This window comes from Doryrhamphus excisus, chromosome 20 (genome assembly GCF_030265055.1).
Source record: "Doryrhamphus excisus isolate RoL2022-K1 chromosome 20, RoL_Dexc_1.0, whole genome shotgun sequence".
Lineage (NCBI taxonomy): Eukaryota > Metazoa > Chordata > Actinopteri > Syngnathiformes > Syngnathidae > Doryrhamphus > Doryrhamphus excisus.
Genome location: NC_080485.1, coordinates 4,213,759 through 4,266,466, shown reverse-complemented (window position 1 = coordinate 4,266,466; position 52,708 = coordinate 4,213,759). Strand labels below are relative to the sequence as shown.

The following is a 52,708-nucleotide window of genomic DNA, read 5'->3' as shown; positions in this document are numbered from 1 at the left end:
ATGTCGAGAAGTATCTACACTGTTCCAGTGGCCTGAGAGATGTGCGCATGCGCAAGGTACTACACTCCACTCTTGCGTAGTAAACACACATAACGCCCACAAATGAACACTGTAGTTTTGCGTGACAGTGTGAAATGTCTTACCTAAAATTTGTATTACAAGTTGTTCCATAACTATTTTGAGCCAGAACCCTGACATTTTGCCGCAAAAACTATGTAATTGTCACCAAATTGTTGACCAAAAATAATGATACGGTGTGGTTCTGGCTCCATTTGATTACAGCATTAAAAAGTAAAGATTAATAGTCACAGCATATAATGAGGCAAAGCCACAACTTCCAAAGGCAGCAAAATCATGAACTTTATGATTACATTTGTAACTGTACTATAACGTCTTTATGATCCTTTTTATAAAATAAAACAAAAAGTAGCATTACTCAACAAAGGCAATCCAAGTTCCAAAAATCTTTGGAGATCTCACATGTCATACATCCAGTGAAGATCTGGATAAAGGTGAGGATACAGGCTTTGTGTGACACTATGATACTATTGCAACTGCCCACCCATAAGAATTACAATGGCTCCACCCTCTGTTTGTCATCCTCCATGAACCAGGAAGTAGTCTGTTACCAAGCCCAAATACAGTATAAGTATTCATAAGTATTATATATAATACTGCACACTGGAGGAGGAAGCAGTGTTAAGAATATTCTGTTATTACGCCATTGCTAAAACAATCTAATGTTGACCTAAGACTTTTGAATAATACTTTTGAGTTGAGCATGTGAATTACTGTTTACACACTTACAAGACAATGAATTAGGGAGGCCTACAAAATGGAACAGGATCCAATACAAGAGATGGAGGGAACATTTTTTCTCAAGGCCAACAAAAATATTTATAATCTGGGAATATTTGTTATTCATTTACTTTCAGAAGATTTTTTAAAATAAAAAGTATGAAAAAAGGTGTGGTATAAAAAGGAATGCAAATGTCAGTGCAACATTTGCATTCATGAGGCCATGAAATTATAGGTGGGTTATTCGCTTGCTTCAATGCAATTGCTGCAATTAAGGTAAACACTCCTGGAAAACAAGTGACAAGTGACGCAGACAATTGCGTCAAATGGGTTTTGTCACAGTCACATGACTGGAAAATGTGGGGTATCCTGTTGGGCAGGTTCTCTCATTTAGTTCAAGTTTTAGCGTTTGGTTCACACTGAGAGCAGACGCTACTTTCTTTGTTACTTGACAAGTCAGCACACAGCCAAGAGGAACAGAGATGTGGCACCTTCTTGGAGTAAGTATGAACACTTACTTTGTTCTTCTCGAATAAGATCTGGTACGTCTGATACTGACTGGTATTTTTGCTCGACGCACATAGATTGTTGTTGGCCTCCTCATCATCATTGTGTGCTTCTCGAATGGACTCCAAGAGGCAAGTAAACAGTAACAGTCTTCAATGAGACTTCATATGTAACCACTGGAGCCATTCCACCAAATCGATGCCACAATACATTTCAGAAGAATTTGTTATAATTATTACTATATTTAATGGCTATATTTAATAACCACTCGGTTGGGTGGTTGGCACGGAGGCCATATTGTCAGGAGATCGGGAAGACCTGGGTTTGATTCCCTGCTTGGGGATCTCTGTGCGGAGTTTCCATGTTCTTCTCGTGAATGTGTGGGTTTTCTCCGGGTCCTCCGGTTTCCTCCCACATTCCAAATTGTCCATAGGTATGAATGTGAGTGTGAATGGTTGTTTGTCTATATGTGCCCTGTGATTGGCTGGCCACCAGTCCAGGGTGTACCCCGCCCCCTGCCCGGATTCAGCTGGGATAGGTTCCAGCATACCCGCAACCTCCGTTAGGATAAGCGGTATAGAAAATGAATGAAGGCAATCAGATCAATGTTCAGAACATAAATGTTTCATAAAAAAATTATTATAGTTAATTTCATTGTGGATTTTCTTCACTGTGCCATTTTATTTTATTATTTTTCTTTAATTATTTAATTAAATAAAATAATTGTATTTATTTTTCTTGAGAACACAAATATGACTGGTTTGGTGGAATGGCAAATGATAGAAGTCAAACTGGTTGACATAACCATGCAAAAAGGAAATTAAACTATGTTTTAACCATTTGAGGACATGTCTAATGTGGGATTTTCAAAGTGGATTTTTTTTATCTTTAATAGAGAGAAAAAACTCAAAAATCACAAGTTCCCGAATCCTATGCCAACAACAAGAAGGTCAGCACTCATCATAGTGCTCATGATAAATGCTGTGAGTGCTTATGACAACAAAGAGAGAATGAAGAATCGCCTGTTTGTGCTTCAACAGGGAGACCTCAGTGAAGCAGATCTGCACTTACTGGCCAGGATCCTTTCAGTTGGACTGGTGGATGCAGATCCAAATTACCTCCACCATCTTAAAGGCTACAGGGACTTAAGGGGTGTATGACGGACACCTGCTGTTGGTGGAGATATTGACAGAATGGGGAATACATTATCCTATTTATTATGATGCTGACGGGCCAAAGATGCCCCCACATGAATTACCCTGCATTGGTATTCAATGGTTAAAATGCCACATGTGAAATCCACCACTGCATGGAGTAACAATTTGTGTGAAAAAGTAAAGCATAGACACAGGATGTCGCTAACGCTTGCTTTAATAGGATATAACACTTCTCAGGTTATCTTATAATGTTTAACACAGCAATGCTAACATTTGTTGACAGATGTTTAGCAACTTGTTTTCCAATGGTCTGTGTAAAGAACAGGAAGTATTTTCTTTTTACATTTGACTTGAGAGTTTGGGTTTTTTTGCAAATGAAAAGCAATGGAATCTTGATGACTTTCATTTGCTAGTGCGGATTTATGGTTTTCTTCCACATACGGTTGTTGAGTTTGTGTCCCAGAAGGTAGAGCAATGTCACCACTGACATGTTAAAACAGAAAAAAAACACCAGACCAACACTGCTGAAGTGCCCAAGAAGGGGATACACCCAAATCCCGACTGAGAAGTACACCCAAAGAATCCTGCAGAAGAAAGAGATTTCAACATCACTGCATGTTCCAGATTCATTTACAATATTTTGTTTCAAATGTGAGGTACGCCAATACCACAACTACTTATTAATGCATATTTTGTGTAACACAGCACCACCGTCTCAAGTGTTAAACAGCTGAAGTCTGCCTATGGATTGGTCATAGATGGTGGACCCAAAGAATAACGTCTTCTGTGTATTAAAGCTGTGGGAATCACAAAATAGTTCTTTGTTGTTGTTGTTTTACCCTAGTGTATGTCTGGGGTGCACAAACTTTTTCCACTGTGGGTACAGTGAAAAATGAAAGAATGCAGTGTTTACATGATTTCATAAACCAACCAATGTGCTGTAGATATATGCCCAGACACCTGAAGCTGTGTGTTACACAATAGATGATAAATTGTATTGTTGATATGGTTTTCTTTGTTGCTCATTTCTCTTTTTCTGCAAAATACGACTTTATCCCGAGATATTTTGACTTTATTCTCATCATCATATTATAACTTTTTCCCCTTTTTAGTTGTACAAGCTGATGCCAGCTGCATCTTTAAATATTTCAACTGTATGCTTCTAAAATATTTTGACTTAATGCTTGTAAGTTTGAGCTCTTGTATCGCTTGTAAAATTACCATTATTTTTTTTTAGAATGTGCCAAGGGCCATTGAGTAAAACAGCTGTGGTTGGAATACCCCTATCATATGTGCTGACTTGCCACTTACCAGAATAGGTAAACCAGTCCCACTCCACCCAGAGTAACCAGTGCATGTGTAGTCTGTGGGTAGACATGTGGCTCCACCACAACTTCTCCGAGTAAAATAGGAAGGACCAATGTATGCTGATAGAACAGTGAATACAATAAAACTGAATTCATGATACAATTTAGTATGATGTGTTAAAAACAAAAAATACACATTTACAGACCATGGCATGGTTTATCCAAGGTGGGAAGAAGGCGTCAATTGTTGCCGGGTAGACTAACTCTCTGTCATAGGCAAAGATGGTCCAGAACAGCAGAACAACAAACTAAACCACAGATGTAAAGTAAAGCATATTCATTTCTTGTGTAATGTAAGAGACATTCCAAGTGTGCATCTCACCGTGCCCACGGGGAAGGCAAAAACTGAGAAAAGGACATCTTTACATCTGTTCAGAGGAGTTTCACTGTTTTTCCCACACTGGAGATCATTCACTGCGGCCAGTCCAAAAAAAAACATTTGTAGTAACTGAAAAACAGAAAGTTAAATTAGTTTCTCCAGATGCCATTTTGTCCCGGTTTCATGCAGCATATCATACTCACTACATTCAAAAACGTGAGGTACTTCCAAGGTCCCCCATACACAAAGATGCCAGGTGGTAACTGCTCTCCATCCTTTGCAGCGAGGCTCTTCACAACAAAAGCATACCAGCTAAATGTTGTGATGTGGTATATTCTCTTCAGGGTTGAAGTCATTGTATTTTTATAGTGAATCTTGACAAATTCAAGACTGCTAAGAATGAAAACTGCAACCAGTAAAGATTAGTGTCACTGTGGGGCAGCTCAATGCACACACAAGAGGCCCACTGTTCATTATTATGTACTGGAGTGTGGATTTCATAAGCAGCGCTCTGCAGCATGTGACTTGATGGTCATTTCACTCAGTGTGAGTTAGCTTAGTCACTTTTGCAGTTTTGTAAGAGAAGCCCGATGTAAGTGTGAGGTCAAATGTTTAGTTATAAGTTGGACAAAGTTCAACAAATTCAAATTGTTATTCTATAGTCTTAAAATAAATTTGAAAAAAGCTCCCAAAAGCCCAACTTGAGCACATCTTGTTCTTGCTATTATTAACCTTTTTGTGTTTACAAAGCAATGCAGTTCATTCATATTAACATGTGATGGACAATGTCCCAAATTTCTTTTTATGGCATTATCAAAAATCCAAGCTACGTATGATGCACATTATGGCATCAGAAGAACTAATTTAATATTCTTGTTAAACAATAATGGAACGCAAAATAATGTCTGGAAATGTGCAATTATAATTGAAAAAACTTCAAGACTAAAAAATGACATTATAAAGGTTTTTATTTTCATCAAGTGGTTTAAAAGATCTGTTATCTTTCAAATGTCTTAAAAACAATGTGTCATTTTGTTAGTTTGTTTCATTTGACAGAGTTGCTATGAAAATGCATATTTTCTAAATCATACAAAAGGCACTTTTCCGAGGACAGAAAAAGCTAAAATCCTCTAAATTATAAAATAAAACCCAGCATTCATTCATTTACTCCTCCATGGTCAGGCTTTGAGGTCCCTCAAGGAAAATGTAGAAAGTCAACTGGTATTTACTTCTTTTTGTGTTGTTGTGACAGGAATATGACTGAAAATGTGTACAAATAAAAGCAGTTAAGACATTATGAAATGAAGTCCATACAAAACAACTGAAATACTAAGGGCAGCATGAGAAGTTTCCATAGGAGTGAACAGATGAAAATTTTTTGTTTGTAACTTGGTGATTGTTTGGAGCTTCTCAAATATGCTTTTATTGCATTTATATGTTAGTCAGTTAAAAAAAAGAAAAAATATATACTATGGTCTATAGTGCGCTGTTCACTAATATACATCACGATTCGGTTGTCTTTATCAGTTACAGTCCTCCTGTAACTGATATTGTTAAATACCTATTGTAAATAGTGACAACCATGAATAGATATAAAGTCACATACACACTAATGGTATCATTTCCATGACAAATTCTAATCGCAAGCAGTTTTAAGTCTCTGTCTCTTCCTCCTCCTCAGTGTCTACTGGTGCATATTCAGGGCAAAAACAACATGCTTTCACACAGCACCGTGGTCTGATGGAGGCCGTTAAGTAGAAGTGTGTCATTCTTCTAGAGTGTCACCGATGTGGTAACTTTTTGTTATAAGTTATGAAAGCAACAATGTACAAGGAGTGAGCACTGGAGTTCAACGAAGACCCACTAGATGGCAGACCATACTTGACAAGTTCAGTTCTTGCCCTTTCTGTTGCTCACATGATTAGCATTAGCTTGACTTTGTACCTGGACTTTGGTTGTTTTTTGCTGAGAATAATAAAATGAATTTTGAGATAACATTATGTAAAGGATGTCCCCGTCGTAAAAAGGTAAGTAAGTACACAGGGTACCTCAAAACAGCTAAAACAATTGCACTTCACCCATCCATGTCAGTAAAAACATGTTATCCATGCAAACATACATATGCATAGGCACATACTCGACGGTCAGTCCATGTACGTCACACTGATGAAACATGATGGTGATTCAAAAATAAAAATCCTACCCTATTTTGCTTTACTGTTCATGTCATGTCAGTATACCGGGTTTCAACTCTATTTCAGTCTCTAACGTTTTCTCTCATCCTTCTCAGTTTCCCAGTTAAGGAGCCATCTGTGAAGAAGAAAAAAGATAACATTTCTTGTCAAAGAGGTAAAAAAATCAAGCACATCTTACTGTCTGGAAAATACTGTTGGAATACTTTTACCCACCTCAAAGCGACTGTAAACTTTTCTCTCCTTCCTCATGCTTTGGAGTTTATGTAGCAACCTGTCACGGTCCTGAGTTGACTGGCTGCTGCTTAGTGAACTGATCTCTCTTTCTTTGTCCCTTTTAGCATTTTTGTCTGCTTCATCTTCTTTCTCATCATCGGTGACAGGCGACTCCTTAGTAGACTCATTCCTGCTTTGGCTATTTGCTGAAATTTGCTCGAGCAGCAGCTTTGTATCATCTCTGAGGTTGCTGCTGGAGAGCACGTTGGCAGTTGACGAATGGTAGCGAGACTGGCTGGACTTTGGCAGCTTGGACTGTTGTTGTGACGACAATACACTTTCATCTGCGGTAATCTCTGTCTTACTTTGTCCTGTCTGTTCATTGCCTTTTTCACTGCAGCCACATTCTAGTGCAGTACTCTTCTTTACTGCATTTGTACCATCACTATCCTCAGTCGTATTCTCACAAGGCTCAGACAATTTTGATTCTTGGCTGACATCAATCTGGCTGCACATATCACTATCTGCAAGGGGTGCAGCTAAATATGGCTTGCAGACTTCAGAATTATCAGCGTCTGGCTTTTTGCTGGACAGACCAGGCTCTGTAGCAACAGATGTGACAACTGAGGTAGACTGCATTGGCACTGTGTTGACATTAGCTAAAGTCCCATTTGTTAAAAGGGTTTCATTAGAGGAACCATGCAATGTTGGCATGAAACCTTCCGTTTGGGACTGTGCCGTAACCGACTCCGACAAAAACAAAAATGAGTCTGTTTCAGCAGAAGTTGTTGATTCTGTTTTAGGTTCACAGAGAAAATTTGCTTGTCTTGGTGGCTCATGAGATGGGTCTGCTAGGCTGAGTTTTGAGTGACTTTGGGAAACCAGTAGATTGGGTTCACATGATGTAGAGCTAAGGCTATGCGTTAGGATGTCACTTTTGATGTCTTTTGTGGGTGATGGAACATCAATGGATGACACCCAAGATTCCTCTACAAGTGGACTTTGCCCAGAGGCATTTTCTACAGAAACCTTTGGGGTGAGGGGATCATGTGAAAGAGAACTTGATTTGTCAGTGTTTGTCTTTGGGATTGGTTGTAATGAGGATGGGTTTGGCTTTGAATCAGAGGCGTCGTTTTTATCAGAAGCACCAGAATTCTGCTGCCCAGAGTCATCTACAGCAGCACTTATAAGTGAGTGTGAAATAGAATCTATCTGGTCTGAAGACTGTGATTCTTTTTTGCTTACAGAGGGGCTAGATTTTTGTGACGTTTCGTCGGTAGATTGGGACGATCCCTGAGGGGAGGCACTGACAAGTTTCTCTGGGCCTATTCTGTCAGACGTTAGGGACAGTAGGCTCAATGCAGAGTTGACGTTAGAGTCATGAGGACTGGATGTAATTTGAAGACCAGAAATGGATAGAGAGTGTTTGGAGTTAGGGCTTTTCGCATCTGATTGTGTTACTATGCTAGATTCTGATGACGGGGGGGGCAATGTCACACTGTTTTCTAAATATGATGACTCTTGATTTTGGATGTTAGAATTAAGCCTGGCAGATGCAGAAGATGATGATGAATTGCCCAAACTGGGAGCAGATAAAGCGGACTCATTAGAGGTAGAATCAAGAACTGATGTTACACTTGCATCACTACTAAGCTCAAGCGATGGAAGATTAGCATGTTTTTCTTGTGTTATAATGGCTTGTAGACTAGAGCTACACTCACTTAAGGCAGGTTTTTGAAGCTCTGGGTCTTCTGAATCCCAATGAAGGGCTTCTGTTTCTGCAGAAACAGATAAAGATGCTGCTGTTTGGCTGTTCCTCATTTCTACCTTCTTTGAATCAGTTGAAACTCTGGGTTGTTCACTCTTTGCGTTATGAGGGATAGCTGATACATTACTGACCTGGCACTCATGCTTGTTTATCTCATCACTGCCATCAACAGGTGGTTGTGTGGATAGGGTTTTACTTAAATCCTTTGTAGTGACATCTGACAATAATGAGATCGGCGCTTCAGACGTTTGTGCAGAGGTATCGCTCTTTCCATGATTTGGAAGTGTGCCCTCTTTTTTAACAGGGATATTAGGATCAGTTGGTGTTTTTATCTGAACCTTTTGAGTGCTCTTTTCAGCTTCTGCAGCCATTGCAGCTTTACGTTTAGCTGCCAGCTCTTTAAAAAACATCAGTCTCTTATTAGGATCACTCATGTCCACAGGCAGTGGATCGGTGACCAAAGTCTTGGGTGGGTGATCAGTTTTTGCCATATCAGATTCTGAGGTCTTCAATCTGGACATTGATGGAGAGAGTTTTCCTTGTTCAATATTTGGCAGTTTTAATGGCTCCTGTACCTCAAGGTGTTCTGTGGAGCTCTTTGAATCTTCATTTGAGGAGTCTTTATCCTCTGGTTTATTGCTTCCATCTTGTTTGGAAGCTTCTGGCATAGAGTTATCAAATGTTGCTGACTTTAAGTAACGACTCCATCCATAGGATTCTCTTGTGCCTGATCTTCTTTGTCCCAAAACTTGAGAAGCAAAGGGTAGTTTTGCCTGCTCTGTCTCACTTTTGTCACCTTCCTCATCTTGTTGCCCTGTTGTATGCTGCTCTAAAGAGCTAAATATCAGAGAAGATCTTAACCTCGAGCTCCTTGGTATTGCTGCATTGTATTTCCTCCGAAATGACTCCTCCTTTCGAACTGCAGTGTTTGATTCTTTTTGTTCTGCCTCCTCTGGTTTATCCCCCTCAGTTGTTGATGATGATTCTGAGGGTGTTGGCGTAGTTTTGGTTTCAATTGACACAGTTTCTTCACTCTTCACACTTTCATCTGGCAATTTCTTTGACTGCTCTGGATCTAGTACAAAAGCTTTGGCATAACTTGGCAACTGACTTGCTCGCGGTATGGCAGGAATCTTAAACTCTCGTACATTTGGAATTTTAGGAATAGATAACTCTATCACTGGTTGTGTTTGCTGTACAGGGTTGGAGGGATCCTCAAAAGGATCTGGTGCCTGAGGTTGTACCATTGGCAGGCCTTCGTCTGGATTATCAAATGCACTGAGGTAAGAGTTAATTCTCCAGTTTCGTAGCCCTCGTTTTACCATGGGGTCTTTGCGGTCAGTGTTAGGCTCTTGGAAAAACTGCTTGTCATCCGTTGTATTTGGAGGAGTGGGAGATACCGAGCACTTCAACCTCTGATGCTGGGAACCTAACTGTAAATCTGGAGGAGGCTGTAATTTCTCTGATACCTGCTCAAAGTCCACATTCCTGGTAGATGATAAATAGTTAAGCACAGGGTCAAAGTTATCAAATGGCTCCATCTCTTGTGGCAATCCTGGTTCAGAATACTGATCCGCTGAATGATATTGTTGGCTCCAGAATTTCTCAGGGCCGCTATAATCCAGTTCTGGACCTGCCCCCACATTTGATGGCTGACCCCTGTGAAACAGCCTTCCCCTGGCCTCAAACTCTGTTGTGGGTTGAGCAAGGAATGGATAATTGTACCTGCCCTGAGCCCCTTCAACATAGCTGTGACGTTTCAGGACAGGGCTTTCCATCATGGGAAACTTTGAGTGACCTTGATTGAAATGCGGCTCCATTCCACCTGGAAATCGACTGTACACATCGGCAGAACCATGTAAAGTCCTATTGGGTAGCATTCTCCAATCTGTTTCAATTTGTTCCTCATATGAGGGTTTAGCCCAGTCCTCTGCATGAGTACCAATGTCCATTGGTAGAAATTTCCTGGGCTCTCTGTAGAGAGAGGTTCTTTTACTTGGGTATGGCCTCTTTTGTAAGAGGCCAACATCTTCCATTGGAACAGGAACATCAGGCAAGAGTGGTTGCGACTGAGCAAAAAGGATCCGAAACTCTTCATCAAAAGTTGATACAAGCTGTCCAAGGAAAAGGTGTGCCATACAACGGTGTAGCTTCTCAAAAGACCACATAAAGCTGGGTAAAAACAATGAACAGTTAGTGACACATATTGACTGTTTGAACACTAAGTAAGACGTCAACACAACATTTGTCACAATGTCAACTCTGTTTCTTTTTCTTAAATGTTTGTGGCAGCTAGGAATGTCACCTGTAGTTTCCACTGAGTACAGCCCTGCAGTCTGTCAGCAAGAAGCGATCCATCATTTGACCTTTGAAGGATTTCCCTGAGCGGCAATGATACGTGATGCCAGACACAGTTCTTACTCGTAGCAGCTGCAAACAAAGCATTGAATCAGAAAGAGTTCAAGTAACTAACATCAAAGCTAGAGGGCAGTATTGCATCACTTGTAACAGCTCTTAATGTAGCGCTTAAAAACTGACTACTTTTTTAAGTTCACCTGTACATTTCTTAACAGGAAAAGCATGAATAATGTGAGGCAACTTTGAAGTAAAAAAGAAATATACAAGACAAACATGATCACAGCAGAGAGGTTTGAAAGTCAGTCATGATATAGTGCGATGTACAATAACAAGCTGTATAAAAAGTACATACACACCGTTTTATAGTCATCATGATCTAATATTTGTCAATGTCAGCCTGGTGAAAGTGATCATTCACATATGGATAAAACATTTTGGGTCAGTGGAACCTCAAATATCATTATTAATCCATTCCAGAAGGTTAGACTTAAACAAAAACGTACTCTAACCAAATAAATTTTTACTGTTAAAACAATTATCCAATTAATCTGTTCCGGACGCCAATACCTTTTCATAGTTTTACAATTATACTTTTACACGCTAAAATGCATAGATATGACGTATGAAAGCAATGAATGAATATTTAACGTCACATTTACTTTGTTGGAAGACCTTTTTTGACAAAGACATTGATGGTGAGTAGTGAATGAGGACAAGAAGAGATGTGCAAATGGATAAAAACTTCATACTTTGCTATGAGTTTTTTCTTGAATTCAGTTGCGTTTTTCACCGTGTTTATCATAATGCTGGCACTTGTAAGGTTGTTTGGCTCTATTGTAGGTTATTTTGCACCAGTGATCATTAAGAAAAGCCGAGAGTTGTGGTGTAACAAAGTACAAAAGAGTCAACTGCTGATGATGTAACAGACAACAGAGCTGGAGAAGCATGCAGTGTATTAGTGCATTAACTGTGATTAATTACAGTCATTTTTTTCTTTTTTAATTGCGTTTATCTACTTTTTTATTATAAAAATCTGGTTTTATGCGTTGGGTTTCTTGTGCTTGAGTCGAATGTAGAACATCAGTCAGTCACACACTCAATTGGCTGTCATTGTGGTTGGACTTTTATAGCATAAGATGAGAGGCTCCCATTGCATATGGGAGGGCAAGGTGAGAAGTGGTGAGGAACAGAGAGGAGTTACATGTTAGAGTTGTTGATCCATTGAATGGAATTGACTTGGTCATTTTAATGGAAGAATCACACATGACAGAAAGGAGTAAGTGAGAGCACTGATAAAGCACTGTAGGGAAATTTTAAGACATGAACACACGCACACACACATGCACACACATACTTCAGTTCCCAATGTGAAAATAGTAACTAGTACATGTTATAATAGTGAATATATTGTTATTTTGATTCAAAACAACCCATTTTTGTGTTGTTGATGTTGTGTTATAGATATTTAAGCTGTCACAAAAGCAAGAAATATTTGTGTTAACAGTTATGCCTGAAATGTATCTTTTCACAAAAGATTTCCTCCTTTTTTAGCCAAGAAATGAAATTTTTGTTCAATTGAATGGGTAGAAACATTTTTTTCTGATGAAAAATGGGAGTTAGGTAGGTTCCATGTTCAAATAGCCATTGAAGACTAATAATAATAATGAGACTAATAATGAAGAATAAATATTCTTTGTGTCAAGTGTACTCCGCGCTTTGTTTCTTGCAGGAGAGGCTCGGCTTTGATTACTAAATGATGAAGCTGGCTATAAAACATTGCATAGAAGAAGTCATTTTTAAACTCTTTTTTTCTGTTTTGGATAACACAAAGTCATTTGCAAGAAAACAAGTCAATGATTGTTTCTATCTTAAAAATTGAGCAAGTACAATCCAAAAGAGAGATCATTTAGCAACTTACAAAGTAAGCGAAATGAATAATGGCATTGGGTTGAACAGTCTGGGCCTTTGGAATAGCACTAAGGATAAGGCCTGATTAAACTTTAACTGCAGTGTTGAGGTGAACTGTGATGACGAAATATTCACAACAGTATAACAGCATGGCTCAAGAATGTCTTACTGCAAAATTGAAAGGACTCACTTGGATACTCTGAAGATTTACTCTGCAGTTAGACACCATGTTCATGAAGTGATGTGCATTCTGCTCGTCTAAAAGAATATAGACCGCCACGTTCCTCATAGCAGCATTCAAAATATCAGCAAACACGTCGACATCAGTAAACATGTCCATCACTATGGCAATCACCTGTGGAGATAAAAAAACAGATTTGACAGATTTGTCCTGAAACGTCACAGCTATGTTGAAGGGGCTCAGGGCAGGTACAATTATCCATTCCTTGTAAAAACACAGTGAGGGTCATGTACTCTGCCTCCAAGAAAGAACGAGGACTGACCTGCTGAGCATTCTTGATAAGTCGCCGAGCCTGCTCCTTAATACTCGGCATGTCAGGCTCAGGAGGATTAACCAGAGTGGTGACCTCTGTAGGTCCACCAAAAACATGCAGCTGAGGCCAGCCAAGGTCCAGGCCGGGAGCGTCCAAGTCTGAGTGGATGGGCCAGTATGTGTCAGAGGAACTTTCACCTCCAGTCTCTATAAAAGTTTGCTCTTGGTAGTTGCTCTGTTGAGGAACGTGGATCGAACTCTGTATATATTGGATCTCAGATGTGGACAGGAAGTCCACCACATCTGCTCTTTGGAGAAACTCATAATATCCCTCCAGGTCTTCCTCAACCAGTGCGTCAATTGCCAAACGGTACTCTTCCCGGTAATGAGGAGGAAGGTAATTGGGGTGGCGGGGGTTATCCCCTGCAGAAGAACATTGAGAGCGACGTGCCATGTTGTTGGCTGAGGAGATGGTGAGGGCGAAAGAAAGCACAATCAATTGACATTGAATTGAAGTTTTTTTTTCCTCATCAAAATACATTGTTTTGAATAATAATTCAGCTTGTCTTCTGTCCAGGGAATAACTGTACATTTTACAAGTCCCACATTGGATAGTGAAATACAACATAAAATTAAAGGGCAAATGACTAATTGACTGCAAAATAATGAACTGCCGTAGGACAATATTCTATTCAAGTTAGCCACTGTGTGGCAATGGACAGTGTTCATATCAGACATCATATCGTAAATGTAGAACATGTAATCACATTGATTCCAGATTCCAGTATTTACAGTAGACTGTACGCCACTGCCCATTAGTGTTGAAACATTTATTGCAAAGGTTGACCTTTCAACATAACAATATGGCATTTATTCCAACACTGTCAATCAACAGCATATTTTCAAATGTGAGCGAGACAACAGAGACCTTTATGGCAAGTTTCTCTACCCCACTTTCCTACAAATGGGGGCAAATTAATGGGGGGGGGGGGCACATCTACAAGTATTTGTGGTGGTACACCACAGATAAATACATGTATGGGAAAGACTGAAATAGTGTTGGGGTTACTGCAGTAAGTTCTATGTCCAGCAACATCGAAACTTAAATCTACATCAATTCATCAGGCTCAAATTGTGACAATGGGAGCATCAGACATCAATTTTTACACGTGCATTGGCCTCCACAGAGTCCAGACCTGGATTCTATTGAGAAAGTTTGGGACACAGTGGAGAACACTTCTACATCATTACACGTTGGCAAAAAAACTACTGAAACTCTGAATAGTAAATGTAACATTACGGAAGCTTGTGGAAACAATAACACAATCCAAGAAAATATTGTGTGACATTTATGAGTTTTTGATATATCTCTTGTATTAAATATTGTTAGTTTGTCCAGATGTACCCAATGTTGTTGGGTGCATACATGCAGATCATAATAGTCACATTTCAAACATGTATAATCTTTGAAAACAAATGCTTTCATTATTGTCGTTATGTTTGTACATGTTTATTCACTACCCTGCAGTTACTTATTCCTACGCTGTTACCCAATAACATATTTTCAAACTAGAGACAGACAGTTTTGAACTTTATGGCAAGCTTCTTCACCCTACTTTTCTACAAATGAGGGTTAAAAGGCAAATGAATGAGGGGAGATGGAATTCCAGCACAGGACAAGGTTATGGGTGCGGCTCCTCCCTCTTGCCAAAAACACAATGTCTCCATTCCGGAGTTGACGAAAAAAAACACATTTCAGTGTATGTCTGAAAGAAAATAACTCAAAAATATAAACTTCGGGAGCTAAGAACATAAGAAAAAAATGAAACGGTGCTGTAATGGTAATCGTAAGGCTCCATATCCACAACTTATGTTTGTGTTATCTATAATGACAACAGGTAACAAGGTACCACACTTGGCTAAAATGGCTTGAGACATATGTTACATTCGGTGTACACACACACGCGCACATACACAAACACACACATACATAAATAGACGCTGCTATACCACACACTTGTGGCGTTATTAGCTTAACTTACCCAGCTAACGTAACGAAGGTCTCACGGGTCCCGTCGTTTAAACCCTAAATGGGCCATTTTGCCTTCCTCGAAGTATTCCCCGTCGCTGCTTTTCTTGTCGCGCCTCTAATTCGAGTGGGACCTGCTGAGAGAGTTGTGACACATTGTGTTTTTTTCTCTGTAACCCAGCTAAACCAGTTTGCTGTCAGCCTTCAGGCATGTTGACGAGGATGTTTGAAAGCTAGCAAAGAGAAGAAGTCGAGGCGAGCAATGAAGCTCCGCCCCGAACCACTTCCTCTTTTTCAAGCTTGTCTCGTGCGTCGGGTGAACTACGCGCGAGACAGCTGTTAGCTTGACAAACATCTGGGGGGAAAACAATGGGATGCTCGTGTATTATTATTTCAACACATCCAAACAGTTATTATCAACGCGACTTCATTATGATAAGCATATCGAGCAGGTAAATATTCATTTCTTAAGTCTACCGAAGAATTAACAGTAGTAATTAGTTAGTTTATCGCCTCATAAACCATATCGAAGCACGTTGTGTGTAAACAGTACAGCATGAAGTGGAACAGTTCAGCATGCAGTATCCACTACATCTAGTACATCAAAATTATTCAATTTTGATTACCTTTTATTTTGGGCAACTAATTTAGGCAGATATATTAGAAAAAAGTCTGAATTTGAAGCAGCCACAGTTGAACATGTTAAGTTGGCACCCCTCATGCAGTATTAATCAAAATGCTTCTGTATGTATTTGTAAATACACTATAGCGATACATTGTACAGATGTACAGAGTATTTGTTGGAAAAATAATGCAGTGGAAACACAGTATGGGTGCCTGTTCTGTCAAATTACAATGCTTTTGTGCAGCGGTGCAGGAGTAGTTGAGTTTGCTGTCAGTAAAAATATTTAAATAATATTGTAATTTAAATGTGCAAATTTTTATCACAACTATAGATTAAACTTCATCTTGTACTTCCAATGTGATAAAGAGCTGAAGAGATTGTTTTTATGATATCGGTGTTATGTCCAGCAATGTCTATATCATTATCACAAAGGAGCTATATACTTACTCATGCAGCTTCTACAGCAAACTCCAAACCATTTTTCTTCTTCTGGAAAGTGAATTTCACATGAAGAGAATGGGTGGTTGGTTGCCAGGGTAGCTTAAGCATGCACTAGTGCACGCCTTTGCACAAAAGCAATTAATTAACACAGCAATGCTGCACTTTCACAGCGTTACAGTGCTGGTATACTCACATCCTTCTGGTTCATTCAAAGTGCCATCTCGCAACGACTTTAGGGAAAGGCGATCATGTTGTGCAGTAGTACTGTATATATGCATGCAAAGCAACTAAAGTTTAGAAGATTCCAGAAACTAAAGCTAAAAGTATTCCGAAAGACTTTAATGCAAATATGCATACTGAGGGTTTCTGGTATGCATCGTAGAAATCTAAAAAAAATTTTAAACATTACCAGACAATAGGCTAGAGAAGAAGTACTATTGTAAACACTGTCTTGTCTTATCGTAAAGTTGCTAAATAAACAACACAGGCAAATGAAGTCAAATGTCTTCTGTCAGCTTTGAATCTTTGTTTTCTTTTCATGCATACACAATTTCCAACAATGCGCATTGCTGGGACGTAATCTGTGACTGATGCTTCTTCCATGATTAAATACAAGAACATCTTGGAATCCAAACAAGGACTTTTCCTGGATGTTTAGTTGAAACCATAGAAGGAGAAGGAGAAGGAGGGAGAAACTAAATGTTGTGATTCTCTCTGTAAGGTCAGGTTTGCACCACACTCTGACCCAAAATAGCCCAACCTTGTGATGGAATATGATGTAACTAAAGTAAAGGAAGTGGTGAAAACTAGCTGCTCGAGTGCAGATTTGAAGACAATTCCTCATTGTTCCATTCAGGCTCCACCCAAAGCACACAGCACAGCTAGGTATGGCGTGGAAGATACAGTAACATGAATGTTGGAACTGTTGTTACACTACATACCACAGGACACCATTCACCATGGCACTCTTTTAACTCCTGTGGCCTCCACAAACATGCATTTAGTATTCTCTCTGTGGCTTTGTGACTGACAGCTTTGCTTATGAAACATGAAACACTGACAGTGTCAAAATCTCTGGGAATGTTTAACTTAAACAGAGCCTGGCTCCTGACTGCTTACAAGGCACTGTTATTGATATAGCTGAGTAAAGACACTGTTGCTAAAGCACACAAGTGAGATTTACTAAAAGTATATGGAGATGTGATTAACAGTAAGCACAGTGCTTGCAGCAGACATGCTGCATGGGTCCGTGTTGCAAAGGGGCTTCACAAATGGGCCATTTTAAATGTGTGTGATATAATACTGTACAATAGTCTGCAAAGTAACAAGAGTGAAAATGTCATATGGTGTAGGCAGACTGACCAAAATGGAGGAAACACTCTTGTAGGCAAGAACTCAAAAAGGGAATATTTAGCTTTTATAAATGCTGCCACAACAGGACACCAAGTCCAAAAATATCGAGTCACAAGGAGCATGGAAAGCACGAGGGATGAGACTCACCACAAGTGATGGCAACCAGACAAAGCAGGAAGTAGCAAAATAAATACACAGACAGGAACGAAACAACAAGGCACAGCTGTAAGGTCTACAGAAAATTGTATTTTAAGTAAATGTAATTTTTGTAATTTGTAATTCCACAGATGTTTGCATTTCCACAATATGAAGTTGAAATCTAATCTAAATAAATGTATTATTATTTAGTACTGCCTCAATCTTATGTAATTTACCAGAGCCGCACAGTTTGTTACAATAGAATCCCACTCCTCCATGAGCAGATCACAAAATTGGTGGATGTTAGACACCTTGGCCACTCAACCACCTTCAGCTTTCTGAGCAAGACAGTTGTCACCTTGTGTTCAGACTAGGGATATTCCCATCAGGGTTTTGTATTATTTTTTGACGATACTGATCCCGAATTTCTGGTGTTAATGGCGACAACAGGAAGCTCGACAACAAAAGGAAATGGAAGAGCAGCAGCTGAGAGATTCATTAGTGGATGTAACATTTCATCCAGCAGCAAAGGAAGTCTAAGCATTTCTCAAGAAAGTGAGGATGTGTTCATGTACAGAGATGAGGAACCTACACATGTACATACATGATAGCCGCAAATGGAGGGTGACCATACTTTGATTCCCGAAAACTAGGGAATTATCCAGTAATAATCCAGATTTGGTGTTTGACTGGGAAAATATCAGAAAGACAGCTGGCATTGGTGCCCAAAATACATCGATTAAAATGCATAGGAAAGTTTCATATTTTCAGCGCTATTTTTAACACTGTAATTCTGTGATATAACTTAATTCATCCTACTGTCATTAGATGGGATAGAGCTGACCGGTTCACAGATGAGGCTGGAAACATCTGCCACATAAAACTTCCTCACTCACTAGTAGAGAAAACAGAAGCATGTTCAAGTGAAACCATACAACACTGTGTGGGCTGGCGTCAGTGTGGAATGTCTACCATGAATGTCTACCATGTATTAGTCACAGTAGCAAGAAGGTGTGGAATGGTTCCAAGTTCATTCTTTTCATATCCATCCATCCATCTTTCTTTTAGCAGTACGGCAGTACATCTGGAGCCAAATGATCAAATATTTAATTTCACCTTATGGATATCAGCTACTGGACTACATAACATTTTCAGTATCCCTTGAAAAAGACATGCATGCACCTATATGTAAGTGTGCAATCCCGTTGAAGGTGTGGCTTGGGTACAGCTTTGTGCAAACATATTAGAAAGACAAAAATGACAACACAAATTTAATTTACACAGATTCTTCTTCAACATTCCACGATTAATTGTTTACTTATTCATCCTTTGAAAAAGTAATGTTGCACCAACATGGGGAAAAGCTTTTATGTCATAATGGCTGCTTGAAAGCATAAACAGTCCATAGCAAACATATGCCTTATATTTAGCAATGATGACTTCTTTCCGTTTGACTTGATTCACTCTATTGTACTGTTTCCTGTGGGGCATCCTGTGGACGCAACACTCATTGGAACGTTCCTTCCAGTACTGTGTCAAAGACAGGTTAAGGATATACATCATTTCCGTCCATTACATGTAGGATGCAAAGACACACCAAGTCTGTCTCCTAATGGAAGCGCATGTTGCATACATCATAACTGATGAGTGTACATCTGGACCCGATCAAGAGACTGAATGCTTGACATCATGCTGCTGACACACCTTCAGCTGCAACAAAAGTCAGTCCACAACAAAAGCATTAAAACTGCTCCTCTCATACTTCCAGTGACGTTTCAGGTTATGCAGACTGTCTGCCAGAGGCTTGTTTATTGATGGTGCGGAAACTAAAGCTCATAAAGCAGCACAACAAGCTGCTAAAATAGTCACTTGTGCCAAGTTGGCACTCACAGTCATTCTTGGGAATGCTTACAGTGTTTCTATGAAATAAAACAATAAAACAGCCCTGTGCAGAGGCCGACCTGGAATGTAACAGGGTCATATATGAAATGCATTTGAGGTATGGTGTTAATGAGGGCATTTACATTTCGTAGTTTTCTTGATGCAGCAGAGTTGCAAAAATGACGTGCTCTGTTAAGAGAGCAATCAGACTTAAAAGCATTAGGGTGACCCCTCCACTTCCCTGCCCTCGGGACATGTATACCAGGGTGTTAAAGATGTATGAATTACAATCATTCATCTTCATTGAATAGAACTGCCAGTAATACCACTATGAAGGCAGTTTCATTTCTACACATTGGCTTGTTTGCTGTTTCTTGACAATCATAAGGCTGGACCAAAGTTCATGTTGAGCAGAAGAAAATCTATAAAGCTCTGCCTGGTGTGATTTCTCAACACCCTGAGAACACCCTGACAGAGTTTTATTCTGATGAAGTCATCCTGCCTGATGACACAGTTAAACAATTCCTTAGTACAGTAGTTATCAGGCAAGCACACATTATATTAGCATAGGCAAACATTGCAACCTTTAGAGATATGTTTACAGCTTTGCAGCAAGTATGTCTACAGTAACTCATAATTAATGCTTCAGACTACAAAGTCGGTCATACAGTCATCCCTTGTTTATTGCAGTCCATTACTTCCAGATCCGACCATAATAAGTTAAGATTCATTTAGCTTTTTTCTTAACCTTTTTACAAAAGAAATATAGATAACAATATCCGATTTTTCAGTATGTCGCCCTCAGCGGAAAAACTTCGGACACCCTGTTGTAACGATTACAAATGAGTTGACTGAAACGTTCAGACACACCTGTGGGTAGCGCTGTGGACACTTTGAAGCATCAAGCTACAATAATTAGCAAAAGAAGAGGACGAGAACCGACGTGATGACGTTTTTCTGATGCGACGGAGACACGCGCCATACTTTTTCCCCGCGCCCTGTATCCTCAAAGATCGTGTATTAGACAACAAGATTAGACAAAAGCCAAAACAGCTCGTGACTATTGAGACAAGTTTAAAGCAACGCCCAAAGTGTAGCCCAAAATGCATTATACCGTTACAAACTATTCGTGTTAAAGAATAACTAAATGTAAAGTATTTATAGTTCAAACGGAGTATGCGTGAGTGACAAACATTTGTGAGTACGAGTAAGACGTCTTCCTATTTATAAATATTGTAACACTCTACACTCTCTTACTTCCTGTCCGTCACCCCTTTTCCTTCCCAACCACGGAACATATCTCTCCATGGCAACACATGCACAAATACAACACAATACCCCATAAGGGTCATTACAATATTTTTTCAGGCAGCGTAAATTCCTACTTCCTACTTAGTAATATGAAAACAAACAGCTTTGAACATGCATGGGCTGATTTAACTATAGCTTGTTAGCCACCCTGAAACTGAAGGCGGACTACTATAAAACACAAACCATGGCGGGGGTTATCCGGCGGCTCGACGAGACGGTTGTTAACCGGATAGCCGCAGGAGAGGTTATCCAGCGACCTGCTAACGCTGTCAAAGAAATGATTGAAAATTGGTAACTGAACTGAAGGCAGCTGGACAAGTCAAGTCACGTTACACGACATCTACATCAGTAACCATAGTGTTTTTTTCAAATGTGCAGTCTAGATGCAAAGTCCACGAACATCCAGGTGACGGTAAAAGACGGAGGACTGAAGCTGCTCCAGATTCAAGACAACGGCACCGGTATTAAGGTAAGGAACAAGCTAACACAAGCTAATTTAGCTTTATTTCTTCATAATGGTGTCATGAATACCATGTGATTACATTCGCACAATTCAACGTCATGCACTAAGTACATATTATGTACTTTGGTTAGTTAATTCTATCGCTCAGGAGGAATAATAGAGTACAAACCAAAGTATTCATGTGAAGAAGATCTGACCAAAAAGGCTCTAAGCTAAATCTATTTGTGATGCAGAAAGAAGATATGGAAATCGTGTGTGAGCGGTTTACCACAAGCAAGTTACAGATATTTGAGGACCTCTCTTCCATTGCAACATATGGATTCAGAGGAGAGGTGGGCACCGATACTAAATATTTCATACAAACATACTGTACATACTTGTACCTCAGCCCCACCTTTCTTGTTTATGTTTGCAGGCTCTGGCCAGTATAAGCCACGTTGCCCATGTGACCATAACAACAAAAACAGCTGATGCCAAATGTGCCTACAGGTATGGTCACTTGTTAAGTGTACCTTGTATGATGACATCACTACTGTTTCCTTGCAGGGCCAACTACAGTGATGGTAAACTAAAAGGTCCTCCAAAACCCTGCGCTGGAAACCAGGGAACACAAGTACTTGTGAGTTTGTGGGTTCCTGCACATCCTGCTGTTGAAGGTTGATTTCAAAAAGTTGTTACAAACATAGTCTGTGTAAAATCACTTCATCAGGTGCACAATCTAATGCGATGTAACACAAGAGCAGAAGCAGCTTTTACAAACAGAACACATTTATTATTGCGGTTGTACTTGGATAGAACCACACTGTATGGTTCATTAAATTAGCGTCATGGAATCTCTGAGTATAAATATGCATATTAACAAAAAGATTACAGATCTGAAAAACTAAATCAGAGCACGACAGTGTTTCTAAAGGCAACATTACTGATACAGCTCATGTTTTTACAGTAGTCTCTTTAGACTGTGGTCGCGTATAAAAATATGTTTATCATTTGTTCTCCATGCATACAGGTGGAGGATCTCTTCTACAATGTGTCCACTCGGAGGAAAGCTTTGAAAAGCCAGAGTGATGAGTACTCCAGGATTGTAGAGGTGGTGAGCAGGTGTGCGTTTGTTAGTAAGCAGGAAAACAAACAAAAAGTACAGCACAGATTTGTATGAAATTTGTGGACAGATGGTACAAATAAATAATCCCGTAAATGGTAGGTATTTTTTCTCGTCTGCTATCCTGATTTGACGCATCCATTGCAATCCACTTGTGGTATGGTAGAGGGATGATGTCATTGTCAAATTTGCATAGTTGGCTATGATGCATTTGCAAAAAGACAAACAAATATGTTCGCTAAACAAGACGGAGCAGCCAGTGAGTGCTTTTAGATGGGGGGGGGGTCACAAGACCACTCGCTGCTCGTCAGACTCTCCTGAAGTGTCTTCACTCGATTTGGCACTAGGCACTTTTTTGAAAAAGATTTATGTGTGGCGGTCTAATTGAATGTATGGGAAACACTTGTTTGTGTTTGCTTCCAGGGCAGTTTTTGTGCCAGACCAATTTGTTTATCTCTGGGGTGTCCAAAGTGCAACCTCGGGGGCCATTTGCAGCCTGCAGAACATAAAAATACAACTACTAAAAAAAAACTAACAAACATGGGGTGGACAAAAAGGCATTAAAAAGTGGTAAAGTTGATGCTAATAACATAGAGCTGACATACAGGCTGTTTTTTCTTTAAATATAAAGTACATCACATCTTGGCATAGCCTCTTAAAAATCTCAAAATGGCTCCCTGCAGTCTTTGTATATCAGTCGGCCCTGGGTAGAAAAGTTTGGACAAGTACTAAAATCTGAGATACATAGCATGATCTAACATAAATAATTAGCAAAACACTGAACAGCAAATCTGACTTTCCAAACACAATTCAAATGTCCTTGTTGGGTGGGCAGATATTTTCAGAACTATATCTCAGATATTACACAGTACATACTGTCTAACTTAGTAAGAAAATACCCACACATTCTGGCCTTTGTTTTCGATCTATTGTTTTTGCAGTGCATAAGCACAACCGCAAAGACAAAGCAAACGGGTGTGTCATTCTAATTATTGGGATGGCTCCTCCTACCTGTTATTAATGGTAACTGCCATGGTGAGCAACTATGAATCTTAACAAATGCAGTAATGAGTGGTTGTGTTACTAAGTGATGGCACAGGTAAACTGGATGAAAGCATGTGTGCATCCACTTTTATACATAGGATATAACAATGTATGTTACACTTTCTGGAATCCTTTGTGTTGACACTCAGACCACAATCCCCGATGTCGTTCCAACCAAGTTAGTTTTGTGTATTAACAGTTTGGTGTGTTTTGTTTGTCAGGTATGCCATACACAATTCAGGGAAAAGCTTTTCTGTCAAGAAGGTGAGAGCAACCGACTGAAAAAGAGACAAAGATTAGACTTTCTTCACATACATCCTTCTCTGGCTGTTGTCTTCCAGCAAGGAGAGACCGTCGCCGACGTGAGGACTTTACCCAACGCGTCTGTGGTGGATAATATCAGAGGAGTTTTTGGCAATGCGGTCAGCAGGTATTAGCCCATGGTGGAAAGGCATCTCCGCATTTGATCACTGCTGACATCCAGTGTTCTCAGGGAGCTGATTGAGGTTGGCTGCGAGGACCAGAAACTTGCCTACAAGATGAAAGGCTACGTCTCCAACGCAAACTACTCCGTCAAGAAATGCATCATGATCCTCTTCATCAACCGTATGTAGCAAACAAACAGGGATTGTGACTCGTTAGTATCATCAGTTAATGGCTAATTGGAGCGCCTTCAGATCGTCTGGTGGAGTCGAGCGCTTTGAAGAAAGCGGTGGAGACGGTTTATGCTGCGTACCTGCCCAAGAACACACACCCTTTCCTTTATCTCAGGTAATGACATTGTTGCCATTCAAACATCACAGTGACAGTTTTATTTGTTGAATGGTTACATTTATCAGATGATGACATAACTGGCCATGTCGCGTGAGTGCTTTGAGGCATGTCCACACAAATATGGATATTTTTGGCGTCTCGTCCACATGCAAATCTTGGATGTCTCCTTAAAAACTGACGGAGTGGGGAATTAAAAAAATTCAGATCTAGCATTTGTGTGTTTACGGGTTAAAACGAAGCTTTTTGGTTTGTGTTTTTGATAATGTGCACATCATTCTAAATTCTATAATACATACATATCACTGTATTAATGAATAGAGGTGTTAAAATAAGCGACCAAGTCAGCTGTGGTTGCTTTTTCAATCTCCTTGGCCAAAAATGCTCATGACAGCCGTGAATGTGTTTTTTAAATGCTGTGTATTAAGAAGCAGAATCATGATGTACTACTGCTGCTGATGCTACTGTACAGCAGCAGTCACAGTAGCAGTTACAGTAGTTGTAACGACAAGCAACACAAGACATGTGGACTCGAGTCACAACTTTGATCACTTTATATATCTAAATTTAAATAAAAATAAAAATTTATATATAATATCGTCAACGACTTGTAACTCAGCTTGGACTTTGACATCAGTGAATCTGGACAATTTTCAATGACTTGAAAATACTTGAGTTTAAAAATTCCCGCTTTGGTTTGGTTCGATACATTTGTGTTATGATACAAAAAATAATTGAATTTGATTGAAATTGCCAGTGACATTTTTGTCACCACAAATGTCATCATGTAATAATAAGAATATAAAAATAAAGAACAAGTCGACAGCAATAAAAGTAGCTATCGCCCGGTGGATTTATTTTGCCTTTGTTGACTCATGTCCTAACGGCAGTCTAAATGACGTGGGTACAGTTTTTAGCATGTTTGTTTTTCCAGTTGTTTTCACATAGAGATGTTTGTTTGTTTGATATATTTCCACCAACGTAGCTTAGCATTGTGTGACACTTGCGGCATACTTTTGTTTGTTTGTTTTTTTGTACGCATGTGTGTTGAAGGGTTCGATACTGAGGATACTGACACACGTATTGTTGCAGCCCTAATTTTCAGTGAATGTGTTGAGTAATATGTGTCCCCATTCAATCTATTCAGCTAAACAGTACTTACGACTTGTAAGGACTCCACAATTTCATGCCTATGACTTTGGACTTGACTTTGGATTTCACATCTCTACTTGAGACTTAATACTTGTTCTTTGATCCATACAGTTTAGAGATCGCCCCTCAGAACATAGACGTGAACGTGCATCCAACAAAGCACGAGGTGCATTTCCTGCATGAGGACAGCGTCATCGAGAGTGTTCAGAAACACATCGAGGGCAAACTACTGGGCTCCAACTCCTCGCGCACATATTTCACTCAGGTACTACATGATGTGTGTCAATAGTGTGGCATTTGAAAATAAATAAATCAAATGAATACTGAACTGAATGGAACCCCACGGAACATCCACAGGGAAGAGTCAGACCTGTGTTGGCCTTTCCAAGCCTCGTCTCCTCATCATTTGTCTTCTTGATGGCAGGCAGGGTGGAGAAAAATGAAGGCGTGTGATGTGTCATAGAAGAGTTTCAGCTAAAATGAAAGGAAAGGTATACAAAACTGTGGTGAGACCAGCCATGTTGTTTGGTCTAGAGACAGCACCACTGAGGAAAAGACGAAGCAGAACTGGAGGAAGCAGAGATGAGGATGCTGAGGTTATAATTGGGAGTGGCCAGGATGGATAGGATCAGGAACGAGTAAGTCAGAGTGGCCAGACTGAGATGGTTGGGACATGTCGAGAGGAGAGATAGTGAACATATTGGTAGAAGGATGCTGCCAGGTAGGAGGTGTAGAGGAAGACCAAAGAGGAGGTTTATGGATGTAGTGAAGGAGGACATGAGGGTAGTTGGTGTGAGAGAGATAGATGCAGAAGACAGGGTTGGATGGAGGAGATTGATTTGCTGTGGCAACCCTGAAGGGAAAAGAGAAAGAAGAAGATGGCGGCAGTGTTGGTTTACCCACACTCTGACAAGCTATTTTCGACCCATAGGAAGGTGGTGTCATAGATAGATAGATAGACTCTCTTTATTGTCATTTTTCGTTGCCCGCTTTACTGAAAGCAAAACACCATAAGTGTGGTTTTACTCCATCGATGTACACCACTGGAAGACTTGTAGGCAATATTAAGTCTGTGCCCCGCCCCGCTTTTACTCATGTTTTAACTGCGTATTAACGAATGAATGATGTATTTTAATGTATCCTCTACTCTGTTTACTTGCTTTTATTCAACTCCATTCTTCTGTAAAGTGTCTTTGAGTATTTTGAAAAAGCGCTATACAAATAAAATGTATTATTATTATTATTATTATTATTATTATTATTATTATTATTATTATTATTATTATTATTGTAGTGTTGGAACGGGGCATCTGTGTGGTTGCATCATCATTCTGTACCATCATGGACACTAAGAGTATAATAAGATAACATAATAAAAATGGTTTAGGCTCGGATGACTTCATGGATAATATCTAATTGGGCAGTGATTACCAAAGAATAGTGTTTTGGAATTGTGTATATTTACATGAAGCACATTCCACTTGTGTTTGAAATGGACTACAGTACTAGTACAGTACTAGAGAACAATAAAGATCAACCTACCTTGCCTTCTGTTGTGCAGACGTTGCTCCCCGGGTTGTCTGTCTGTGGTGGAGGTGAGGCCAAGTCGTCAAGCGCCACGTCTGAGTCCACTGAGCGGGTCTACGCCCATCAGATGGTGAGGACGGACTGTCGCGCTCAGAAGCTGGACGCCTTCCTCCAGCTAAAAGAGAAGCGGCTTCCCGAGGCCGAGCCTGCCGGGCCGAGCAGTGCGGCTCTCGAGGCCAACTTGGGTCGGTCCGACAGTGCAGAGCCGGATGACGTAGACATGCTGGAGGCCCTGGACCAAGTGGAGGCTGGAGTACCAAAAAACGAGAAGGAGAGCTGCACCAAAGTCCACGATGTGCAAAGGTCAGTTACATCTACTGATGAGGAGGAGGACTTTGTGGGAGTTTGGGCTGAAGTCAAAAATAAGAACATGGTTAATGACATAGTATTTGGAAATGTTTTCTACCGTGTTATTATGAAACTATTTTATTTATAGCATAATACTGTCTTTAAATTGATTAATATAACACAAACATGCTGTTTTGAATATATTATACAGTACAATGCAGTAAGTTTTATCAGTAGATTACTTCCGCCCCCTAGTGGGCAAGATGGTTTATGCATGAACCGAACTGTGAAAGCGCATTTGTTATCTACCAGGAAACGACCCAGGAAGGAGCAGGAAGAGCAGGAAGAGCAGGAGATGGTCGAGGAGGAGGAGGATCTGACGGCTGCAGCAACACCTAAGAGACGAGTCATCAAACTGAGCAGCATTAAAGATCTGAGAGGGGAGATCAGCGAGAACACACACAAAGGTAACACACCTGTCAGTCATCTGAGAGCAGACAACGTCTCCCGCTGTTGTATTAGCTAGCACTGATCCTTTTCCACGGGCTTCCAGGTCTTCAGGAGATGTTGCAGAATCACTCGTTTGTGGGCTGTGTCAACCCCCAGTGGACTCTCATCCAGCATCACACCAAACTCTACCTGCTCGACACCACCAGGCTCAGGTCGGCGACACACTAAAAGAAGGGGGGGGCACCGCACCGCCATGTTTACTCCTTTTTCTCTTTGCTGCAGTCAGGAGCTCTTCTACCAAATCCTCATCTACGACTTTGGCAACTTTGGTGTGCTGAGACTATCTGTGAGTTGCATCTGCTCCATGTAGAAATACGGCGCTGAGGATTTTGAGTGTATTCTTTTGGTATTTTAGACCCCAGCTCCTATTTATGACCTGGCCATGTTGGCTCTGGACTTGGAGGAGAGTGGCTGGACTGAAGAGGATGGCCCCAAAGAAGGCTTGGCTCAGTATATCGTGGACTTCCTGAAGAAGAAAGCAGAGATGCTGGAGGACTACTTCTCCTTGGAGATAGATCAAGTCAGGGCTGATTTCATTTCATGATTACATTTCTTCCCGTCGACTTCACTGACGTTTGTGTATTCCAGGAGGGAAATCTCAGCGGACTGCCCTTGCTGCTTGACAAGTACACACCTATCATGGAGGGCCTGCCCATGTTTATCCTCCGCCTGGCAACTGAGGTGATGGGATAGATCAGGGGTGTCCAAACTGGGGGACAGATACTGAAAAATCCAAATGATGCGTTTGGACATCCCTGCTTAGATTCTCACTTTTGCCGTTTCGCAGGTGAACTGGGACGATGAAAAGGAATGCTTCCGAGACTTCAGCAAAGAGTGCAGCATGTTCTACTCCATCAGGAAGCGGTACATCTTGGAGGCGGAGCCTGGAGAGGAGAAGGTGGGAGAAGACACGCATTGGGCAGATGTCCGGCTTTAAAAACCTCGTTGTTAAAGAATGTCTCGTCATTTTGTCACGTCAGGATCCAGAGCTGAACTCATGGCATTGGAACGTTGAGCACGTCATCTGTAAGGCGCTCCGTACGCTCATCAGTCCTCCCAAGCACTACAGTGAGGATGGCACTGTGCTGCAGATCGCCAACTTACCGGATCTCTACAAAGTGTTCGAGAGGTGTTAGGTGATCAGCGGAGTCATTAGCCATACATGCGGCTCTTTTATATTCCATGTACTGTTGAAATTAAATTTCTAATTTGTTTATTGCGGTTTCTGGCTCAAGTGCTTTTCTGTGTGTAAGGAGAGAGCCTGGTTCTGAACAGCCGCAATTTAAACCAGGCCACAAGTCCATGAACGATACCTAAAATGCGTCATTATTTCCCCCTAAGAGTCACAAGCAGAGTGGATGGAACTTCTGCCCTCACTCACGGTTTGCAATGCCAATATAAGTGTGGAAAAATCAAAGACTGACCAACGTTTCCACAGGAGGGGACTGAAAAACCAGAATTTTCCATGAATGTACATGAGGATAAAGGACGACATTCAAAATAAGATGCACACTTCTGTAAATTACACATTTATTTTCAAGAATCATTTAAATATTGAAAAAAAGGAAACTGCAGCAGTTGGTTGTGTGTGTGTGTATATATACTGTATATATACATATATATGTTCCATCTGCACCTCTTTAAATACATAATGTACCAGTTGAAACAGTTATTGTTTGATGGAGCAGTGGGACCGCTAGTGTGAGAAGGCACTTTGACTGTGAGGGAAGCTGGAAGGTGCAGGGCCAGAGCGGCTGTGACAGTCTTTTAAAAGCATCATGATACTCATCCATGCAACTTAACAAAACAGCCAAGCTCCCAGCCAGAATCAAGTAAATTCTTGCCAATAACATGTTGCAGAACAAAAAATGAAAGTAGAGATTTCCTCACATGTATCTCCCAAGTTACGTTTGAGCCTTGGCAACTGTCGGCCGGAACAAAGCAAAACTTCTTGCTCTCTTTTTGTCTTATTTTTTTGCTTGAAGTTCTCAAGTGTTTTTGGTGAGCTACACATGTTGAAGTGTTAGAGCTGGACAGCACATGTTCTCTGGGCGCTACATGGCAGTCTGAGGTGTGACTTTTAAGGGCTTCTGTGGCGATGCTGGCTGGGCCTCACTGCTGGGAGAGGAGAGCGTTCCTGTTGGCCTTCATCTTTTCCAGACGCTTTACGAGGTGGTTGTTGGTCATCTCCATCTCTTCTATCTTGTCGAGAGCCGTGCGTAACTGCCAAGCAACAGAAGTTGTGTTGTGTTACTGTACAGTATGAGCAATGATGTTGCGTTTGACTAGTTTTGTGCCAAAGAAAAGTCTGGTGCAAGACATTTCACCTGGTGTTAGCATTATTCTAACATGCTACCATTGTACAAGCTGCACTGTTGGCTCGCTCTCCCTGTTCCCAGGGCGAGTTGGCTCCACTGTCCGCGCTCAACCCACAGTGGTTAAATCTATCATTCATCAACACACGGGAGGTGCGATATAAGTGTGGAGAAAGGACAGTCAAGTTTCGTGTTGTTTTGGGGTGGTAGCCTGTTTGGTCTTTGCAATAAAGAGATTGTCAATCAAGCGCCTCTTTGTCCTCCCAACGTCTCAGTAGACGATCTTTATCCTGATGGTGATGGTCACATGATGTGACAGGTTCTCCACCGTGTTTGTAACCACAAAACAAAAATAAAAATAAGCACTTGGAGCACCAACTGCAAAATTGACATCAAGTTAACTGGAAGACCGGAGGAAGGCCCAAGTATTTGTTGTCCAAGACATCCAAGAACTGGACCAATATGGACGATTACATCACGTCAACCACAAGGAAAGACTGTATTTATTCATTCAATTTCCTTAACACAGTTTGCGTGTTCTCCCCGTGCATGCGTGGGGTTTTGTCCAGGCACTCCGGTTTCCTCCCACATTCCAAAAACATGCTAGGTTAATTGGCCACTCCAAATTGTCCATAGGTATGAATGTGAGTGTGAATGGTTGTTTGTCTATATGTGCCCTGTGATTGGCTGGCCACCAGTCCAGGGTGTACCCCGCCTCTCGCCCGAAGACAGCTGGGATAGGCTCCAGCATGCCCACGACCTCCGTGAGGATAAGCGATAATGAATGAAAGAATGAATTTCCTCAACACTGCACAAGGTCTTTCCTTTCACAGAGGTGACAAAATGTATATGACAATTGTAGGAAAGTGAACTATTGTAAGTGTCAGCAAGTAAAAGTTATGGTGTGAATGAATGATCTTGTAATAGACATGGTGATATTCCTTCATGTAAGTTGTTATGCACGTCTGAAAGAAATAAACATAGCATACTTAGCATACCAACCATGCAGCCCTACTCTACTGCATCAACCAGAACACCAACAAATTGGAGTGAAAGTGATTGGAGTGAAGTTCAGAGTGAGTATCAGTACGTCGGCATTCCGACAACTCGGGTATGTTCAGTGCAGGTGTTCCTAGCGTCACTAGACTGGTTTCCCCATGTTGCTGATGGAGAGACTTTGTGGCCGACCATCCCTAACTTCACACGTTGAAGTTCATCATTGTACGTACCTCCCTCTGGAGTTTGCGCTTTTCTGCTTTAAGCTCATCTTCTATTTTCTCATAGTTGTCAGCTGATGCCTTGTACCTGGACACTTGTCCTTCAAGTCTGTTTATCTGCGGGGACACACAGATGAGGGAATTTGGCTTGTTTCCTTATTTGTGAATCAATCATCATCATCATCATCAATCCATGACTTACATTTTGTTCCATCGTACCCATTTCTTGTTCTGCCTTCGAAAGCTTGAATTTATATTCACTAATCTGTCTATTGGCATCTCCTGAAGACAAAACAGTTTTCAACTGCAGGAAGAAGATGGGCTGATGCATTTCAATTCATAACGATGCGCTCGACTTACTCTGCATTTCAATGAAGTGTAGGTCTGTACCGTTCTCCATCTTGTCGCCATCGGTGTACACACTGTCCACCTTGGAGTGTTTCTGTCGCTCCTCCTCCAGCTGATTCTTCAACTTCCTGATCTGAGACAACAGCTCATCCTTCTCCTCAGCTAACTTCCGTAGCCTGACATCTAGATAGATGTAGATAGCATAGACGTGAACATGATAGGAGCGAAAGCCCCTTTTCCCACTGCATGGTATATCGTATCAGTCAGAAAGAGACATGCTCATGTTGGGATGTCAAAGGGGCGTGGCTTAGACTGCCTGCGCTTCAAAAGCGTGCTTTTGCTTTACTATTGAAACAAGTTTGTACGTTAGCAGGAGCACTGCCTTGCTCGAGGGCACCTCACACTCAACAGCAGTCCAGAAGCAGATAGATTTATTGTTTTGGTGTCATATTTGTGCTAGTAATGTGCACAGGCCACAGAAGGTATCGTGTATTTACACATGGGGTGTCAATAATTCAACTGCTATTATCAAGGCTGGCATGTTGCTGCTTGACCAATGTGTGACCACCTGGAACAGCCTCTATTGTGTATGTGCAGACATGGGGAGGTGAGCCGCTACTGTGCGATGGAAAAGATAAGATTAAGATGATTAACACTAAGACTGGAAGCTTCATTAGCACCCGAGAGAAGTATGCTCAATAGTGGGTCTGTACCGTCCTTGTCTCACGAGTTGACTCTCAAGTCGGGATGCGTACCTAAACTCAGTCTGCCACCTGCAACATGCGCTTGAAGGTGATATTGTGTGAGTAACGTCTCTGTCGCTCTCCACATATAACACATATCCACCATTACAACACAAGTATGTCATTACATACACTTTGTTCTTCTCAACTGATAAGAGACTCCCTCGTGAAGGATTAACTTGCATCACCCATTTGTGTATCCATTATCAATTTCTGCTTGAATTGTGTGGAATGTATGTCACCTGCCTGGTCCGGCCAACCTCGTCTTCCACCTGGACTCAAACCAGGGTCGAGTCCAGAGAGCTAGGTATTATTTTATTACTCATACAGTGTATATCCGTAACATGTATGCACTTAAAGTACTGTAACATTTTGCGCTTTTTTTTTTTGCAAATTCCGTGTGTTCTAATAAGCTGCTGGTTTGGATATGATAATTATGAAGATTTCTTCGTGGGGGTTTTCAGTATTTAAATTACTAATAACAAATAATAATAATTACTAGTACATAATTAATTATTCTGTTCAACAAAGCATTGTTTTTGGACAAAAGTTTTCTGTTTTCTTTTTTTTTTAAATACCAATTTGGGGAACATTTAAGCACCAGTCCCATTTCAAAAGTACCAATTTGTTACCAATTTTACCAATATGATACAAGTCAGCTGGACTCGTCTGTCATGGCAAAGACCAGTTGTCATGCCAATCTACCACTCAACCCAACAGTGACAACCGGGCCTGAACAAACGCGAGTCATTAAAAAGCCGTGGATAGGACTCACCAAGCGGGCCCTCTCCAGCAGACTCCAGCACCTGAGCGGCCTCCTGTGAGACCACAGTGATCCCCGACGACAGGGGCTCATGGTTGATATCTCCGTTTGGTGTGCCATCTGGAATGATGACCAACCCATGTGTCTGTCAGAAAATAAACGAGGAGTGTGAGGTGGTTTGTGGCACCCTGATAAATATTCTGTGGCTAACTAAACCAATCATGCTGCTTGAAGGGACACAGTAGTGACGCCACAATTCCACAATCAAAGGCAGAAGCTTTGGTAACTGCTCTAGTGGTCATTTATAACAAGTAAGAACAACACTTAACCCAAAATGGACATTCCAATTATAGAAAATATCATTATTGGCCAGCAACTGACATCCCTGTGCTTTATTGGCACCAGAGTTTAGGATGACCTACCTCTGCTGGTTTGGCCTTCCCCTTGAGGTCAGCAAGCTCATCTCTGAGCTCGTCTCTCTCATTCCTAATGCAATCAAAGTACTCTTTCTGCCTCTCTAGGGCCTGGCCGCACAGACGAGAGAAGACAAGAATGGACAAGAGGCAGAGAAGTTGGGACAGCGGACAGACATGCAACAGCACATGCTGCAGTGCATCATGCACAAACATGCGCTGTGCATGCCAAAGCAACAGTGAGAATGTAGAAAGATGAAGGTACAAATGCATTGTCACACAGAGGAAGCTAGTGGGAAAGATGTACAAAGAGGGAGGGATGACAAAGTATGGAAGGACGGAAACACTGACACTTCATGGCCTGTCAAACTGATTTACAAGTGAAATGTTCACATCATGCTAAATGATAACAAGCTCTCATTACACTAGCAAACATCACGGAAGTTTACATAACACTAGGCATGTTTTTAATCAGCAGTATGTCCACAGCAAAAACCACTTAAACCACAAGGTTTTCACTGTTAGCTGTAAAGTCACAATTAAAAACCTTGTTATTCTGACATGCACAAACTGCTACATGTGAGTATGGTTCGGTCCAGATGTGCTACAGTCTATAACACAAGGGTCCATTTTGCAGTGAACACGAGAGACAAAAGATCTGTGTGGTTTCAAACAGCTAGAAAGCCCAACCATCTTTTGCCTCTCAGTCTGTCGCGGGATCTATGTGGGACCTCCTACCCCGATCTTTTTGTCCTTCCAGTTTATCGTTTCCTGCAGGTCAAACACCTCTCTGGTGAGAGCATCTAACTTTGTCTGCACTTGGTGGTTCTCCTGGAGATGTAATGAACAGTAACACAATGGCAAGTACAAGATAGGAAGGAAAATGGAAAAAAAGGCAGAATAAGCAAAATGCACATACAGACAGTACGACAGGGTGAGAACGCACTTTTTTGTCATCACTGACTAAACAAAACAGACATGACCAAAGGTGGCCATTGACCATCAACCCTTATCCTTCACAGTCCCTCGCCAGGGGCCTGCACAGAGCCACTGGCACCTTTCATGGCGCTGACAAAATTGCAGACTGATGTGGTGACAGGAAAGCAGCAACAGCAGACGTACCTCAATAAGTTCATCTCTCTGGCGGATTCCCTCTTTCAGTTCTTCTTGCTTATGTTGCAGGACAATACATGAGTGCTTTTGCCTTTCTAGTTCCTGAAATAAAGAGGAGAATGTTTCATGACCCAAAACATACATTCAGCACATAAATCTTGACACTTTACTCTTGTGGTTTTTCAAAAATATGTGACTATGTCGTGCAGCAATAACAAGGCTTATTATTAGTCAGGAAATATCATGTTTAGGCAAATTTTATGCATTTTTTGGCAAAAATTAAGCATGCTCAAAGATAATAATGTCTTTACAAACTAAAACATACATTTAAAGCATTCAGAAGACATGACGCTGCAAGGTATTCTTCAGGCACACAAGCATATGACTTGATCGCCCGAACAGCAGTCTTTCATTGCAGGTTTGAATGATCTCACAACAGGTAAAATTAGGCCTGTCATGGTAAGTTTCCCTTTACGACAATTCATTCACTTTCTACCGCTTCTCCTCACGAGGGTCGTGGGTGTGCTGGAGCCTATCCCAGCTGGCTTCGGGCGAGAGGCAGGGTACACCCTGGACTGGTCACCAGCCAATCAGAGGGCACATATAGAAAAACAACCATTCACACTCACATTCATACCTATGGACAATTTGGAGTTGCCAATTAACCTAGTATGCATGTTTTTGGAATGTGGGAGGAAACCGAAGTACCCGTAGAAAACCCACGCACGCACAGGGAGAACATCCACACAGAGATGTGCAATCGAGGGTGCAATCGAAATAATTTAGAAATGTATAAACAGGATTTCTATGCTCTAACAACATTTAGAACAAGCAATATAACAATTGCCTTATCAAAAATGAAACTAGGGATTCATATTGTATTGTATTCAGCTGGTGATTTAAAACAACAATGAATTTATGCTCTTTACCTTTGACTTCTCTTCCAGCTCCCGTTTCATCTCGGACATTTGCTCCTCCATCTCTTCAATGACGTCTTTTAATGTGTCCACTTGATAGATGAGGTTTCCCTTGTCATTGTCCAGCTGCGCATTCGATACCATTGCTTTCTTATACTTCTCCTCCACCTCTACAAGGGACTCCTGACATGAATTGGAGCATGTTAATAAAGTGATGAGGTTAGAAGCAAACTATTCAACTACATGTATTAAATCTGGTCAAAAAATGTAAATTGTGGGCAGCACAGAGGCAAGTATTTCCAAATTGGATATGGTTTTCAGATTTTCCAATTCTGGTCTTTTCAAGCCATTGTTTCATGGCTGCAATGCACAGTACCACAAAGAGAGTAACTGCTGGTGAACTAGGAAAGAAGATGACAAAAAGTAATCTACTTCAAATATGTTAGCTATGACCAAGCCTCAAGTCAGTCAAAGCTTGGTTTGACAGAGCCAGAAATTCAAAGCATGGCTACCGAGAGCATGCCACTCTGCCTTATATGAGCAGATAGATATGTGGGAGTGTTTTAATTTCTGACCGCGGACAAGAACTTCAGTAAACAAAGAAATGTGGGAACATCATGCAAAAGAAATGTCATTCCAATTCAGACAGGGAGCACGCAAATGGCTATGATGTTAGGCGGTATGGGGGTACGAGGGGAGACGCAGGGTTAGGTTAGTGATGCCATACTGCTCCCAGAGGACAAGAGAAGGCATGCTGTGAGCTCAGGCCCCTCTACCTTCAGCTCTTTAAGCCCTTGCATGTATCGCCCTTCTACATCCTGAATCTGGTCCTTTAGTTCATAGATATCCTGTGGAGTAGATGGAGGGAATGGTTGAACTGGGGGGGGATCAGAGGGTAGGGACGATCAAGGAGAGATAACAAAGCACCCGTACTGCCATCTCAAAGACAGTCCAGTTGGAATGCACAGGACCAGCACACCCAGATATAGGAAACACAGCTTTACAGGACACATGTCACATCCCGGTCTCCCGTGCACACAAAGGAAAAATTGGTAAAGTAAATGCTAAGATCAGCACAGTGGGCCAAAAAGAGATAATGCTTAGGGGAGATTTAAGGGCAGAGACAACCTACAATCACATTTAATATATAGCGTTTATTCCAAGCTTTTTACAATGTTAAACTATTTGACTACATAATGCTGTTAATGCTGTTTGTTTTCCTTACCCTAAGTTCACTCAGATTGGTGTCTGGGTCATAGACACTGCCGGTGTCTGTGCTTCCCCGTCGCGATGAGGTGCCACCCAAAGATGCCAGGGTGGCTGCTGATAGACCTGGGGTGGCACAGCGGGAAGATGGCTGGAAGCAAAACATGTAGAAAAATGGTAAAAAACAAACAAACAAAAAAACACAACACACACTTCACAAACACACAACAGTCTAATCATTCTCTGTGTGGGATTGTCACTGTGGCTTTCTTGCTTGTTACGCCGTGCTTTGATAAACCTGATAAACCTGCTCTTAAGATTCCAAGAGGTGTGCACATGTACAAAATCCAGGTTTTGATTTTTGTTTTGTTTAAAGGAGCTGCCATGTGCAACAGTATTAATGTCTGTGTCTGTTAGGATTCTTCTTAGCATGTGTGATTAGTAGCAAAACCGTGACAATTTGCTGTGTTTTGGTGGAATTTATAGTATTTTGGTGTTACTGAAGAAAATATAAATTCAACACGCAAATTAAGAGTGAACTTACCCGACTGTAATCTGAATACTGCTTGTCACATTTCTCGTCCAGCTGAAAAAAATACAGACAATTTATTAAATGACTGAGATGCTGAATATTTTGAGAAGCGAGAGACCATTTGTGATCATGCTCGGAGCTGTTGCCCTCTCTGAAAATTGGGGTAGTTAGTCCAAGTGAGTCAGTATAAGTGCCGAGTGTTCACTGTGGATGTCACGAGACACCCAACGCACGAGACGAGATTTCTTTTGCAATGTTTCAGAGAGCACACACTGTTCCATTTGTATTTACTTTGCTGGTCAAACGTCTCAGTGAGTGGTGACTGTAGAGATGAAGGACCTGTAGTTTTTTTTTTCCCAGATGGGAAAACTGGATCGGATGGATAGGTTTGAGGTGACAATATTAGTTTTGTTGCATTTCATGTTGCTACCTTAGTCGTTATTAACATTCCTACATGGGGCAGTGGCATTTGGGTTTGCAAGCATCTTCTTCCCTAATAACGTCTACTGCATTACCTCCTCAAGAGGCTCCATTCTTTTGCTGTGTGTGTATATAAGTTAGAAACCCCGCCTCACCCCACAGAGATAAAGCCACTGTATGACTGACAGGTGGTCTCACTCTGTTCGCCGTTGTTGTGTCCAGGTCCTGAACCAATGCATAGTGTGAAAATCCTTCCTGCCTGTTTGGAGGCGATAGATGAGGGGAACATACATGCATGTACATGGCAAAACAAAGACCAGCAAAATTATCCTGTTCATTTATTGTGTGATTAATTACCGTAATTTACCGGTAATTACCGCACTATAAGGCGCACTTAAAAGTCTTTACTTTTGTCAAAAATCGACAATGCACCTTTTGGTGTGGTGCGCCTTTTGTGTGTTCCAAAATCTGTAAGAATGTTGTTGTTCTGGGTTAGTCCTCCGCTTTGGTGAGTGTAGACCATTTCCTGCTGACACAGGGACGTAATACTACTCTGGCAGCGATAAACAGAGAACTGCATATGTTTATATGTTATATGTTTGACACCAGACTCTGACAATAATGAAAGAACCGGCATGCTTGAACGTGAACACGGAGGAAGCACCTGGCGAGTTACACATCATACGTTGAATGGACTACCTAAAGACAGACTGAAGCAATAATGAGAGAAAGTGGCATGTTTGATGGTGAAATTGACATGAACATGGAGGAAGCGTCTGGCAAGTGGAGCTTGGGCTAAGGTTTAATTGCTTTAATTTACTGTCTGAGTGTGTTGTTAAATAGTAGAATAAAGTTCAACTAAACTCACTGTTTTGCTTCTGTTTTCGCGAGACAGTTTTTTTTTCCGAAGGAGAAATGTTGCCACATCTTGCGAGATCTTGTGACATCACTAGTGCTCACAGATTCTACACATCTGATAACGATTCAACAGAAGGCTCCATTTTTCACACTGAATTAAAAAAAAATTGCACTGCAAACACTTCCAGTTATTAACTACACAAAGTTATACAGTCATTCACAAGATAGTCATTTACAATCAATTGTGAGATTAACCCTAAACCCAAATGTTAGTTTCAAACCATGCGTCAGTCATAAGAAATCATTCCATCGCTCTGTTGGGAACTGAAATGGCCACTTACAGTATCAAGATCTGGAATACGCAAATCATCCAGATCAGACACAATACTGCCCCTTCTGTTGGAGCGGCTGAAATAATCAGCTGCTGACTCACTAATGTCCGAGAAGTCAGACGACTACTTTCAATGCACGCAGGATGAAAGATGGACATAAGACACAGAAGAAAAAATACAACAATCAGTATGTGGTATTGACACCAAAGCAGGAAGGGCAAAAGCTGAAATATATCAATGACAAGCAAAGAGTACGGCTCAGTCCCTCAAGCTCACCGCACTGTCCCTGCGGCCTCTGCTGAAGCGTTCCTGGGACACGCTGCTCACAGTGTCATCATCTGAAGAAGACTGACATGGGCACGCACACACAAGCACACACCACAACACACGCCATGAGGATCCTAAGTCATGTTGGATGAAAGGACAAGGCGTTCACTGCACACTTCCTGTTCAAACTGCAATCCATGGATATCACTGTATCACTGTCAACACTACATTTAGTTTTCTCCAATAATAATCCTATGACTAATAATTCATGCTGTGAGTAATTCTATTTGATCAAAGTCATTTTTGACTCACACACGTTAAGGCTAATGATGGCATCCCTAAAAGTCAGCCAGATCAATATAAGACGAGATGGCTGAAGAAAAAGTTAGGTAGCCCTGCAGTAGGGACTTCTGTGTGTGATGGACATCATGCGGGTGGAAGCTGATTAGAGTGCTCACCGCAGGGCTGCTGCGAGTGGAGCTGGCTCCAGAGGAGTACCAGCTATATTCAGAGGGCTGTGGGGAAGGGAGTCAGGGCGGTAGATTAAGATGAATGTAGAAATCGAGTCAGAGACTGCCGTGGTGGTCGTTTCACATTCACAAGACTTACAGCTCTTGAACTGTGGCTTGAGCCGTAAAGAGCGGTGTCGTCATAAATCGAGGCCTGAGGGCACACATGGGAGACAATGCAGGACTCAGCAAAACATGAGAAGGAACACAGCTCTGCTGCTAGCTACTGGTTAGAGGGGGACATGCAATAAGCAGAGGCACTGTATTACATCATTTAATGTAGTTACCTTTTTTTTGCTGTCAGGTAATACAGTATGCGCTGTCTAACAGGGCAAAGGTCCAACAAAAGAAGTAAATGCTGTTAACTTTATTATCTATGTGAAACTACATTACATGTTTGGTGGGCACCCGGTGCTATTTACAGTGGCTTTAAATGTCAAACTGCAATACTGTATAAAAATGAATGCTACTATGTATAGGTCACAAACAGCCTACATTTTAAGATATATGATCTTTTGGCTTGATCAAACACCTAATCTGTCTAAGACATAAATCTGTGGCCTCTGCTAAGCACAGAGATTGTCCAGGATCTAAAAATAAAGAGACTGAGTCACCCTGCTTGGACACCCCAGCACATGTATATGGCCCAAAGTGAGGGGAACGGTAGAGAACTTCTGAAGGTACCTAAATGCATGCAGTGAAATAGTGCCCAAGCAGTACACAGAAACTGACCATGCTATAGCTACGCGGCAGCCCTGTGCCAGTGGTAGAGGAAGGGGAGGAAGTGATGGCCTGTGAAAAAAAGAGTAGGTAGGAAAACAGTATAATGTCTGTTCAGAAGACAAGAGAAAACTGTAACAGGAATATGAGGAGGAGAGAGGCTTGAGACACAAACAGGATGAATGTTTTGCTGTACTTACAAAATCGATCAACAAGGCCCACAACCAAAAGCTTTACTAAGCAAAACACTTAATGCTGATAGAGCTTTGCTATGCTATTACAAGTATTTAAATGATCAAACAATTTTTTTATTTAATCTAATTACACACTGATATCATGCAAACACTTTTAAATCAATTTAATTTAATAGTACATATACAATGACAGGCTTTAGTTCAATTCTCAGGTCTAAAAACCCAACATTTTGCATATAAAATGGTAATGAGCTGGAGAAGAGACAGACCCGTGGCTGATAGGAGGAGGTCGAAGGATGGGGCAGAATTTTGGTCTTCGTTAGGCTGGTGTAATTTCTTTTATCATGGTACAGTCCAGTCTAGAGAGGCAGCAAAATGATATAACCCCAAGTAATAGGCAATAGAAACATAAACAACTATATGTCACAATGCCATTTCAGATTCATATCAGTATATTGTATAAAAACACTAGCATTCAATGTTTAGGTCTGACTTTAAGTGTGCAACCGTAAATTATGTAGTCCTTGGTAAGTACTGCTTTTTCCATTTTTGAACTTGTAAAATGTGTATGCCAGAGCCTAAAGTATACATACATTGTTTAGAAACCATTGATTGGCTAGTCTGTTTCAGTCCTTTGCCTGCCAAACTTAAACTGCAGCATCATTAAAAGCTAAAGCACATATGCATCTGGGACACACAGACACAATAATGGACTATGATGGTTGTGAACAGCTCTGGTAACTGCAAGGGAATCAAGGCAAAACACTTATCTAAGCAACAGAATAACGTCTCAGGTTTAAGTCAAATACTGTATAAAATCACCACAAGCCACTGAATATTTGTCAATATTTATATAAAATATATAATATAATATATGATATTATATTACAAGCTCCATGCTATGAGTCACAGTAGATATAGTTATAAGTATTAGATATAAGTATTACTGACCAGCAGATCTTTCCTGGAGGAGCTAGAAGACTTTTTATGGCCATGTAGATCATTGTATACAGAACTCTGTTTCACCCAAAGGAAAAAAGTCACAATCTCAAGGAGTCAAAAATTATTAATCAGAAAGGTATGTGGGAGCAATAAATGGGAAGGTCAACACACTGAGTACATACAGTAGAACGCGAGCTCTTAAGAGTGGAGCTATTGGTCACATCATCAGACTGAAGAAAGAATAGGAGAAAGGACAGAGGGAAGGAAATTATATGGGTGGTGAAAAAACACATTGAGCCCCAACATGTCTCATTTACTAATCAATTTTCTACCAAAAACTAGACAAAAGTAAGTAATTCACAGAAAACGCACCAAGATGTCTTTTCTACGGGAAGTGGATCGACTCCTGTTTGAGCCCAAGTCACGGATGGATGATGAGGTTGACTTAAAATGTAGTACATAACAAACATTAGAAAACAATTACAAAAACACTTTTCTATCAATAATAATTGTTTTCAACTAATGGGGTTCCACAACAAGGACAGTATCTTTCTAGTTCTAGCAGGGGTGCAACATGTACGCACCCTGTAGCTGCGGACAGACATGACATCATCATTCTGGCCCTGTTGATGTTGAAACATTGAGTCACAACAGAAAAGCAGACAAAAGACAAGAGGAAAGGAAATGCAGGAAGAAAAAAAGGAAGTGGGGGGAATATACACACCCGATGACGGCTGCTTGATCTACTACTATTAGTGGCTCTAGCTTTTTCTGTGTCAGCCTGGAGTAAAGAAGGAAAGTGGATCAGGTTTAGAGGGTAAAAGAGGCCCATTTACAGGGGTAAATAAGGCCACACAGTTGTCATGCAAAGCCAAAACAATGCAATACAATCATCTAGTTTATGACCAAACTGATATGATACAATACGTATCTTTAGGTCATTTAATTTGTTATTCCTTCTACTACTGTATGACACATTAATTTGTGTATCAACTACTAAAACAAGTCACACTCTGATTAATACCATGCAAGGCAACATGCAAGGGAAATAAAGATTAAGTCAGTAGAAGCTTAAACTAAATAACTTGCTCTGTGTCCAAATTGTCCAAGCATCTTCCATGCAGTTTCCACAAATAAAGTCAACCGGAGCACAGTAAAACTGTCAATAGTCTGTATTTTACAGAGTTTCCAAAGCAAATACACACTACATTCCAGTGAGGTTCATTATGGTCAGTAACTGTGTAGTGCAGGGTCACGTCTGACTGCAATGAAACACCATACATCAGGCTGTGTTAGTGCAGTGAGAGTACTGCAACACTTGCACGCGCCTACCATCCACTGGTGGATCTGACCCCATTTTTTGCTGCTACTGCTGCTGGATGTGCGGTAAGAAAGCTGGACAGAGGGAAGGAAGTGCCAGGAAAAACATACAATCATACTACAGCCAAAACTGCTGAAATGTCAAAACTGGCCAGCAAATACTTTCAGAATAGACATGTTGGTGTTCCTGTGGATACCCAGCATGTTTTTCTTTCTGACGTTTTGTTTATGAATAGAACATGTATTTTGATGATCCAAACCAAATGAGCCCTCTGCATCAGGCAAAGGGTGTTTAAGTCGTCACTGTAGAAGATAATGTTAGTAGTTGCAGATGTAGCATTGTTGCTATGTCACACTGCACTAAGCAGCTTAACCAAAGCAAACCATTTTCAATACCATATCAAACCAGTGGAGTACTCTATAGCCTCAAAATTGTACTGCATCACAATATTTCTTGGCACTATTACAGTATTTCAGACATTACTCGAAAAGTGAGGTATGTCCCGATAAAACTTTTACACTTCCGACATATTGCAACCTTGAAAATCAGGTGATACCGACCTTGACTGACACAAATCATACACTTTCATGATTTACTTTGCAGTGTGTAATGTTAGAAAAGGCTTCATCAAGTCATATTACGCAAACTGGAAACGATAGTACCCAATGGTACATATGAGGAAAAAGTCACCTGTTTAATTCTTTATGCATGTGAGGTATAGTTTTATCCACAATAGAGTCACAGCTAGGCATAATATAGCAAGGTTCGAATTGCTCAATGAAATGTTTAAAGCAGTTCTGTGACACCACAGGAAAGGAGAGCATGAAGTTTTGTACATCGTTTTACTGCCACAAGGCTGACATCCCTCCTGCTCCTTGCTATTTTGTTAGCACACTAGCAAACACTGCTGTTGTGATTACAGGGGCTCTCTGTTGGGTCGCTGTTGGACAGACGTGCTGGGGAAGAGTGTGAAATCAACTGCTTTTTTGAGATGCAGGCCGATGTAATCTTTTTTTCGTTTGTTTTTTGCTGATATTAAACATACATTTTATAGTATAACAGCTTTGATCAGCTCAACCATATTTCTTAGTGTGATTTGGCTTGTGTAGTTAAACAAGGTGGTATTTCCACCTTTACCAGTATGATTGTATGCAGACATGTTGCTCTCACTTTATCTCATGCTTGACCTTGTAATGGGAGCATGTGATGGAAAGTGTCAGTGACTACGATGTCAATATGGCATGACTGTATTATGTCAAAAATTACATCACTATTAGTGTGGACTGTATGATGGCACAGCAGTAGATGCTTGTACGACAGTTAAAAGCAGCAGATAAAGCCAGCTTTGCTTTTTACAGAAAAAACAACAAAATATTGCTGGATTCATACTATTCTGGCATGCAGCATCCTCGCTGCCAGGGTCTGGTGTAATGTACAAAAACATGTAGGAGTGCAACATTGCTTCAACACAACCCAAGGAGCAAAGTGAATATAGAATATGAAACTTCACACCACTGAACCAACTTTACAGCTTCCCCTTTTACACAAGCTTCTTCCTGGCTCCGATAGAACCCCAGAAAGTGGAATATTGGCTGAGTGACAATTCTATGTTACTGTTGTTATGCCAAACACCAAGATGGAAAGAAGCTGCAATACACTCGACATGAACAGTCTATGTAAAAGGGGCTAAAGTTATTAGTATAGTACTTTCATCATCAATTTCAATTCCTGTGCATTTCCATAATTCCCTACGGGGAAAAGTCATGCTTTTAAATTCAAACGCATTGGAGGTCAACAAGCCCAGGACCGATTGTGTTTGAAATCAGAAGTTCATAATGCAATCGTTATGAACTGCATTCGAGTCCTTTGGTTGGATTACTTTTCGGTTAAATGAGGCTAACAAACCATCTTGGTTAGTGATGTCCAATTGGCTGTATTTATAGCATTTGTAGACGTATAAAAAGTATACATACCTCTTTCTGCTGCCGCTCAAGTTCTCTCATTCGAATATCCCTGGCCTCTGCCCGAGCTGCTCTTTTTGCTGCAAGCCTGGCCTCTGCCTATGGGACACAACATGAACACACTTGTTAGTCACTCAAAGATTTAAAATAACTCAGAAACAAAGACAGGCCAACAACAAATAATATGTTTGGGTATACAAATACTACATAGAGTGGGAGCTGAGCCAAAACAAAACCAACTCATCCTAATAATAGATAATGCTATAATATTATTAATATTATAATGCACACACCAATACAAAAACCTTTTGAACATATGACGCCATTGTTTTTTGGTACATCCACATTAATGACTTTTGATTTAATTTACTTCAACGATAAACATTACATTTTAAATGTAACTTAAACAACTTGAGGGTTTCAGATGAAAAATATATGAATTATGTGCTAGCGGTATGGGCGAATCTAAATAAACAGTTAACTAAATGTGTGCGGGAAACTACTGACCAACTACAGTGGTGCCGTTATCTAGGTCACCCGATGACAGTTGGTTTCAGAAATGCTAATTTTAAAGCCTTCTGGGGCAGATTCCAATAGAGCCTTAACATGCTGGTAAGCAACAGGACTAAACTAAAATATGAGTCATAACAGGCCTTGCACTGCCCTATGTGAACATGTGGAGGATTTTTAAAAAAATGGAAGAACAAAAAAACAAAAGACTACACAATTTGCTCACATCTTAACAGCAGGACTGGTGGACTGTTTTGGCCTTTAACAGAGTCACACACAGGCACCGAGGCAAGCAAGCCTTTCTAATGTGCCATTGCAATTACACAAACAAATACATTTCATATTGCTCTGGAACTGAAATCCTCCCACTAACGTAAAAACAAAAAACCTGCCTATAAATACATTTATGCGTACATCATCTCAATGAAGCCAGCATGCCAGGAATTTCTTATCTACTATCCCAGAGTTCTACGTCTGTGGGTAGTGACTGTTTCCTACCATATTTTTAACTGGTGTTGTCCCAATACAACTTTTTCACTTCCGATACAATACCGATACTTGAATACAACCTTGGAAGTAGCCCTATAACAATATTGAGCAGCTACCAACACAAATCATGCAGATGTTTATTATTTATGAACACAAATCATACTCTACAGTGCTTATCTTGTAGGAAAACTGATTAGCTGACATCACTCCTGCTCCTTGCTACTTTTTTAGCATTCTAGCAAAAACTGTTGTGATCACATGGCTCTGTCCAGTTGCTGGCTGGATGGATGGATAGATATGATTGATAGGGCAGAGAGTCATAAGGACTGCTTGTATCAGAGCGCCAATATTTGAGATGCAGGCCAATATAATCCAATACTGCCTCTTTTTTTGTTGTTGCTGATATTGGCCTCATATCCGACATCAACATTGGACCTCAATATCCTCACCTCTACCAAACCAAAGGTTATTTAACTTTTGGCTATACAACTATACAAAGGTTATACAACTGTGATGTATTTTAATGGCATAAATACACACAAAAAAGCTTTAACTAAGCTTTGGTAAACTTTGGTAGAACAACAGAATAAGTCTTACATTGGATTTTAACGAAAGAAAAATAAATTATGGTTATATGGTTACATATGCTTGGATTTTATTCAGCAAATATTGACTCAAAAATATATTGATCCCAACATTGTTGTTCCTCCAATATTTCATTTAACCTCTAGTCTGCCTAGAGGTTAAATGAAATATTGCATTGCGCAAAGTGAGGAGAGAATAATTAGGAAAAACCAATGAGAATCTGTCAAAAAGACGACTGGCCTTCTTCATTGCACCTGTTGAGCTGTCTGTCTGTCTGACGACCAGCTGAGCCCTCTGCCTCTGTCCTATCTATAGCCTATGCTCTCTGACTACCATGTCATGGGACTGCTCCTGTAACCAGAACAGAAGCTCAACCATCAACCAAACTGTGCTCGGAGAACGATTCATCAGAACACTTGTCGCTGAAGCAAATAACTTGCTGCTTTAATAATCAAATAACTGCTTTCAAAGACTGAATAAATGGCCGTTTGTGTGTGTGTGTGTGTGTGTGTGTGTGTGTACAAATTGTGAAGCCTTTCCTTGTTATTAAGGTAGATGTAGTCACAGATGCAATTCCAACTGCACATGATAGACACATATGGACACGCTTATTTTATTTTTTTTACACAGACGCGGGGGGGCGAACTCTTATTTTGAAGGATTGTTATGGAAGTGTTCCATTCTTGAGTTCCATTTGTGTTGACAATGTCTGTTCACAGCTAAGATGAGCTGCGTTCAAAAATAAACGTGCTTCTCGTATTTTTTCACTTAGAATCTGCAAGTCATTATCGGGCAATATAAAGCGTTCCTTACATTAAAGGTGTGAAAAACAATGTGGTGAAAATATACTCACCGAGCCCAAGTCACACACACACGACCACACGAGCGTGTTAAACTAAGCTAATTCACGCTCCGCAAGAAGAGATTCTGCCAACTTTCGCCAGTGTTTATCAGGTCAGGAAGGGGCTTTTTCGTGATTGTATCCACCATGATCCATCTCCCACACGAACATTACTTCTCCTCATACCATGTCAATTTCTGTGAGATTCTGCGTTAAACAGTAAATTCCGTTTTTATTAGCCAATTCCATGATTCTCTCTACAATTCCATGAATGTGGAAATCATAGGGCTCTATTTGGATAAAAACTGTATTGCCTGAACAGTGCTGCTAGAAGCCACCAGACTTAACTATGAAGTCACTAGTATGACTGACAATACAGTAATGTGGAAGTGGCAGTATGAAAATGTTCAGACCCCGTAGATGTTCCCCAACTGCAAAGCATTCTAGCATATAAGGCAGATGCTGCTGTGTAATGATGGCATTATAGAAACCAAAGCCAACTACAGGCTGAATAAATTCAAACACTGACCTCCTGCACCCCCCAAAGAGTTGATCTAATCACTGTTTTGTTGCAAAGAGATTCAAATTTAGAACCTGGCTGGGAGGGTGAGATGACTCATGCTTCTATGATTGGCCTACATGACTATAAAGAAAGCAAATGGAGCCTTGTGCTTAATGCCCAAGAATGGGGGCCTGGACAGCTTTCAGACAGGCCAGTCATTTTTAAAACAGATCAAGGAAAAACACACTAGTGTAAAGGTATGAAGTGCTTTACAAACCCTCACAAGCAGTGACAAATTGACTAATTTGTCTACTTGTATCACACACACCCAAAAGAACACTTACAGTATTCCAGGGGAAAAGAAAGAATGGCAGCTCTGCAGTGGAACAAAGTGGAGTCATCCCTTGGCAAGTTGTTACAAGCCAGGTACCTTCCCTGAGACAAAAACATCACAAGCCAACCTCTATGGCAAAAACAAGCTGGCCCTAGCAGAACTTGAATATCCACATAAGTAGAACATAATGGGCCCATTTGATGACACGTCTTTGACCTCTACACTTCAATACACCATTTTCTCCCGCATGATAGATTGTTTGAACTTGCCATTTATTGAAAAAAAGCCTGCTTTTTAAAATTATGTTGAGCTGTGATCCAGGGAAAAGACTTCTCTGTCGTGTCTAAACAAACACCGCCACCCAAACACAGTTTCCTCCGCTCTTTCTCGCGCTCATCCAATCAAAAGTCAGAACTCAGCCAGGATGCATTCAGGACCTAACAAAAAGTCTGCTATTTTTAACTCTTTAAAATAAAAATGTAAATTTTGCCCCACTCCCACTTAAGTGTAAAAACATATTCACGCATTGCACAGAGCCACAACAAAGAGGCAAAAGAACCATGTGCGGTTCCGTAGCCATGGGTTGCTGACCCCTGATCTAGGGCATAACCTCAGATTACAGTAATCCCTCCTTTATCCTAGTTACTTGGTTCCAGACCAAGTGAATTTCAGTGAAGTAGGATTCAAGATTATTAAACTCAATATTTACGGCGTTACAGCATAGAAAACCTGTTTATGATTTTCTAAATACAACTTTTAGCATAATTACAGCCCTCTAGACATAAAATAACACCCATATTGTCATCTTCACAGTCATATGACCCAATATAGTAGATAATATTAGAGAAAATTTGATATTTAAGACAACAATAAGACTCCTGCTCATGTGTGTTTCAATAAATGGGTTCCCGACATGTGGACAGGAAGTGACATATGGGGTTAAAGTTGAGTAACCTGTAACAGTAACCTGTGTTATTATTATGATGATGACTATTATTATTATGTTGTTGTTGTCATTGTGCTTGTGGCGAGATAAATAATGAAAAGAGCTACCAGAGCAAGCGCTACAGAAAAACAGATCAAACCATTTTTTTTTAATTATTCACAATTTTATCTATAAAAAAACTGAACAGTGGTAACACTCTTGAAAACATGAATATTTTCTATTTCCCGTACTTGTCCAGACCTGGAAATTTATAAAATCAAATTACATATTTTTCGTAGGAACCATGGAGGCCATTGTCAATGTTGAGTTTGGCTGATAACTATACAAAGATGCACATAATATAAATACCTAAAGTATCACATTACATTATATTATATTGTATAAATATAAAAAACATTTGTTAATATGTGACCGGAAGTAATCTTCAGTAAGGACTTTGATATTTACCTGTGTTATCATTTAAGTCATAGATCAATGTCCAAAAATGTTGAACAAAGTGCTGATAAAGACTACAATAGTATTTCAGATCAACTAATAAATCATCTCCATGTGCATGAAGAGGAAATTGTAATGATATGAACTGCAAGCTGAATGCAACAACACAGTAGAACCCCCATGTCCAAAAGGTCAAACGAAAACATGCAAAAATCAAATCAATCTTTCCCATAAGAAAAATCATGTAAAGCCACACGTTTCAGTATATATTATTTATTTAGTTTATACTTCTCCAGCAGGCGGAACCGTCATTACACACACTGGCCCCCCCTCACTTTCTGTTATGTGTTCCATACCATTCCCTCAGCAACCTTTATACTAATTCAATAGTGTTTAGTGTCGATAGTGGATTCACCTTCTTCGTCAAAGTTCTGGCACTTGCAACTTTTTTTGCAGCTGTATTTTAATCATTAAAAAAGCATAGATTCGCCTAACACTAAGAACTTCTATCCATTCTTCACAGAGACTGAGTTACCAATTCGTGGACGTTTTGTTTGGGCACTTGATTGCTTGGACAAGTGCCCTGTTTGGCTGTACAGTAACTGAGACAGCATACAAAAACAGGCGCACTTTAGCAATAATGTTCATTGAAATGAATTGAATCCAAAATTCCACTGTATTTCTAGTACATACACAGTCTTTCAATCATAATTTAAAACAGGTAAACTTACTTCTCGGGCAATGCTGCTCAAGGCCTCATCCTCTGCAGAGAACCTATCTTTTAGCGGGGCACGCTTCCTACCAGAGCCTTGTGTGCCCATGTTGCCTCACCAACTGTCGCTCCTCCAGTAATGTGCAAGGCTATGAAGGGAATTTAGACGGTAGAGAAAAACCTGGATGGGAAACAGAAGACACACAAAGATATGTGATCAATGTGATTAAGACTCCATATCACTCATAGACTCTCACTGACCAGCTCTTATCTCTAACTTGCATTCCTGCCAAAATACATCACTCATGTATGCAACAACAAGGGTTTGGGTAGTGGTGGGTGACATGAAGCAGTTTGAAATGTGACAAGTGAGACTACTGCAAACTTACCATTTGAATCAGGGACAGTGACAATAACGACGTCAAACTGGTTAGACCGTGCCTGATTGTTTTGACTACAATCTCCGCTTCACCATGAACACCGTGACGCCCGACTGATTGACATTTTATAAAGTTGCCAGATCATATTTAAGTAAGGAAAATCACTAAAGTGGGAAAGGTGCCTAAATAAGGACGTGTCCATTTGCGTCGGGCCGTGGATAGTGTATGATGGTCTAAACGAGTCAAGAAAATCTGGCTATATTTGTTTTAACAGTCACACAATGGATCATGCATGAGTTAACCCACCAAATTCAAATTGCTAACGTCACTGCAGCCTTACATTCAAGAATTTACACAATCCTTACCCACAAACAAATAGACAACACATCAAATCGATAAAAACGAAACCTTTGTGTTTACAAAATGTGTGCAAATACCCTGCAAAAGATTGCGGGCTAACATTAAAGGAAAGGTTACGTTAGCCAGCTTACTGGTAAGCTAGCTACACTTGCTAACTAACGTTTGTCCTCCAATAACTGTATCAAATAAACATTAACCTGACCTGATTATACACAAAATGTGAAGTGTTCTACAACATTGTCCCTCCCTACCCAATACAAAGAGTGTTAATAGAGTGGATTGATTAAGCTGGGTTAGCTTGGCTAGCACTGACGCTAACACAAGACTTCCAAGAGATAGACAGGGGCAACCTGGCACTGCTCTTCCACTCGGAAAAGTAAAGTTACCTTTGCGACGTCTTGAAATATCAGGCGACTCGGCAATTGTGTTGTCCTTTCTCCTTTGCGGTTTAAGGGTCCGACATTAGTCCTGTCTTTGGAATTTGGAAGTGTTTTTTGTCCACAATGACAGCTGTCATCAGTCCGCCTTTCCACCACTGCTCTCCTTTCCTTACCCAGCCTCCACACTGGTTAGCTCAAAAGTTCCCGGATGTTGGGAAAATGAGGGCGTGATGGCGCAAGCAGACAAATGTGGACGAGTTTCAGTACACAGTTGAGGGCAAGTTCTTACACGAATTTAAAACGTTACAAAGCTATTACAACATTATGCCAGCCATCAGTGCCTTTTTCTTATAGTCTTTGTGTTTTATTACATTAAAAATTTTGCTTTATTTAAATTTCAGGCCTCTGAAAATGTATGAAATGAGAACATAAAATATCTTAATAGGTGAGCTCATAGATATTGATAGGTGCCGCGTCGAGCGCTGAGCCGTACGTCAGCGTCGCCGCCATATTGGGTGGGTCAAGGCTGCGCTGAAAATGAATTAGTAAATGCACTTACTTTAAGCAGGGTAACTTTAAGTTAATTCATGTCTTTCTTACATTCACACGCGCAGTAATACACTTGGGGAAACAGTTAGGCATCCAAAACAAAGTATATTGCATTTGTACAATGTGATTGTTTTTGGTGCCGAACTCAGTGTGTGTGTGTGTGTGAGAGAGAGAGCGAGAGAGAGAGAGAGCGAGAGAGAGAGAGAGAGACTGTATAAACGAGATAGAACTTTATTTGTAGAAAGGCGCTTTACAGCACAGCTTTGACACATCCGATATGGCGGCAACGTTGACGTATCGCAGCAGTGGACAAACCCACTCAGTGCGGCGTCCATCTATATGGGTAACCCCCCTTGCTGAATTGTAGTTTACTTAAAGCCACAAGAGGTCAGCAGAGGATCATTTTACCCCGCTTGTCCAGTAGGCGTGGGCCTGACTGCAAATTTTGGAATCGATCCAAGACCTTCTAAATACACGCAAGGATGAGTATTGTCGATAATATTACATGAAAAATTGTACAATTATCATGGTTATCATCACAATTAAAAAACACACAACAAAGATTTGAAGCAAACACATTTTGTTTCTGATGTAATGTCTTTTTTTTTGTGAAAAATACATTAATCCAGTAATATAAGACAATGTAACAATATCAACATAATGCTAAAAATGATTCCTTTTTATTACAGTTTGAGAAAAGTGCAAAATGACTCTTATTCAGGTCTGTATTTTTCCATTGACTTATTGCCTGAGGTTATAAAGAATACAACAATATACAATAATGTAACAATATGAGCTCACAACAACAAAAAGCAC

At 40.5% G+C, this 52,708-nt stretch overlaps 4 protein-coding genes and 1 long non-coding RNA gene across 17 annotated transcripts; 2 read left to right on the top strand and 3 right to left on the bottom strand.

Moving 5' to 3' along the window:
* Positions 1-2,195: 2,195 nt before the first annotated feature.
* Positions 2,196-3,471, top strand: LOC131108111 (uncharacterized). Its single transcript, XR_009120409.1, has 2 exons — positions 2,196-2,254; positions 2,346-3,471. It is a non-coding gene; the product is annotated as an uncharacterized LOC131108111 (long non-coding RNA).
* Positions 2,668-4,962, bottom strand: LOC131108110 (androgen-dependent TFPI-regulating protein). The gene is made up of 5 exons (XM_058058902.1): positions 4,352-4,962; positions 4,152-4,277; positions 3,976-4,077; positions 3,774-3,889; positions 2,668-3,046 (listed from the first exon to the last, which is right to left on the bottom strand). Exons 1-5 carry the CDS (start codon positions 4,502-4,504, stop codon positions 2,872-2,874), a joined length of 672 nt encoding a protein of 223 aa, XP_057914885.1. The 5' UTR covers positions 4,505-4,962; the 3' UTR covers positions 2,668-2,871.
* A 136-nt stretch (positions 4,963-5,098) lies between these two features.
* On the bottom strand, positions 5,099-15,369 carry LOC131108109 (protein FAM83H-like). Its single transcript, XM_058058901.1, has 6 exons — positions 15,126-15,369; positions 13,094-13,545; positions 12,781-12,945; positions 10,630-10,754; positions 6,557-10,496; positions 5,099-6,458 (listed from the first exon to the last, which is right to left on the bottom strand). Exons 2-6 carry the CDS (start codon positions 13,535-13,537, stop codon positions 6,447-6,449), a joined length of 4,686 nt encoding a protein of 1,561 aa, XP_057914884.1. The 5' UTR covers positions 13,538-13,545; positions 15,126-15,369; the 3' UTR covers positions 5,099-6,446.
* Positions 15,370-20,806: 5,437 nt separating this feature from the next.
* On the top strand, positions 20,807-28,999 carry mlh1 (mutL homolog 1, colon cancer, nonpolyposis type 2 (E. coli)). Its single transcript, XM_058058265.1, has 19 exons — positions 20,807-21,152; positions 21,240-21,330; positions 21,558-21,656; positions 21,740-21,813; positions 21,871-21,943; positions 22,334-22,425; positions 23,692-23,734; positions 23,812-23,900; positions 23,964-24,076; positions 24,148-24,241; positions 25,505-25,658; positions 26,955-27,283; positions 27,581-27,735; positions 27,822-27,930; positions 28,001-28,064; positions 28,134-28,298; positions 28,367-28,459; positions 28,566-28,676; positions 28,759-28,999. The coding sequence occupies exons 1-19, from the start codon at positions 21,046-21,048 to the stop codon at positions 28,912-28,914; spliced, it is 2,211 nt and encodes a 736-aa protein (XP_057914248.1). The 5' UTR covers positions 20,807-21,045; the 3' UTR covers positions 28,915-28,999.
* A 292-nt stretch (positions 29,000-29,291) lies between these two features.
* On the bottom strand, positions 29,292-51,568 carry lrrfip2 (leucine rich repeat (in FLII) interacting protein 2). 13 transcript variants are annotated; one of them, XM_058058251.1, is made up of 27 exons: positions 51,350-51,568; positions 50,243-50,404; positions 44,882-44,968; positions 42,920-42,982; positions 42,312-42,368; positions 42,172-42,210; positions 41,960-42,031; positions 41,770-41,817; positions 41,597-41,662; positions 40,915-41,004; positions 40,464-40,523; positions 39,832-39,885; positions 39,681-39,737; positions 39,232-39,303; positions 38,965-39,078; positions 37,358-37,399; positions 36,833-36,964; positions 36,384-36,455; positions 35,620-35,790; positions 34,700-34,792; positions 34,316-34,408; positions 33,587-33,688; positions 33,177-33,309; positions 31,671-31,841; positions 31,513-31,592; positions 31,323-31,427; positions 29,292-30,001 (listed from the first exon to the last, which is right to left on the bottom strand). In XM_058058251.1, the coding sequence occupies exons 2-27, from the start codon at positions 50,330-50,332 to the stop codon at positions 29,891-29,893; spliced, it is 2,274 nt and encodes a 757-aa protein (XP_057914234.1). In that variant the 5' UTR covers positions 50,333-50,404; positions 51,350-51,568; the 3' UTR covers positions 29,292-29,890. The 13 variants fall into 13 exon arrangements, with proteins under 13 accessions (XP_057914234.1, XP_057914235.1, XP_057914236.1 ...); XM_058058252.1 differs by lacking the exon at positions 41,770-41,817; XM_058058253.1 differs by lacking the exon at positions 42,920-42,982.
* Positions 51,569-52,708: the final 1,140 nt, after the last annotated feature.

Bases quoted from the DNA above. Each gene is read 5' to 3' on its own strand.
- lrrfip2 (XM_058058251.1), bottom strand. From the start codon at position 50,332: ATGGGCACACAAGGCTCTGGTAGGAAGCGTGCCCCGCTAAAAGATAGG. The intron at 42,369-42,919 runs GTAGGCGCGTGC...TCTTTACTCCAG, and splicing joins GTCAGATCCACCAGTGGATG to GCTGACACAGAAAAAGCTAG. The intron at 31,593-31,670 runs GTAAGTCGAGCG...TTTTGTCTTCAG, and splicing joins ACACTTCATTGAAATGCAGA to GAGATGCCAATAGACAGATT.
- LOC131108110 (XM_058058902.1), bottom strand. From the start codon at position 4,504: ATGACTTCAACCCTGAAGAGAATATACCACATCACAACATTTAGCTGG. The intron at 4,078-4,151 runs GTGAGATGCACA...TCTGTGGTTTAG, and splicing joins TTGCCTTCCCCGTGGGCACG to TTTGTTGTTCTGCTGTTCTG. The intron at 3,890-3,975 runs GTCTGTAAATGT...CTGTTCTATCAG, and splicing joins CTTGGATAAACCATGCCATG to CATACATTGGTCCTTCCTAT.
- mlh1 (XM_058058265.1), top strand. From the start codon at position 21,046: ATGGCGGGGGTTATCCGGCGGCTCGACGAGACGGTTGTTAACCGGATA. The intron at 21,657-21,739 runs GTGGGCACCGAT...TTATGTTTGCAG, and splicing joins CATATGGATTCAGAGGAGAG to GCTCTGGCCAGTATAAGCCA. The intron at 23,735-23,811 runs GTGAGAGCAACC...GTTGTCTTCCAG, and splicing joins AAAGCTTTTCTGTCAAGAAG to CAAGGAGAGACCGTCGCCGA.
- LOC131108109 (XM_058058901.1), bottom strand. From the start codon at position 13,537: ATGGCACGTCGCTCTCAATGTTCTTCTGCAGGGGATAACCCCCGCCAC. The intron at 12,946-13,093 runs GTCAGTCCTCGT...TTATCTCCACAG, and splicing joins TTATCAAGAATGCTCAGCAG to GTGATTGCCATAGTGATGGA. The intron at 10,497-10,629 runs GTGACATTCCTA...GTTTTTACCCAG, and splicing joins GTACTCAGTGGAAACTACAG to CTTTATGTGGTCTTTTGAGA.